We start from the raw sequence: 60,948 nt of genomic DNA, 5'->3' as shown, positions 1-60,948 counted from the left end.
CAAGGGCGCCTTCCGGCGGCGCGGAGACCCGGGAGTCGGCGGGGGACACACCACCCCCGGGGCGGGCCGTGGCTGCCGTTACTCCCCTCAGGCAGAACCGCAGCCTCCGCCTTCCACGGGCACTCCGCATCAGCTCGTGGAAAGCCGCCCACAGCTGCCACTGCCACCGCCCGCAGCCTCCGCGCCTGCGCACTGGGGAAAGGTCGACGCCGTCGCGCGCCGCTTCCCCTTCCGGCCGTACCAGGGCTCCTGTCAACATGGCAGCGGCGGGCGGGTGGTCGCGGTGGCTCCTCTGGGCGGCCGGTAACAGCTGGGCGGCCGCCAGCCGCTCTGGGCTGGGGGCTTGGGCCTGGGGCCTGGCGGGCGGATGGGGGAAAAGCGGTGGGCTTCGGAGGCGGGAGAAGGGTCGAGAGGAGCAGCGGGCAGCGCTGCGGGAGGTGCGGGGTATCGGGGGAGGCTGGGGCTGTGAGGAGGCGTTGGAGGCGTGAGGGGAGAGGGGGAAGGGCGCGCTGGCGGTGAGCCTGGCAGCTGGGATGGGTGAGCACCCCCAGTTTGGCTTGGCGATCGCTCACGGTACGCTTTTCCTTACCTTGCAGTGGTTGCACATGTGGTGGCATTGGGTGCAGGTTTTGTGGAGGATCTAGATGAGTCGTAAGTACTGGGGTGTCTTGCCTTATTACTTAAATATTGTTTGTCTTTTGCGGGGGGGATGACCCCAGACTGACAGCTTTGTGCAGAGTGTGGTTGTCAAGAAAGCTATACTGGAAAAGTGTCTTTTTCTTAGCAGGAATGGCAGAAAGATTGTGGCCTGTATTAAGAAGGTGCAGCTAATGAAGCTGAGGAACACTTTAATTTTGCAGTTTTTTTAAAGCTGTTATTACAGGTGCTGTTGCCAAAAACATTCTCGGGCTTTTTTGCTCTTTCTTTCTTTTTGGTAGAGTAAATGTATTAGTGGGTTGATGCCTGCCCCAAATAAAAGCTGATTGCACTTAACCAAATCCTTCGTTAGAGTTTGCTGCATAGCTGCCGCAACGAGTTGGGAGAACAAGTACAAGTGCATTCATGCATGGCCAGAAACGGAAGAGAGAAGGAGGCCTGCAGGACTAGTTCATGGCTGCTTAAAGTGCCAATTATATTCCAGTGTAAAAATGTGCTTTTACAACAGATGTAGCCCTGAGACTGTGGAGGTGTTGAAATGGGTAATCCTGCCCTTAACTTGGTTGTGTAGTGTCATTGTTCACGTACTGCCTTGCTTTAGCATTTTGATGGCTATGTACTTGCTGTTCTCAGTAAAAACTAACTTTCCAAAAATGTAACTAATTTTTTTTTTTGTCAGGTCAGCAGGTTGATCTAAAATGCTACAAAGCAGCACGATTATTGGAATTGAAATAGAAGGTGTAGAAAATACTAGCTGGTAGGGGAGGAGAAGGTGGCATTAGATGGCTGCTTTATAAAGAATTTAAGCCAGTCAAAGGCGATGTTTTCATGAGGGTTCAATCCATGATAAATTACATCATAGAGCTAAACAGTCAAGAAACCATTCACTTTTTTACCATATTGCTTATTCAGCCAGAGCGGATAATCATAGGATCAAATGAGGTGCAGTGGAATTATGGGGGAGTGAATGGGAATGTATGGAAGGGGTACTGAAGAGAGATACATCAGCATCTCCGACTGGTGTTTAAAGTGGTGTGAAAAAGCAACTGAAGGGTAGGAACTGCTTGGACTTGATTTTCAAAGCTTGTTTTTGAAACATGCCTCTGTCGTGGTTTAACCCCAGCCAGCAACTAAGCACCCCACAGCCGCTCGCTCACTCCCACTGCAATGGGATGGGGGAGAGAATCGGAAGGGTAAAAGTGAGAAAACTCGTGGGTTGAGATAAAGACAGTCTAATAGGTAAAGTAAAAGCTGTGCACGCAAGCAAAGCAAAACAAGGAATTCACTACTTCCCATCGGCAGGCAGGTGTTCAGCCATCTCCAGGAAAGCAGGGCTCCATCCGACTTAATGGTTACTTGGGAAGACAAACGCCATCACTCTGAACATCTCCCCTCTTCCTTCTTCTTCTCCCAACTTTATATGCTGAGCATGACGTCATATGGTATGGACTTGGACTATCCCTTTGGTCAGTTGGGGTCAGCTGTCCCGGCTGTGTCCCCTCCCAGCTTCTTGTGCACCCCCAGCATACTCACTGGTGGGGTGGTGTGAGAAGCAGAAAAGGCCTTGATTCTGTGTAAGCACTGCTCAGCAATAATGGAAACATCTCTATATTATCAACACAGTTTTCAGCACAAATCCAAAACATAGCCCCATACAGGCTACTATGAAGAAAATTAACTCTGTCCCAGCTGAAACTAGCATAGCACAGACATTACCAAAGCTGGAATGAGTTTAGATAGTTGGGTTTTGTCACACTTCAGATTTTAGTTTCTGTGGAAGTTGATTAAATAGGTTCTTGTAGATGAGTGGTACAACTTGAAATTTATTATTGTAAAAAATACAGTATTTTTTATATTGTCTTAGGCCAAAGTTATTAAATTCCATTGGAATGTTCTGCCTACAGACATTTCCTTTCTTTCCCTCTTTCCCTTGCTGTCTACTAGTTTTGTAAGATTCAGTCTACCTTTCTCAGTGCTTTAATGCTCTTTGCAATCTCCTGTAACAGTCATACTGTGACAGGGGGAGGAGAACATTCCATTGTAAATTCTTCTTTTACAAACCAAAGGTGATATTCTAAATTGAAGCATGGCCCAGGATCCTATGATTCAGTAGTTGCTTTCTGCCTCTTGCATCATAACTGATTATTTGACATTGTAATTGGAAGTTAGCTGGAGCTTCATTAGAGTTCTCAAGAGATGCTAGACTCTAACTAGTTATTTCATTGGCTCTGTAGCACTTAGGGTGGTGAAGTAAATTTTTAGTGAGGTGGTTGACTAAGCAATTTTGTGACTTAAAAATGCTGCTTTCCTGAAGCAGTTTTATGTTAGTTGCTGCAGATACCTTTTCTGCTGTACAAACATTGCAACCTTGATGTGCCATCAATAAAACAAAAAAGGCTTGAATTTAGCAGTGAAATGCTGCAATTCTAAGTTTCAAACACTCAGCGCTGTAATTAGATTATGTTCATTATTTCTTTTAAACAGTAGGCCAGCATCAGCATTAGTATTTCTTGAAGACCATTATGGACCATTACAAATCTACTTAACTTTAAACAAAGTATAATAAATGTTCTCTGATTCCGCTTACTGCCTATGAGCCGTTTATAGGTATGCTGCATATTGGGAATTGATGACTTGGGCTATAACTTCTATTAACTAGATCTTAACTTAGAGTGTAGATCACACACTTACTGTATAATTATATATATACATTCATCTCTTTTCACAATAAGAGTGTTACAGTAAGAATGTTGTGTAATGTATTTTTATAGCATGTGACATTACTGCTCCCAGTTCTAGTCACTTTTACAAAGCATATCTTTTACAAAAATAAACCTTACGTTAAAATTCTGGCTTATTTAATTCTCAACATAGAAATGGTTAAGTAATGCGATAATTTCTATGATTGTGTAGTGACATTTCAAGAGGTACCAAGGAACTTTGATTTACCATGTTTTATTTTTGGTTTAGAGGTTTTAGTATTTAGTGACAGATTTACGGTTAATAAAGCTAGTCATTTCATTAAGATTTCATTTGTGTAGTATTAAGAGTATTCAGTAGTACCTGTGTATCTCTGGTTTTTATCAATAACTTGAACATTTTTATTCCAGTAAGTTGGTTTCTTGTGTGTACCTTTGATAAAAACACAAACTCACACACCTATAGTAGAATGTTGAAGGAGGTTGAACTAAAATTGCTTTGCATGTTAACATTAAAGATAATTTAGTTAGCCTATATTCAGTAAAGCTAAGATTAACAGTGTAAACCAATGCTCTAAGAGTCTGTATTAACTGATCTATAAAAATGCAATGTTTTCTAAACAGTCAACAACAGTATTTAATATAACTAGAACAGCTGCAGAATACTTCTTCCCTTAGATTACATATCCTAATCAAATATCTTTTGTGTGTTTTGGTTTGTTTTCTGATTTCTTACTGTTTTCCCATTTTGTTTTTTTTGTTGTTGTCTTGGCAAATAGTTATAGAAACCTAATTGGTACAACTGTGTATGTAGTATCATGTGCAGGGGCAGTGTTAATACTGAAAAATAACTACTTCCTCCTTCTCCCCACCCCCAAAGAAAGAAACAAAACAGAATTCTTGTATCTATAGTTTTATACCAACTGAATTGTAGACTTTGCCTGTTTCACACACACTTTACTTATTTATTTTCAGTTATATCATATATTGATTTAATTTTTTTTCCCCTCATAGGTTTAAAGAAAACCGTAAAGATGATATTTGGCTTGTAGATGTGAGTATATGAGAAGAATGGGAAGACCTGCTAGTGGAAATCAAAACACAAAATGTACAATGCTACGCTCTGTAGCAAGGCTGCTTCATCATTTGGAAAATCGTTTGTACATGGTGCAGAAAAATTACATGACAGTAATTCTTCTGACAGGATGAATAAGCAATCTGTCTGTATTGTTCAGGATGAACCAGGAATTAGACTGAGTACTGGATGCAGACAGGCTTCATCCTATATTTTACAGTCCTTAAAAAAGGAAAGCAGATTACCTAACACTTACAGTCAGGCGGTGATAACCTCTGTTCAGAATTTTTACAGTTCCATTTTCTAGTTATATGAGCTAATTTGTGTTCTAGACATTTAGCACTATAGCATCAAATATATGAGAGGCTTCTTTTCTAACATATTTGGAAAGATTCAGTGCTCCTTATTTCAGAGGCAAGGAATTATTAAAAAGATTGAGCTTGTTTGGGAATGAGATAAAATTCTTTTTAACTCACTCATATATGAACTGTAATTCCCAATTTGTATAATTCAGATTTGTGATTTTTGAGTGGGGAAAACTATATATGCTGATTCAAAATTTATCTGTAATGTACAGGAAAACAAAATCCAATGTTGTCAAGTTGTGACCTGATCTTGTTATACCAAAACATTGATGTCTCCCTTATTAATTTCACTGAGGTGTTGCAGCAAGACATAGTCAGAAAGATGAAATGAAGTCTCTCAGCTCTGCTTGGGTGTGAGAAAATGGGATCAATTTTACAGTGTGCCTGTTTAAAAGTAGTTGCTGAAGAACTGAAATCCAGAGGGTAGCTTGGAGAAATATACATACATACATTGTCCTTCCTGTCAAAGAATAGTGTTCCCCTATTGGCAAATAAATGAATATTCCTGGATAGATTGATTGCATGATCTTTTAACTTTCAAAAAAGGAGGAGAATATTCCAGAAGAGATTAAAAAAAAAAGTTACCACACAGTCTATTTTTAAATAAGAAGTCGTGTATTAGTACAGCAATTGAATGTATTCTTTTCAAAGTTGTGCTTTCATGTTAAAAGTAGCACCAAGTCATAAAAGCTCTGTTTGTCACTCCAGCTTTGTGATTAACTTGCAGTTTTATTAAGACTTAAAGAACAGCATGACTGGAAAGTAAGCCTTGCTAATGTGTTTGAGGGTTAATCATAGAATCAATCTTAATTACGTCTCTTCATTAACTTCTCTCTTTTTTTTTTTTCATAACGAAATGTATTTGCTTCTCAGTTTTATGCACCTTGGTGTGGCCACTGCAAGAAACTGGAGCCTGTGTGGAATGAAGTGGGTATAGAAATGAAAAACATGGGCTCTCCTGTAAAAGTTGGGAAGATGGATGCAACTTCCTTTTCTAGTAAGTATGGTTTGGTTAGGAGTAATTTCATGACAGCCTCTCTCTGGAATTTTTTTTCATTATGTCATACTTCTGTTCTGTATCATAGCAAATGTATGCAGTCATTGGAGAACAATTTCCTGATCTTTTTCTTTCTAAAAGTGACAACATGCTGTAGTATGCATTTTTTTATCACACTTGTTTCTGCTTGTGTAGGGAATTCTTCCTGACAAATGGAAGGTAAAAGCTTTTCAAAGATCCGCTTTTGATATGCTTCTTAAAGATGCTTGTATAACAGTACTCTATGTGGTGCGTCTCTTGACAGCATCCAGTTTTGGGTTCCTTGTATTACTGTTGAACAAGTGCTTGTATTCTTGCTGTTAGTCTTTTCAGGTAATCAGTCCTTAAGATGTTACACCAAAAGCCTGCTGAAATCACTGAAGTCATTACATCAGTGTTGAGCCAATTTCTCCCTGTGTTTCTTTGTAAATGTCTTATTGAAAAACCAATTTCATCTGTTTTATGCTTTCATTTTTGATGATGCCTTTCATATGTACTGACCTTTTGAGAGAAACCCCAAAACTTCAGCTGTTGAGATAAGTGGTTTGGGTAGACATGAGAGGATTGTTGCATGCTTAGCAGTATTTTCTTAGTTTTAGCATGCTTGTTTATTGTCATTTCACTGAAGTCTATGTTGAACCAGGAGAATATTTAAGAGGGAAGGCATAGGGAGCAGCGGGGCCCAAGTTGAGATCTGTATGTAATAAAACTCTGTTAATACATGTAACTTTTTTAGTTAATACCCATTGAACCTGATTATTCAGGATTGTTATATTTGCATAAAATATTATGCAGAATACTTTTTTCAGTGATATTCCAGTTTTTCTGTGCTTACATATAGCAGAGTTTGGTCTTTTGAGATCAAAATGATCTTGTCTCAAACACCAATTTATTGTATGTAGCTTTTTCTGTAAAACCACATAAATTTGACCTCATGTTTCATCTTAAAGATACTTATTTGCCAAAGAAAAATAAGTCTGGAGAATTAAAAGTTTCAAGATCCTGTAACCAGGTAGCTTCATAATTGGGAATAGATTTTGTGGCTCTCTAACATTGCATAGTTTGTGTTCCTAATAGGAATGTGAAGTAGTGTGAAAAATCTGAACTTTGGGTAGCTTGTCGTCAGAGAGTTGAGGTGACAGCTGGACATACAAAGCATCCAATAAGTGTTGCTTCTGGTAGCTGGAATGAGTATAGAGCAGTTATATCAACAGAACAGTCACCCAGTGTGGTATCAGTTGAGTTTTCATGGGATATAGCCTCAGAATTCCACTGAATGTGATCAAAGTAGAAATACGTCTCACCTGGGGCTAGCATCATTGCTGCTGTTTGCCTATACTGCATTCTTCATATCAACAAGTGGAGGTGGTGATGTAAATAAGTGAGTCACTTCCATGATGTTGGGGGGATTTTAGTAATCTCCATGGCTTCGTTGTTTAAAAAAAATATTAAAAAAAAAAGGCTATTTTGTAGTTTTCCTGACTGTGCTCAAGAGCTGTACAAGGACAAATTATCTGCCCATCAACAGCTCTTGTGATTGAATGTTCTAATACACGTTCTAATGCATTCTAGTTCTATGTAGTACAGCTATGAGAGAAAAGGATCAGAATCAAATTGATCTTAGTACACATATTTCTTAGCTCTTAGCTCAGGAGACTTAGTCAGTCTCTCTTGACTAAGACACCGGTACGTAGACTGGTAGTTTTATTTGTAGTTCTGTGCAGTTAGGGTTTTGGTCCAGGCAAACAACCTTAGGGTCACAATTTTTAATCTGTTATTCAGAGTCCTGAACATGAGTCCTCCCACATCTGCTGCTCTGGTATGTGGTAGGTAGCGTCAGAATGTTTATGTTAAAAGTACTGAATCTTGGTGCATTTTGAGTGCAGGGGTGGTTTTTCAGTAGGGAATTGCACAAGCATTGTCAGAATTTTAGATTTATTTTAGACTACCTAGTTTAACTTTTGGAAAACACTGAATTGACTGGGAAGTGTAGTTTAAGGTAGCAGTTGCTATGTTCATAACTGATAGGGTGGTTGTAAATTGTACTCCTCTAATTGATGGGAGCAAGATACAAGTTTTTAAACAAATGTGAGGTTGGGGAAAAAGTTCTGCAATTGTCTTACTTTTTACCACTTTAGTAAGCAGCAGATAAGTAACTGATTGATTAGGAAGTGTCTGTTTCTGGTGAAGTTGATGACTGTAGACATTTACCTCTGCAGAATATGCTTTAAAAACTGACTTTTTTGTGACTACTACAGTTTGATGCTGCACTGTTGTTACCCGTTACTGTAACACATAAGTAGTTAATTGCCTTTATATTTCTTTTAAGCATTAGTTTTTCCAACTCTACATCCATGATGTTCAATTCTTGCCTCTGATATTTTCAGTCAATTGTATGTGAATATTAAATGCATACTACCTTTTGGTGAAAACTGACCAAGCATGTCTATTTAGAGGATTCTCATGCCATTTGACTTGTGGCATATGAATTGAAAACCCTGCAGTACCTCTGAAACAGGTTGAAAAATTAATGATGTAGCTTCATAACAGCAGCTTCTTGAAAGCAAATAAAGTAATTCATACTGAACTAAGTGGTAGGTTTTTAATTTGTTTATGTGGCTTGAATAGTAAGCTATGTTTAAAGGTTAAGGTAGGAGAGCAAGAAAGTCTTGGTTCACTTTGGCATTAACACATTTCTTTCAGGTATTGCATCTGAATTTGGAGTGCGAGGCTATCCAACAATTAAGCTGTAAGTTGATGCTTCCCACTGAATTTCTAACAGTTACCTATCCTACCACTGATTTCATGACAGTAAAAAAACAGTGTCCTCTCTGCATAAAATCCAAAACAAAAAACCTACAAAAAAGCCCTAAAACAAACCCAACCAAACAAAAATATTCCACCATCTCATTTTGACATTATTTTTGATTTCTACTGGACTGTTTTGCTTTGAAATTCAGTAATATCAAGCATCTTATTTAGAAACAGAATTCTTAAAGGCAGGTTAGCAAATTTGGAATTCATTTAACTGCTGTTTTCTATGCAACTTTGTAATAGTGTGTGTATATAATTATATATTTCAAATATATGTATTAAATTATTAAAAGGAATTTCATGCACCAATTCATTTGACACCTTTAGAGTGATTTCAGTCAGTAAGTGCATACCTAAGTCTTCCTGTTAACTTTTTGTGAGTTGCTGATTGCATTTTCTTATTTTTAATTCCCTCTCTCTTCTCTTCAGTGCACCTGAAAATCTTATGTAAATAATGTATATAGTGGTTGCTATATAGGGTGAAGTGACAGCAGTTGTTTGACAAGAGAAGTGTATGTAGATTTTTTCTTCACATAATTAAAAAAATCGATGGACGACAAAATTTATAGGAAAATACCAGTCCATAATGATATTATATGTACTTGCTCATAACACGTATAGTGTATAGTCCAGTACAAGGTCATGTTAAATAAAGGCTTAATAATTTTGAGTACTTTTTACTATGAACATACTGGGTTTGTTAGCAGGTTATTGTTTAAGCAAATAGCATTCATAATATGTAATAAACCTTGTCAAGTTAGTTTTCTCAAAAAGGCGGTAGAGATGTTTAGCTTATTAATCATTAAGGATGAAAAACTTTATTGCCATATAGAGGCATAGAAAACTGCGTTTATGATTACTTTTTTCCTGTGAATTTCCTAAACTTATATGGATTCAAAGAAACCCTGTTACAATTAGCAAAACTTACTTGAATATTCTTATAATGCAAATGTGCTACATCCCCCATCAGCAGAGTACGGTAAACGGACCAATACTTCATGGAAGCTTAATTTGATACATAAATTCAGAAGGTTTTGCAGGTCATCTGGTACTTTTCAATTATAAAAAAGCATTAAAGAAGTTTATATGTTTGTCTTTTGCAAGGACTAATCCCTAAGCGGTATAAATGCTGAATGTTTGGGGTTTGGTTTGGGTGTGTGGGGTTTTTTGTGTGGTCATAAGCAAGTGTTCAGATGATCTGAGTGTTTACAAAGTAAATGACTGCTGTGCACTAGAAAAAAAATAATCGTAAAAGAATGTTAATTATTTTTAAAAGTCAGTAAATCAGATATTGTGTAAATAAATTTCTACTCCATAATTGTGTTGTATTGCATTATTGAGTTTTGTATTTTGCTGACCACTTCGTTTATCTGACTGTTTGAAAAATTAGCTTATTGCTTGCTAAAAGGTGACTGTAATAAACATGTGCAGATTGAGTACTTCTACATGTGCAGATATAGTTAGTTGATTTAAATTCCGGTTTTTTTTGTCTTTCCTGTTTATCTAGCTTAAAAGGTGACTTGGCATACAACTATAGAGGACCTAGAACCAAAGATGATATAATTGAATTTGCTAATAGAGTGGCAGGGTAAGTATACTCTTCTGTGAGACTTGTTCTGGTGACTTAAAACTTCTGTAAGATTTTGAGGTGGGCCAAAAATTAAATCTGTTTAAACAAGAACAAGACATTGACATGAAGTTAAAAATTATATGTACTATACATGTGGTTGCATGTGAGTCTGGTGGTGAGTGGCACTGAGAAAGTAGAGACTGGCTAGTCACAATCCCTTCTTTACAGTGCAAGAACTAAGGGCTTTTCAAGGTAGTGGAAACTATGAACAAATGAAACTCATGAAAACCAGAAACAAGAATGCTGACCTATATGTTGGCTAACAGGTAGCCAACATTACTAAGGCAGAATATGTTTAATACTCAAAAGTTATCGTAGAAATATCAGTTTAATATATGCTTATGCATCTAAAAAGTTGCAATGATTGGCAACATAAGGAAATTGCTTTTACAGAATTGTTCATCACAATTTCTGTTGGCTTTTTCTTCCTTCCCTACAACGGCCTGTGGCCTCAAAATGTTACAGTCTGTAATCTTTGGGGAGCGAAAAGAATCACATTTCTTTCCTTCATTCTTAAATATAATTAAGAAGCATTCATATAGGTACATAATATTAATTATTTTTCAGAATTCTGTAGTTTAGGAATATCAGTGATCTCTAATAATTTATCAGAATTTTGTAAGATTATTATTTTTAAGACCACATTTTCTAACTGCTGTGCTTGTATTCAGAATTTTATCTCTCAAATGATTGGGACTTTATTGCGGCTGTGGGAAGACCTTATTGTGGCCTTTCACTATATAAAGAGGGCTTATAAGAAAGATGGAGAGACTTCTTATCAGGGCCTGTACTGACAGTATAAGGGGCAATGGTTTAAACTGAAAGACGGTAGATTCAGGTTGGATGTAAGGAAGACATTTTTTGCTATAAGGGTAGTGAGGCACTGGTACAGGTTGCTCAGAGAAGCTGTGGATGCCTCATACCTGGCAGTGTTCAAAGTCAGGTTGGATGGGGCTTTGAGCAACCTGGTCTAGTGAAAGATGTCTTTGCCCACAGCAGGGGGGTTGGACCAGATGACCTTTAAGGTCCCTTCCAACCCAACCCAATCTGTGATTCTGTGGCCAGTAAATGGCATACATGTTTACATTGTAGCAGCATTTTGTACTAAGATATTAATTTCAAATTTAAGTGTGCTATTTGAGGAACATAACAAGTTTATTTGGGGGGGATTTTTAGGGTTTTTTTGCTGAAACAATAAGTTGAAAAATTAAATGAATTTGCATTGGGGAATTTAGTTTTAAAAAAAGAATGCAAAAAACTGTATGGCATTTTCTTGGAGATTTTTATTTGTTTGGGTTTTGCAGTTTGCAGAAACTGAGATTTTTCTTTCTTTTTTTCCCCTCCTCCCAGACCTCTTATCAGGCCACTTCCTAGCCAGCATATGTTCGAGCATGTGCAAAAGAGACATCGTGTACTTTTTGTGTATGTTGGTGGTGAATCTCCTTTGAAGGTTTGAAGCTTGATTAAATAAAGTTACTTCTTTTGGATATTCACAGATGTAGTTTAAAATATCTTCTAAAAGCCTGAAGGGCATGCTTGTAATAAATTCTCATCTTGTTTTATGTTTACTGAAGTGTTTTTTCAATCTTGTGTCATAACCAAATTTTCTAATTACTCTTTGAAGATAAGGTATGACACAAAACTTTCGTTTGAGGCATACTAAAAGTTCAGAAATTAAAAAAAATTGTTTGTATTTTTGCAGGAAAAATACATTGAAGTTGCTTCAGAACTAATAGTTTATACATACTTTTTTTCTGCCTTAGAAGATGTGCTGCCTGAGGTAAGCTGTTTCAGTTCCTACTATTGCCACAGAAATGATATAGTTCTGATATATGTAATTTTGCTGTTTTGATGGCACAGAGATGGCTTCTTACAATATATTTGGCTTTAATAAATTTCAAACTAATTACACTGTACCATTTAATTTTTTAGTCTATATGGGGAAAGAATACAAACCACATTTCAGTCATTGCTTTGTATTGGCCAAATTTTTCAGTCGTATTAATTAAATTGAACAGAAGATATGCAGAACTCAACGTGGACCGTACAACCTGCTCAAGAAGGTGGATACTTTGATTTATAGCCAGTGCAAAGCTCTTGTTGCTCTTGACAGCCCTTTCACCAACCACTTTTATAACTAGTTAGGGGGTCTGTGGCATGGAGTACAATTGGTACCCCAACAATTGGAGAAGTGAGTGAAAAGGTAAGTTATTTTCACCTTGTGCAATACAGCTAATCAAAACATTAGTCTACCCAGGGATGAACTGATCCAGTCTACTGGCTGCAGAATTCTCACATGGCTCTTTGGAGGATTCTGTAACAAGGAAATTATTTACAGTTAATCACAAGGGTGGAAAAAATTGCTACTACGGTTGTTAGTCTAACCATTGTTGCTTACGTGTTGAAAGTCAAGAGGCTTTTTCATTTATTGTTATCTCCAAGTGGGACTTAAGGCTATTCCATGCCTGATAACGCATGACTTCAAAATTAGTTTGGGATTAGCAGGGTGAGAACTAGCATAATTTATTATTTTTAGGCACCTCCATTTTCCAACATCATAAGTACAACTGGCCTCATTATAAATATTGTATTGGTAGATTTACAGAAGCCTTGTATCAAAAGCTACCTCAATTTGAATGTTGCTATTTGCACTTCAGCCCCAGCTGAACAAGAAAAGTACTCTTCACTCGTGCAGTGGAAAGAGTGTAAAAGGCTGGAACTCTTTGAGATTCTGTGATTACAGTGATGTAAGCAGTGAGCTGTTTTTCCCACCGAATGTAATTTCCCACAGATATCATTTAAACTGAAGTAGTGATGGTATGCAATATTCTATGGAGAGAAGCAAAAACGTTATGAAATCACTGGTTGCTAGTTGTAATGAGGCTTTGCATGACAGTATTCACTGTTAGGCTCTGTTTTGTCACCTTAGGTAATCTTGTTCCAAGCTTCAAGCATCTTTTGCAAGCCATAAGCTGTACATCGACTGATTTGCCCTTTAAAGCTGCTAAACTATGTTTTGGGCCAATAAGAGAATAAAACGTCACATAGAATTACCACCTTCTTGCTCATTCATACGAGCTGTTACATTATAAACCTACTGCTTTTACATTTATTTCTAAGGAAGATAATGCGGAATGATTACAGAAGGCATGTCCTTTGGAAAAGCAGTCATGATACCATTCTTATGTTTCCCAAACATATCAGTAAATTAGTCAATTCAGCCAACATCATCATCAAAACTAAGCTCATGATATGGTCCTTCCTTAACTGCAAATGCTATTAGAATTTTAACTTAGAATGGTAGCAAGCAGTAAGGAGTAGATGCAGTATTTCTTTTGTGATAGTTTACTGAAAACGTGAGCTGAATAAGATTCTTTTAAGTTCCAACGGAAAGGTTTTTACACCTTGTATTTTTTTTGAGTATGTTGCTGACCATCCTAAATATCATGTTTAGGATTCATTGTTCTTTTTTGTTCATTGTTCTTTTTGCCTAAATTAGGGCTATTTGCAGCTCTGCCTGCTGAAGCTGTGTCTTTATATTCCCATCAGCCTGAACCACAGGAAGTAGCCCAGATTTAGTGGGATGTTATCAATGTTACTATTTTACTCTATGATACTGACTGTCCATTTAATAGAAGTAATGGTATGACAGACATGCTGACAACAACACAAATTGGGAACAGAGAGCATGATTGATAAAACCCTCAAGTTATGATCTCCTATCTAAAGTTCATGTCCAGCCAATAAAATATTCTTCATGCTACTGCGGATACTAGTAAAAATCCTGCTTCATTTACACTTTGTGAGACCTACCTCTCAAAAACAGGTTTATGTTGTGTTACTTTTTAATATGTGGAAGCTGATAAATTTATTTTAGTAAATGCACACAGAAAACATTTAAATGTACTTTGAGATTTTCCCCATGGACTACATTTCCAGGTTTTAAGATTGTTTTGTTTGTTTGTTTAAAAATCTCTTAATCTTCCATGGATTAATTGAAAACTGCCTCTTTCAGTATGTGACATTGCCTGAATTGCCTGCTGTTGTGGTCTTCAAAGATGGAACTTACTTTGTTTATGATGGTAAGTGAAAGTGGACATTACCTTAAGACAAGATATTTGAAGTATATATGGAGAAACGGGAACAGTTGGGATTTTTTTGAAGGTTGTGTGGGAGTGCTGGGGAATTCCCCAATTTTATGGTAAATAATAGCTCCTTCATGAAGGAGAAGAGAAAAAAATAATTAGTTCTTATGGAACAAAATGCATTTGAGAAGGAAATGGTTTTAGCAATAGTGAAGTTGAAGTGATGATGTTTGTTCTGTGTTACCAGTAAGATGTAGCTTCTAATATTATTGCTTTGCTGACACTAATGCACTTAGAAAAGTTATCCCTTCACTCACTGTCCAAATGCATCATATACAAAATAGAAGAATTTTGCAGAAGAGTGACACATAAATGAATTTATAGTTCCAAACAGTTAATAAGATTTTCTCTAAGTGCTCTTCCTGATAGTCAGATCTCTCTCTCTTGAAGTTAACTTGTTTTTTTTTCTCCAGATGTGTACTCTGCTCAGAGATTGCCTAAAAGGGTCCAGTTTGAGCTTTTTGTGCCTTGGCAATACAGGCTGTGTACTTTCTTAGTACAGCAAACCTTCCTTCAAAAACTGTGAAGGAAGAGGAAACTGATTCTGCCTTTATTCCCAATATTAAAATTTGGAGGACCTTAACTGATACCTTTGGGTATATGTAACTTTCACATTTGTGTTACTTGGATATTGGCAACGGGAAAGGATCAGACAGCATAACCTCTCCTTGTATAACTGACAGAGCACGCTGTGCATACATAGAACAGTTGACCATTCAGTCTGTTTTTCCCTACCTGAAAGTGTCCCTCACAAAAAGATGTTACAGAGACGTGGACTGTTGTCACTGGAGTGGTTGATAGGCAATTTTAGGCTGGATAAACTACTTTAATTGGCTTGTTCAGTGTGTAAACTGTAGAATGGCCACCTGGGACTCGTAGTGTTTCATAACACCGCAGACAGCAGTACACCTGCCATTTATATAAAAAGTGTATAACCATATGTATGGATATCTATATATGAAGTGCTAGATTATACTTAGACTGTACTATAAAGCCCATGCATTGTAGTCTGTTAGATGCACCTACACACATGTACTTATATTGCATATCATGGGTTGGCTTATAGGTACACTGCTTATTTACAAAAATGTCTTGATTTAGATTGTTTTAAATGCAAGTTTTTACTTTAAGTTGAAAACATATCACTCAGATGATTATTCTGCTGTTTTCATTTCTGAGGATCAGTAGTACCACAGCAAAATACTCCAGATGGGCCATCAAGGATATTCTTTGTGATTTCATAGAATGGCTGTACTTGTCTTCCTCTTCAGTCTGTTGCCTTACCACTCACACTCCAGATAAAAATTCACTCTACAGCCTCCTTGATTTATATTTGATTTTTTTATTATTTTTTTTTAAATGGGCCTGGAGAAGGAAAGCTTTTCAAAGAGAAACACTTCTGAATTGTTTTTGCTGTGTGGCCCACATACTTTGTCCACACCTTTCGAAACAAACACAAAACCTGTAATAATCCAGCCTTCTAATTTACTTTGTAAAAATTTTACTCTTTTATAATGTACTGGAAACATTATTGTAAATCAAACAAGTTATGAAGATGCAGTATAAGAGACTGGATAAGGTTATATGTGCAACTGTTACGATTGGACAGAAATTTGAAGAGCTCACTATAATAAAAAGGTTTAGCAAAATCCGTTTTAATGCTCTGGCCTTGCCTGGTGTTTTGGTTTGGCTTTTTTCTTTGCCGTAGTAGGGGAATGGCATGCAGACCTATGGCAGGCTTTATGCTTGGAGTTGCTTGCTACAATCTTATGACAATTAATTGTTAACCTGAAGTTATTGATAATTCGCTCCATACAATAGGATTTAGCATGCATTTGTGTGTGTGTATATATGCATCATATATATGTTTATATGTATTTTTCTTTTTTACTTGTGATTAAGATCTAACTATAATGGTGTTGGTGGTATGTGTTAGAATGTGATTCTTTTCAGGTTAAAACATCTAGCACCTGAAACTAGCCTTCAGTATAACTGATTCTGAATCATGTAAATACTTGTTCATTTACATTCACAATGCTGTTAATGCATCTACTTTTTCTTGATTTCTTTCTGTTTCTTTTAAGGACTCTTACAAATACTGCTTTCTGTATCTCTTTACTTTGTTTGAAACTTGACCCCCCCTCCCCCCTTTAAAAACAGGGATTGAAACTTCTTTTCTGCACTGGGTCACAGTTATCTTCTAGAATAGTATTGCTTATCCTTGATTTGGAAAAAACAAATCATCAAATCAGCTTTTCATGCTTTGCTATAATACACTTACTTTTTGTTCAACAATTGAAAATAGCTTTAGAAGTTTTAAAACTGAAAAGAAATGTCCAGAATTGTGTGAGATCTTGTCTAACAACAATAAAAAGAAAAAAGGGAAAAAAATAGCATTTGCCTCTATAGTACTGAAATAAATAAATCTGATTGCCCACCTTACAAAAAAAATACTTAATACATGCTTTTTTCCCCTCTCTCTCTCTCTTTTTTTTTTTTTTTTTTTAAGAATATGAAGATGGTGATTTGTCATCCTGGATAAATAGAGAAAGATTCCAAGGTTATCTTAATGTAGATGGCTTTACGCTGTATGAACTTGGAGATACAGGTGAGATGCTGCTACCACTAAACTCTTTGGCATGTCTTGTACTCAATGCTAAGAAAAATGAAACAGCAGTAAGAGTGTGTTTTTTAAACCTCAAAAATTAATTAATCTCAGAGTTAAGGTAATCTTTTTTTGATGTTGGTGAGACCTGTTCTATTGACTAGAGGCTTCATCCAAAGCCTACACTAGTCCTTCCCTCACAACATAAACATTAGTATGTCTAATCCAATAGTACTCACAAAAAATTAGTAGGACTTTTAATTTAAGAGCAGCTTAGGTTTTGCATAAATTACATATTAACTCTTGGAATTTTATGACTGGATTTAGAAGTATCAAATATGGATGGGTTTAGACATGTCTTACATCTAACAGATTCAGGTATCTTTAAAGTAGATATGGTAAGGAAGGGAGGAGAGCATGTACCAAAATGGACCTGTCCTGGAATATTTTAGCTTTTCTCTAGTAAAATGTTTTGCAAGCCAGATGAAAACTCTGCAGCCAAGTGACTTGTACTGCTCTTAAGGTATACATACTCTGAAGTAGCAGAAGAAATGCTGGAAGTGTTGATTTTTCCAGGCCAGGATACCTTATAATCTATATTCCATTTCAAAAGAAAGAAGTTTATATTCAATGCAACACTGAGTTCTTTCAGGTTTTAAAGTTTATGAAACATCTAGGTTCTTACATGTTTGTGAAACTAATATTGTTACACCTACATTTTAAAAGGTTTTTTATAGAAGTGCTGTTACGAATTGTTTAAATGTAGCATATTTATTCCTGTTACATTTTTGTCTAACAATTCCTCAAATTACAAAAAAAAAATTGTTACTTTATTAATACAATGGAAAAGCCATCATTTATTTTTAAGAGCTTTATGTATAAATATACAATACCTGGAATTTACCTACATCTTCTTTTCCAGTCTAAAAAGTAGTTGTCTCCTAGTGTATTCACTAGGTAGTATCTTAGGGTGTGGAAAGAAATGGAGAAAAGTGAGAATTGAGGTATGGAAGAAGCAGGACAGGGGGAAGCTATTGCTATTTCACAAGAAAGCCTGGGAATGAATCATTGTTCTTGCCCTCAAAACTCTTCAGTATTACTTGAACAAGAGTGAATTTATTTTTTTGAGGGGAATGCTTCCTGTGGCATGGTGATAGGTAGGCATTGAGTGATAGATTGACTTGGTGGGGAGGGTTTTGAGTGAATCATGGCATCTAGAGAGACTTAACAAACTGTTCTTCTGCAGTCTAAAGGCTTTAGTTAATCCAGCTGATGACGACACTGTTAACAGATCTGCTTTCCTAACAGGAAGTGCTTGATCTGGAGAACCTTTGGCGAGCTTTCTAAACATATTTTGATCTGGTTCACCTTAGGAGGCTTTGTTTGTATTTTTTTCTTTTAGTCAGAAAAAACTTAAGAAAATGAATCCTGGAAAGATTAGTATATTCTGGTGTTTGGTCTTTAAGCTCCTCTGACAGAGGCCTGTGAACTAAGTGGTTTTTCTGATGTAATGAATTCTGGGCTCTGCCAGTAAATTTTCCATGTTTCTTCTTCCGTGAGGATAATACTCCAAATTTTCAATAGTGTGAAAAATAGTCGTTAACTGAATCCATACAATAGTGATTCAATCACTTAGAATCATCTTGTAATTGCAATTATATAATGAAGGTTTCCACAGCCTCCTATTTAGATATATGCAGATATGCAGCTTGAGTAGGGAATTCATCTGTGTTTTTCCCCTTTTAACTTTTTTCTATAGATAGGCTTTTCATAGAACGCTGGTGGTGTGGCATTAAGCCACATCTTAATTTATTTTCAGTAGCTTTAAGAAAACCACAGTTTGGTCAGCTAGAAGACGCTATTTGGTATCGAGGTTGGTTTATACTTAAAACTAATTCCTGTCCCTGGATCTGATCTTCTAGATTGGCATATTTTCCATCTGAGAATGCGTGTTTCTTTTGAAATAGTTTCAAATATTTTATTCCTTATTTTAGGAAAACTTGTGGCTATTGCAGTCATTGATGATAAAAACTCTTCAGTGGAACATACCAGGTACAAAATTGAGTATTGGTGACACTGTGGGAGAATGTGCTGGTATGATGTAGAGAACTTTGGAAGTTTCTTAAATATCAAGAAATGCTAGGTTAAATGATTGGTTTTAACTTGTGGATGTTCTCTAATTTATGACTTCAGCCTACTGAATTTACTTAATTTATGGCTCTGTTGAAACACATGTGAGTTCAATGAGATGATGGGAGTTCCTGTATCACTCTTCTGCCATGTGTTAATGAGATCACAGGAGCAAACAGTGATTGCATAGCTTTTTAAAGCTATTATGTCACCTTTTAAACATAAACAAGAGTGCTTCAGTTCAGATGACTTCGAGATGAACTTAGTAGGTATAAACAAATGACTGTTCTTCAGCTCAGTTGTATTAAAAATTAATTTAGTGATGCTTATATATTAGTTGTCTGTGGAACTTGTATTAAGAAGGGGTGTTTTCAGTTGGGCTGGAGTTTGCTGAAGAGACAGAGGAGCAAGACTTTCTTCCCCTGTCATTTTCTGATTGCATACATAATTAAACTAAGAAAATATTGTTCAAGTACTGCGTGTGCTATTTTCCTAGACCTCTGGATTTTCTTCAGAGTCACAGTGCTGCATCTTCAGAAGGCAGTAGATGAAGTGAAGCAGCCTAACTGTCTGTCTGTGTTTTTCTCTTGTTGAGACTATGTGGTAGATAGCCTTTCAACTCTTGGAAACCAAGCAAGATGAATGAGGTGGTTTTTGTTAATGGAACAGGGAATCCTTGTTGCTGATGAGGTACTATTTGCTGCTTACTGGGGAATTCTCAATGTTTATTGTTTGTATTTTGACAGAGTATATCCTGGATTATCAATGTCCCTTTTTTTTCCCCCTCCAGACTAAAATCTGTTGTTCAGGAAGTTGCTAGAGATTATCGGGATCACTTTCACAGGTAGGCACACATGGTACTATGGTGTCTTAAGTGAACTTCTGCATTAACCTTTCTAAGACAGCAGTCATTTTTTTTCTATATGAAAAATGTTATAGTGCCTGCTTTTATATTGATATACTGATATTAATAAGACTATTCCATTAATTTTTGTAGATCGTAAATTTTTGAATTATATTGCTGAGTCTGTGCTCTCATCTTCAATTATAGGAAAATATTTAAGGAAGAACTTTTGCTGAACCCCACTATTCTGTTTTCTTTTTCATCGTTCTGTTTTTCACTGCTTCTCCTACAGGGATTTCCAATTTGGCCATATGGATGGAAATGATTACATTAATAGTTTACTAATGGAGTAAGTAAATTCTTATTTGAATATTCTTTCTTCTCTTGTATTTGTTGCTAAGTATATTTAATTGAAAACAATCTTATGAAGAATTCCTGCCTTTCATGGGTAAAAAAAAAAAAGTTTCTCTCTTCAGAATTCAGCATGTAACATAGTATCAATTTGTTAAATTTAACTGCATAATTTAATGTTAAAAGTTTGGCTTACTGATAATGCTGATTGACAAAGCTTATCTTTTAGGTCTACTTTGTTAAATTAATTATTCTATTAGAACTGTGGGGTTTTTTTCCTATGTTAAATTTACAGGGCACTAGACAAATTAAAAGTTATGTCAGTTGCCTGACCCAACCCACAGGGAAGTCTGCTGCCTCCCTGGGGCCCGGGTGAGAGAGGTCACGAGGAAACTCCCCAGTCTGGTACAGCCCACCGATTACTACCCACTGGTAGTTTTGCAGGTTGGCAGCGAGGAGATAGAGCAAAGAAGCGTGAAAGGGATGAAGAAGGACTTTAAGGCGCTGGGGAGACTGATTGAGGGATCGGGTGCGCAGGTGGTGTTTTCTGCAATCCCTTCAGTGGCGGGGAGGAACACTGAAAGGAATAAGAAAGCAAACATGGTCAACGCGTGGCTCAGAGACTGGTGCCACCAGAGGAATTTTGGGTTCTTTGACCATGGGGTGGTCTCCATGGCACCGGGCCTGCTGAGTGCAGACGGTGTTCAGCTGTCCCCAAGGGGGAAAAGGATCCTTGCCCGTAAGTTGGCAAACCTCATCAGGAGGGCTTTAAACTAGACTCGAAGGGGGAAGGGGATGAAGCCAGGCTACCCAGAGGTGAGCCTAGGGGTGACATGCCATTGTCGGGGGCAAGACCGATAGCCCAGCTCAAGTGCATCTATTCCAATGCACGCAGCATGGGCGGCAAACAGGAGGAGCTGGAAGCCATCGTGCGGCGGGGCAGCTATGACGTGGTCGCCATCACAGAAACATGGTGGGACGACTCGCATGGCTGGAGTGCTGCGATGGAGGGCTATAAGCTCTTCAGGAGGGATAGGCAAGGAAGGAGAGGCGGTGGGGTGGCTCTGTACGTCAAGGAGTGCTTTGATTGTATAGAGCTGGATGATTGTCACGACGGGGTTGAATGCTTATGGGCAAGGATGAGGGGGAAGGCCAACAAGGCAGGTATCCTGCTGGGGGTCTGTTATAGACCACCCGACCAGGGCGTAGAGGCCGATGAAGCGTTCTACAAGCAACTGGCAGAAGTCTCACAGTCGCAAGCCCTTGCTCTTGTGGGGGACTTCAACTTACCGGTTGTCTGCTGGAAGTACAACACAGCTAAGAGGAAACAGTCCCAGAGGTTCCCGGAGTGCGTGGAAGATAACTTCCTGACGCAGCTGGTAAGCGAGCCTACAAGGGAAGGTGCCCTGCTTGACCTGCTGTTTACGAACAGAGAGGGTCTGGTGGGAGAAGTGAAGGTCGGAGGCCGTCTTGGGCTTAGCGACCATGAAATGATAGAGTTTTCAATTTTTAGCCAAGTAAGGAGGGGGGTCAGCAATACCGCTACCATGGACTTCCGGAGGGCAGACTTTGCCCTGTTCAGGACACTGGTCGGGAGGGTCCCTTGGGAGACGGTCCTGAAGGGCAAAGGGGCCCAGGAAGGCTGGACCTTCTTCAAGAAGGAAATCTTGAAGGCGCAGGAGCAGGCAGTGCCCATGTGCCGTAAGAAGAGCCAGCGGGGAAGACGGCCGGCCTGGCTGAACAAGGAGCTTATGCTGAGGCTCGGGGAAAAAAAGACAACTTACCACCTCTGGAAAAAGGGGCAGGCAAGTGAAGAAGAATACAAGGACCTCGTTAGGTCATGCAGGGAGGGAATTAGGAAGGCGAAAGCCCAGCTAGAGCTCAACCTGGCCACGGTCGTGAGGGACAACAAAAAAAGCTTCTATAAATACATTAACAACAAAAAGAGAGCCAAGGAGGATCTCCATCCTCTACTGGATGCGGCGGGGAACATTGTCACGAAGGATGAGGAAAAGGCTGAGGTACTTAATGCCTTCTTTGCCTCAGTCTTGAATAGCCAGACCAGGTATCCTCAGGGTATCCATCTCCCTGAGCTGGATGACAGGGATGGAGAGCAAAATAGGCTCCCCATGATCCAGGAGGAAGCAGTTAATGACCTGCTATGCCAGCTGGACACTCATAAGTCTATGGGGCCTGATGGCATCCACCCAAGGGTGCTAAGGGAGCTGGCGGAGGAGCTTGCCAAGCCGCTCTCCATCATTTATCAACAGTCCTGGTCAACGGGGGAGGTCCCGGATGACTGGAGGCTTGCCAACGTGACGCCCATCTACAAGAAGGGTCGGAAGAAGGATCCAGGGAACTACAGGCCTGTCAGCCTGACCTCGGTGCCGGGGAAGGTTATGGAGAGGCTCATCTTGAGGGTGCTCACGGGACACGTGCAGGATAACCAAGGGATCAGGCCAAGCCAGCACGGGTTCATGAAAGGCAGGTCCTGCTTGACCAACCTGATCTCCTTCTATGACCAGGTGACCCGCCTAGTGGATGAGGGGAAGGCTGTTGATGTTGTCTACCTGGACTTCAGCAAAGCCTTTGACACTGTTCCCCACAGTATTCTCCTAGAGAAGCTGGCGGCCGGTGGTTTAGACAGGTACACTCTTCGCTGGGTAAAAAACTGGCTGGATGGCTGAGCCCAGAGAGTTGTAGTGAATGGGGTGAAATCCAGCTGGCGGCCGGTCACAAGCGGAGTCCCCCAGGGCTCAGTTTTGGGACCGGTCTTGTTTAATGTCTTTATTGATGATCTGGATGAGGGGATAGAGTGCACCCTCAGGAAGTTTGCAGGCGACACCAAGTTGGGAGGGAGTGTTGATCTGCTTGAGGGTAGGAGGGCTCTGCAGAGGGATCTGGACAGGCTGGATCGATGGGCTGAGGCCAACCGGATGAAGTTCAATAAGGCCAAGTGCCGGGTTCTACACTTTGGCCACAACAACCCCATGCAGTGCTACAGGCTTGGGGATGAGTGGCTGGAAAGCTCCCCCGCAGAAAAGGACCTGGGGGTGTTGATTGATACCCGGCTGAATATGAGCCAGCAGTGTGCCCAGGTGGCCAAGAAGGCCAACGGCATCCTGGCTTGTATCAGAAATGGTGTGGCCAGCAGGAGTAGGGAGGTGATCATGCCTCTGTACTCGGCTCTGGTGAGGCCGCACCTCGAATACTGTGTTCAGTTTTGGGCCCCTCACTACAAGAAAGACATTGAGGTGCTGGAGAGTGTCCAGAGAAGGGCGACGAAGCTGGTGAGGGGTCTGGAACACAAGTCTTATGAGGAGCGGCTGAGAGAACTGGGGTTGTTTAGCCTGGAGAAGAGGAGGCTGAGGGGGGACCTTATCGCTCTCTACAATTACCTGAAAGGGGGTTGCAGAGAGGTGGGTGTTGGTCTCTTCTCCCAAGTGACAAGTGATAAGACAAGAGGAAATGGCCTCAAGTTGCGCCAGGGGAGGTTCAGGCTGGATATTAGGAAAAAGTTCTTTACTGAGAGAGTAGTGAAACATTGGAATAGGCTGCCCAGGGAGGTGGTAGAGTCACCCTCCCTGGAGGTATTCAAGGAGCGTGTGGATGTGGCATTGTGGGATGTAGCTTGATGGGCATGGTGCTGTGTGGTGTTGGGTGGGTTGGTTTTTGGTGTGTTGTGGTTGTGTGGTGTGGTGGGGTTTTTTTGTTTTTTTTTTTTTATTTGTTTGTTTGTTTGTTGGGGTTTTTTTTTTGGTTGGACTTGATGATCTTATAGGTCTTTTCCAACCTTAGTGATTCTGTGATTCTGTGATTCTGTTTGTAACAGGAAATGTAAACGGTGGTTGTGCATCATCTATGGGTTTTATTTCTGGAGAGGCACGTTTTGTTCTTGATGCATTTTTAAGACATGGATAGAAATATGCTTCTGCAGAGAAGCAGCATAAAATGCATGGAAGATGCTGTCTGCACTTGATAGTTACGTGGTACATTTTGAAATATATAAGTAGTTTAACAAGATGCTTGACATTTGCCATTATGATGATCCTTGTCTAAAAATGCCTAATTAGAGAATTAAGTTGCTTGGCATTTACAGTTGACTACTTGTTCTCCGCTGGCTTTTTGAGTGAAAGAAGGGAAGAACAGGGGTCAATATGCCAGCTCTGTAAGTTTTCCAAACCCCTTTTTTGGGGTCAAAGCATGTGTTTGTGCCCCAAAAGGTTCTAGGAGCTTCACAGGAACTCAGGAGGCACAAGGTCTGTATTTCTGTGGAATGTCTGTAGGTTAACACCTGAATACAATTAATTTAAGAACAGCTGTATCTTAATTGAAGTTAAGTGATGTGGTTGATCTATTGCTTTATAGCTGCCAAAAATGAGACCTTCCTCACTTCATTATTGCTTCTCCTGTGCAGGCTCTTATGTCTGACTGTCCGCTGAGCTGTTTCAGCCTGTTTATCTGGCAGAAATGTGTCCGCTTTTTTGGCTAGGCGAGTAGGGGAGTTATTTTGCTGATCCAGCAAAACCCTTAAATGTCTTCCCATGTATTCTGCTGAGTACCAGAACTGATGTGCAAAGAAGCAGGAAGGGGAGATGAGGTCCCTGAGAGGAAGAAAAGGAAGGGGCAGAAGACAGAACTGCCACTTACAGCTTTAGTGATCTGGTAGTAGTGGCAAGATCTGTTCAGCTGGACTGTTTAACTTAATCTGCAAAATGCCTGATTTTATAATTTGTAATATATGGGAAGTTGATGTTAAAGTACTCATAGGCTTTTAATTATTTTCTAAACAGAGTGTATATGTTTCCAGCATAAGTGGAAGGCAGCAAAATATGTTCAGTGATACAAGTAGCTGCTCTTCATGTGGCTACTTGAATAATGCGAATAAAATCATGTGGCAAGTGCTTCAGTTTTCCACTAGATGGCAGCAAGTGGAAGTAGAAAAAAGCTTCTTGAATAGTGAGAAATCTATTAGAGAATACCTTTTTACTGCGCTAGATGCACGTAGGAGCAAATTCTGTTTTTTCACAAAGGACAAAGTATTGTATAATTCATGGCGATAGTAGTAGTCCCACACAAAAGTACACTTATGAACTTGGCTGTAACTCCATTAGTAGACATTATAATTTATGTATCTCTTCAGCAGTGAATGAACATGCTTTTGTTGGATTAAAAATGGTGTAGCTAAAACTATGCACAAAAGAAGAAAACGGAATATTATGTATCTTACTGAAAGCAAAGATATGTCTTTGTGTAAGCTAAGATATATAGCATCACTGGAACGTCAACTATAGGTATGTGTAGAGTATTAATTACTCAGCTCTTGGAAGAAACATATTAAACGTGTTTTTATTAATCTCTTTATAACATATAAAATTTGTATATGGAGTTTGTCTTTCAGCTGCTCTATAACCAATTCAAAGAACCTCAGTTACCAGACTGATAAACGTAATAGAAGCACCTTTTTTCTGGGGGGGGAGGGGGGGAATCTTTTCTGCATCCAAGTAATAAAACTTGTTCTGTTTTGGCTGGGATGAGGTATTTTGGCAGAGGTTTATAACTTGTTACCAGGCACTTGCAAAAACAAGTGGCTTGGTTTGATTGCTTCCTACTTATATTTTTTGTTTGTTCCTAATAAATAGAGAATAAAAATGTCAAGGGAAAAATTGTATTTAGAGAATTTTACGTTGCAGGTTGTCACTGATGACAAAGTTTTGTTGTTTTGGGTTTTTTTAAAGTTCCTTTGAAAAGATGAAATTATTTTGTTATCTCTGTAGTTGGTCTTACATTTTCTGAGGTGCCACCATGCTTTCAACTTGAGTACTGGGAATGTGGTCTGCACCTTCAGTCTTAAAGTATTCAGCTTTCTAGGAGTTTAGAAATTGTCATATGTAAGTATTAAACTTGTTCACTTCTAGGTATGCAATTTAATTTAAATTGAAAAACAAACAAACAGAGCAAAACACCTGAAATCTGTGAGAAAATTTAGAATAATTGCTATGACTGCAAAGAAAAATGGGAATCTTGAGTAAATGCCAAACAATATTTTCATGAAACAATTGATTATGGATTGATAGCCAAGGCTAAGGCTGAAATAATCATCAATATTACATGAGTTACAAATATACATGGGTGGGGTACTATTTGACAAGAGTGAAAATGTAGAAAAACGAAGGTTTTCATTGCTTCTGCTGTGAAGGAAAGCCACCTAGTATTTAAATTCATTATTGACAGAACTGTAGAAAATTGGCAGAGAGTACGGGAGATTTTTCACCTTACTTATTTAATGTATTTTAAATCTTGCTTGTTAAACAATGTGCTTGTGTAGTATTAGATTTTCCTAAACCTGATCTAATTCTGAATTTAAGGCTACTTTGAACAGTAGATTATACTGGTTTATCTCCAGAGATAATTTCTAACCTTTTTTTCTTTTTTCTTTCTTTCTGATTCTGTGATACTAAACAATGCTTGTGTGTGTGAAGGTCAACTGCTGAGTAATAATTGTTTAAAAACTCTGTAGCTCATCTGCCATATCTAAAAGAGATGTAGTAAAACTGTGGTTGGTATGCCTTGTTCTTTTTACTTGACAGGTAGAGGTTGTTTGATAGAGCTGATCAGTTGAACCATGGCTGTATGGGATTGAATTTTTGGATTATACTTTTGCCTTTGTGCACTAAAACACTTAATGTGTTGTGCTAATAGTACATTTCAAATACAAGGTTACTATCTGTAATCCCTTCCTAGTTGGCAAGTCATAAGGTACTTGATTTGCAGTCACTATGGGTATGTAAAATGCAGTAAACTTCAATACTGTCACTGACACAGACTGAAGGAAAAAGTATTAATGAGAAACATGCTCGTACCATTCAGGTGATTCTCTTCCCCCTTCCCTCTTGCCTTTAACGAAGTGCTATAAGGAACACACATGAAGCAAAGATTAATGGATACCCTTTTAAATGATGTAGGAATTATTTGAATTGCAGTGTTTTACACAGTAGTTCTTTAAATGTCTAAGCTATGTGTTTTATGTTTCCAGTGACTTGACAATCCCTACTATTGTTGTACTCAACACCTCCAATCAGCAGTATTTTCTACCAGATAGGCACATTGAGAACACAGAAGACATGGTTCAGTTTATTAACAATATCTTGGATGGTACAGCTGAAGTAAGTCTTCATTGTGACTTGGAATATGTTGGTTGGTGTTTTATTTCCTTAGATGCTAAAATACGAAAAAAATTTGGTTACTGGGATTGTTATGCCATGTGTTTTATCTTTCTGTGCTGTCTCTCTTCCTGTCTTGGGTGCTATCAGTGAATATGTGATTCTGAATTCTTGAGGTGTGCTGTTGCTCGCTGTTCTGACTGCAGAATCTTTTGTAGAAAGCAAGCTTTTTTTTTGTTTATAGCATAATGTTAGCTGACTTCTCTTGATATTCCATTTACTGGTGTCACTGGTAAATGGAGAGCTTTTTATTCATCTCCTGGTTTGCTTTAAATGCATTTTTTTTAAATTTCTCTTCTTTATAGTGCGTAATTCAACTCTACTCTTTCTTTTGGGTGGTTAATCAATAAATCCAATAGCTTGATGAATGATAGGTTCAGATTCAAAAACCAGTGGTATATTTGCTTTTTACATTACAAACAGGCACAAGCTTACCCCTCTCTCTCTGCTCTAAAACTAAAAATGAGCTGTCTTATGTTAAAAAATAAAATTAATAAATCCATATGGAATTGATGGCTTGGACAGTTTTTTAATGTTGGGAAAACAAACTTAAGTTTGCTTATTCCCTCAGCATACTCCAAGTTGGACAGAAGGCTATATTCTGTGGATGAGGAAAGAGATCTTGGATCAGAGTTTTCATTTGTGCTTATGGGGCAAGAAGGCTTTGTGGTGAAGGGGGGCAGTGCTAACAAACCATTTGGCTGCCACCTGGGAGAAGCCTATGTTGGTTTAAGCCCCAGTTCACTGTATATTGAATACTAACTGTGTTAGCTGAATCCTGCTTCACGTTACGCCAGCAGTTTTAGGTCATCAGGTGGTGATGACAAGTAATGCTGTAGATCATTTTGTATGGGGTACTTTGGTTTACTTAATATGACAAATTGATGTAGCAACATAATATAGGTGGGTTTGCTTGCTGTTCATTATTTTACTGGCCATGCTTCCAGTTGCAAGGTGAGGGCTATTCCTGTGACTTATTTGGTGGTTCTTTGTTCTTCAATTCTCACTTTTTTAATGCTTTGTTAATTGCATTGAATTATGTTATCAACATCTATTTGACTCTATTTAAATATATCCTTCTGGTTGAAACAACAAATGAAATTGGTTTCTGTTTGTTTTTTAATTTTGAGGAAATTTGTTTGTGATACCTTGTGGTTTTTTGCCATAGTGTCTCTTAGGTCTTTCTACGTTTTGTTTGCAGTATTTCAGCTAGAATGATTAAAGGTCTATCTAAGGTTAAGGTTTGTCTAAATTCACATCTCTATATGTATGTGAGAGTGCTAATACAAGACAGACAATACAGGATGTGACTTCATTTAAGCTAAATGGTGTCTAGTTTGGCAACGTTCAGGCCCAAGAAATTGAGCAGCTGTTGAAGCATGACAGTCTTTAAAGTATACTGGTAAACAAGTAATAGGATGCAGACTTTCTGAACCACAGTGAGATTTCTCAGAAGTAAAACATTCCTCTCCTTCCTTCCTTGGGAGATGTTGGATTATTCACCTTGATTTTCTTGTTATTTTCTGTAAGGCCCTATAGGTAGCCTTCTGTGAGTCTGTTTCATCTTTGTGGACTTTCTTGTAATTCTGAGGGGTTTTGGTCAGGGTCAAGTGCTGATCAGTTGACTTCCAAAACGTAGGTTTTCTTCCCATTTTTTTCTTTGCCAGCTCAAGACAGGTGAATACTGGTCCTATTCAACAGACAAATTGCCTTTTGAGTCATATAGTTATTTTGAAGGCTCCTAAGTTAGGTGGTAATGTACGTATAGTCTGTCATTGCATAACACAATTTTTCTTTATTACGCCTTTGTGTCTTCTTGTTACTTAGTTCTTAGATTTTTCTAACTGCTTCTGTCATAATCCATAAATAGTAACCATCAGCTGCAGGAAAGTTCAGAAGATCTCTGCAATTTTATAATTGTTATATCAGGACAGTTGGTAGTTTCTGTTAGTGTTCCTCTGTGGTAAGTGAGTGGTGCCAGTCCACTGTTAAAAGTTTGCACTGATTGTTTAAAACAATTGCGAGAGAATTTTTCATGAGACTATTGAAATGTTTATCCATGCATGAGAAGTTGGAGTGTCTGGGCATCATGAGATGCAAGAATAATTACTTTTCATTTCCTTCTGAAGGGACTTAAGATTGCAAGGTCTGAAGAGTGAACTTTTGGAATCATAACTGAAAAGTGTCAGCAGTTTTGACATGGTTCCATTTGAAATTTCAGGCACAGGGTGGTGATGGACTTCTGCAACGAATCAAGAGAATAATCTATGATGCCAAGTCTACTGTAATGGTAAGTTTTATTCTTCATTAAATTAGATGGTGCCCTTGTCAATCAAGATGCAAATATTTTCAGAGGGTTTAGAAACATTTTTGTGTGTTTATATTATATATATTGTGTATATATTATAGGTATATATACCTTGGGTTTAAGCCAAAATAAGTTCTTGATTAAAGTTTTTAATAGTGTCCTAAAAAAAAAAAAGTGTTCCAGTGTCCTAGTCAACATACGTTAGTTTCTTCATTTTTCAGTCCTTTTCTATATTAGTCTGACATGTATTTTAAGGGATAGAACAGGGAGAATTCAAAATCTTTTCCTTCACCCTTTTGACATCCTTCTACTGAAATTGATAGCACTTTCACATTCTGAGATGTGTTATGGTTTCAGTCTAATTAGAGCATGAGGGGACTAAATACTGCAGTTGGTGTAGTTTTAAAGCAAATACTTTTATCATCTTTCTTATAGGTTAATTATGCTTAACAGAATTTGGTTGGGAAGATGTACACAAATCCATTTCTTCACTTGTCCTACACAAGCAAAAAACCCTGTGCTGTGTATTTAAATTGAAACTCACATGTTTCTGTGTGTGAGTGGCTTCCAAACTTCTGTGAATATGTAATATTTAGCCATCAGTTTCTGAAACCAAAAGTCCCTTGTCCTGTGCAATTAAACTATTATTCAGTAGGAAGCTGTCTAGTAACAGAATGTTTCTGCAGATCCCTTGTTACTCAAACTAATTTTTGAGACTAAGACACATATAAGAGATGAAACTGGTTGCTTCAAAGTGTTATTTTAACACTGTTAGAACAATTATTTCTCAAGCTTCAAACAATGAATAGGATATACAGTTGGCATGTTAACATTAACTATCCCAATGCAACATTGTAATATTTGAAGTTCCAAGACCTTTTTTTTATGAACTTAGAGTAGGAATTGTTAAAATGAGGACTCCTCCTCCTTTCTGGTAAGGAAAAAAAAAAAAAAAAAAAAAAAGAAAAAGAAGAAAACAAACCAAAAACAGAGTCTCTCATTTTGGATGTTTCTGGATAAGTACACAGAGCAATAAGAGGAGTAATGTGGTAATTTTTGTATAGTCACTGAACGTGGTTTTTTACTTCAAATTTGTGTTTCAACAGTCTGTGTTCAAGAGTTCACCACTTCTGGGATGCTTTCTCTTTGGGTTGCCCCTGGGGGTCATCAGCATTATGTGTTACGGAATCTGCACAGCTGATACAGATGGTGGGGTAGATGAACATGAGGCAGCTAAAAAGGAAAACTGTGATCAGGAGCTCACGGACGAAGGCAGTGAGGAAGAACAAGAGGAGGAAAGGAACAGAAGATGTACAGAACTTTCAGATGGAGAGCTTAAACAGAAAGACATAATGGAAAAGAAAAAAGACTAACTTGTTTAGCAAAAGAGTTCTCTAGAATTTCCAAATAGACTTATTTATTAAGGTAGTCATTTATTGATGATCTTCATGAAAGAGGACCTTTTTGTCTGCGTTATGGTAGTTTTGACTTGCATGTACTCAAATTTTCTCAGAAATTGACAGAAAAAAAAAAATGGATGTTCTCTTAATTGTCTTTAATAAATTAAAAAAGATAATTTAAACTGAAGGAATTTGCAGGTACATTTCTACACCATATTTTTTTAATAGTTTTGAATTGTTTATCTCCAGAACAGTGAGTTAAAGGTAATGTTACTTGACCTTAGTGTATGTGATGAAAATATACTAATATAGCCCAGCTGAAAACTCATTCATTTAAAATTAAGGCTGAAAACTAAGAAAGATTGAGAGATCTGTAAAGTCTTTCAGAGCCTGATAGCTAAAGACAACTTAAGAGTTTTCCAAGAAGTCAGTTGTTCTACCTGTTGCACATTATTTTGGAAAAAAAAACCCAAACTTCTCTATTTTCTCAAGTTAAATGTAAATTGTTAGGAAGTAGAGGACTGTTTTACCATGTAATAATATAATTATTGGCAGTCAAGAATGTTTACTTGATATAGGATGTGGGAGTTATATGCTAAATTAAGTCTTTATTAGCGCTTTAGCAGCTAAAAATACTGGAAAACTACATTGTAAACCCTTTAGAACATGATTGCCTGTTAAACTGTATTGTAGGAGTGCTTACAGAAACTTACGGTGCATATGATCTTTAAGTTTTCTGAATCCACAGTACAACTTGATAAAGGAAGATGTAAATATAAGCACCCTCTGACTACTTTGCATAACTCTCTAATGACAAGTTCTTTGAATGGTGTAAATTTGGTTTACAGTGTTTAATTCAGATTGTTATAGATCTTTGAGGTAGTTGGTGTTCATACTTTTGTTTGAGACTGTTACCTACTCTGAAGGAGGGAGTTAATGGAGCATAATATTAACATTCATAGAGATTGATCAGTATAATGCATTTTTGTTACTTGTTTAATCATAAAAGTAACCTTTAATACAACCCTTTTAGTATGAAAAGGACTAATTTGTGTCCAGGGTTAAAATCTCCAAGGATAAGCTATAAAGCAGCCTTTGGCATCAATGTCACGGAGAGTACCACAGAAATAAAACTTACATTGCTCTTCCTCTTAGTATTCATGCTGGGGTTTTTCTTTTTTTTTTTAAGGTTATATTACTGTATAATACAGATTATAATGTCCTCCTTATAAGGCAGCTTGATCACATAAGAAGTTACTATGCTATAGCACTAAATTAAGGAATTTTAAATAAAAAACATGGGTAAGCTTAAATAGATAAATTCTGTGTTTGGGTAAACCTGATGATGATATAAATCATAACCAGGGAAAATGTATTGCATCCTTTTTCCTTGTAGGAAAGAAACTTGTTTCTTCTGTTTAAGTAGCTTGGTAACAGCTGGCTTCATGTTGCAGTGCAGAGTACAGTAAGTAGATGCTTGACTTCGAAGATTTTTGTTATCAAACAGTATAAACGATATCTAAGGAGATCAGGATTTTTTTTCAGAAAAATTCCATGTCTGATTTTGAGTCCAGCCTTTTTCCTTTTGGGAGGAAAGGGAAAAAAAAAAGAGTTCATAGAATACTGAGTAGCAGGTGTCTGATATGGGTTTTTTTTTCCCCTTTTTGTTTTCTCCTTTTTCCTTCTATGAATTGCCTTTCTTTCATTTTTTGTCATTATAGCTAATTGTGCATAGTGACTTGAGTTTTCTTGCTTTTTGATTTTATTTGTTTGGCAGAATCTTTGAGGTGTAGTTTTAGCATGTATTTGGAGAGTGAGATGCTTAAAATGTGTTTAGAATTTTTTTAACATGGCGTAGAGCTCTTAAGTTGCTTAAAAAAAAAAAAATCACTTAATGACAAGCCTGTAAATTTCTTTGGATTTTAGCACAACTCAGTGCTGATATTTGAAATGTAGGACTATTAAGGCAGTAATATGTTTTCTTGATTCGCCTCTTTTCTTAAGATTTCAAATACAGATCAATTGCATATTTAATTTTGGCTCAGGCTAGAAACCTCTAGCTTTTGACTTAAAAAAAACCCTGAAGTGGTCACTGGAACACTGCTGTTCCTTCTCTGGTGTGTAAATAAAAAAAAAAAATTCTGAATTCTGCTGCACTGCTAAGAACTGTTTCAACTATGAGCCTTCATTTTTGTGTTTATTTTTGTTTGTGTTTATAATGAGTAGTAGCCAAATAACTTGCTGAGAAATCTTCTGAGATATGGACCTGTATATGATAAATACTGTGTAAGAAACAGATCCTAGTGTGATCTGTTAAAACTGTGACATTTAACTGCCAGAGTTAGGAGGGGAAAGCGTGTGTGTCAGTCACTTCTGAACTGTAATATCGATCAGATGTGTACTGAACTGTTGAAAATTAAACTTGAAATGTACTGCCATTTTCACCAAATCCTTCTCCCAGCTATATTCAACAAGACACAGGGAGAAGAAAAGCATACAAGTCATATACTGGATTTCAGAAGTGATGTGAAATTAAGGGTTTTGCGGTGGTCATGCAAGTAATCTAGAATGCTGTCTGAGAGGGGATCTGGCATTTTATTTTTTGCTTCAGTCTCTAAAGGTTTCTCAAAGCAACTTCACTGTAATAACTTTGAATTCATGAAATGATGCTGCTTTTTTAAGTCAAGTGTAAGCCTTTTGTTTTTCTGTAATAAAAACATTTTAAAAAGCTTGTTTTCCTTGCTTAATTTGCACTGTGTTAAGCTTGGGTATTACACATTGTGTAGGAAGCTGTGTTTCCTGGGACACTCATGGTAAGCAGCATACTTTAGGCCCCGAGTAACACAGTACAGAAATGCAGCTGGTAGCTTTTAAAAAGAAAAATAAGTTCATCCTGTCTGATAACTTCTCTTCAATATTTTGAAAATACTCTCTAGATGTAGGAGTTAATATTTACTTGTCATTTATTTAGTGAGCATCCTAGCAGTATAAAACGAATGCATTTCTGAAAAAGAAATTTTAAAATACTGTTTTGTTCCTTTAGCATACTCTCAAATTCTTAGAAGAGTTTCAGTAGCAGAGAACCTGAGGCAAACTGTGCTCGTATGCATCTCCTTCTGGAAGAACTTAATTTTCAGTAGCCTTGACACTTGGATGTGTGCAATCTCTTACTGCTTCATTATTTACCTAGGCTGTTTTAGCAGATGCTGTCCACACTGTGGTGCTCACTACTTAAAGGATGGAATGATTACACTCTGGTAGATCTGATGTGTTAAAGACAGCACAGAAGTGTTTTTGATTTTTATGCAGTGCTTAAGTAAAAGGTTTAGCTTGCTCTGTTCTGGCCAAGAACTAATTTACCTGTTCCTTTTTTGTCAGCATGTTTGAAGAAGTGGTTGTACTTGGAGGGGTGGGAAGGTGGAACATTGTTCTGATGACAGCCAAAAGCTCAAGTTGGTGAAAAGGGTGCAAAACCAGAATGTACTTCCCTTAAGCTGTTAAAATCTCATGAGACTACAGATGTCTCGGGTTGTATTATACTGTGACAGAGTAGTTCTGGCTCTCAAATCTTCTCAGGGAGCAAAGCAGCTTTCTGCTGTTTTGTTCTCATCACTGAGTATATTGCTAACAGATTGAATCATAGAAAGCTGTTGCATGTTATATTGCTGTAACCAACGAATACAATTTTGACAATATTGTGTTGAACGCTTTGTTGAACTCTTTAACTCGCAAGGTTTTCATAGTCTGCCTAGGCAGTGTAGGCATTCCCTAAACAATTCTCTGATTTCTGAAATTGTAACCATTTTAAAGGATTACTGCTGCTATCCTGTATATCAATTTACTGACACGAAGTACCATTTAGCAGCTGATGTGAACTCTCCTGTTGCTAGCAAACTTCCTTCTGCTTATACACCGAGGAGTATAGAAATGTTTGCAGTTGTTCAGCAAGGTGTGTGGGTTGACCTGGGCTGGACGTCAGGTGCCACCAAGCCACTCTATCACTCCCCTCCTCAGCAGGACATGGGGGAGAAAGTAAGATGAAAAAAAACCCTCGTGGGTCAAGATAAAGGCAGTTTAATACAGCAAAAGCAAAGGCCGCATGCAGAAGCAAAAGAAAACAAAAGATTTATTCTCTATTTCCCATTAGCAGGTGATGTCCAGCCACTTGCCGGGAAGCAGGGCTTCAGTACATGTAGTGGTTGCTCTGGAAGACAAACGTAAATAATGAATGTCCCCCTCCATCTTCCTTCTTTCTCTTAGCTTTTGCTGAGCAGACGTCATACCGTATGGAATATCCCTTAGGTCAGTTTGGGTCAGCTGTCCTGGCTATGTCCCCTCCCAAGACCTTGCCCACCCCCAGCCTACTGGTGACGGGGGAATGTTGGAGAGACAGCCTGGATGCTGTGTGAGCACTACTCAGCAGTCGCCAAAACACTGGAGTGTTACCAACACCTTTCTAGCTACCAATACAAAGCACAGCACTATGAGGGCTGCTGTGGGGAAAATAAACTCCATCTCAGCCAGACCCAATGCATAAGGATAAATAGGCTACAAGTATTTTACATAGAGCATTTTTTAATGGACTGTTGTGGCTTTTCACAATAAAACCTGAAAGATCTAGAAGGTCCTTTGAAGAGGAGCAAGGAAAACTTTAAGGTGATTACTAATGAGAATTGTAGCTGAGTTTTGCCGTAAGTTTAGATTGGTTGGAGAAGAGAGAAAACATCACTGAATGAGTGTATGACTTGGCAACATATTTGTACTGGAAACGGTGTTGCTTTTCTCATGTGTGCTGCTGTCACTTCACTTGCATTGCATCAGCAGCCCCTGTTGCTAGGTTGGTGTAGTCTTTGGCTGGGTTAATGACTGTCCTGACCAAACTGGTGGGTGGTTTTAGGCTGTCTTGAGTTAAGGGATTGAAACTTTGGTAAGCACTAAGGCTGACACATGAAGGAGATGAAAATGCATAGACAGGAGAAATGAGAATGGGAGAAAGGATGGACCAGAGCCATGTATTCTTGTATCTTTGTCTTATATTTTGATATGTTTGAGCGACATTTAACATACATGCATAGCTAGTGGGAGTTTAAGTCCTTCCAAAAGAAATCTTGTATCTCTATTTACTTTACAGAGAGCCTTTGGCTAGATAAGTTTGCCTGACATATAGCAAGTAGCATTACTACCCAATCAAGATTACTTATGGATGTTTTTTGCTGTTTCTTGGCCGAAACACACACTCCAGGTTACTCACAATAACATAGTGTTCATCACTTGTTTGAAATAAAAACCAAAAAAACCCTTTCATCTTAAGTTGCTACACTACTACATTAAAGGAATGATAACTTAGAGTATATTTAAATATTTGCAAAGGTGGCAACTTGTAGTCTTAATGCTTTCAGGAATTAGAGATCTAATCAATAATGTAGGATTTGTATTTTCATCTTAAAGAAGTGTTTGGTTTTTTTTTTTTTTTTTTTAAAAACAATAAAAAAATTGTAACAGTCGCTGCAATTTCATTCTTGTTACCTGAATAGTAAATGTTGACTTTTAATCCAAAGCAGACAATGTACTTCTCCCTGGTATGCCGTGATAGGACGCATGGGAATGGTTCGAAGCTGCACCAGGGGAGGTTTAGATGGGACATTAGGAAGCATTTCTTTACTGGGAGGGTGGTCAAACACTGGAACAGGCTCCCTAGAGAGGTGGTCAATGCAGCAAGCCTGTCAGTGTTTAAGAGGCATTTGGACAATACCCTTAATAACGTGCTTTAATTTTTGGTCAGCCCTGAAGTGGTCAGGTAGTTGGACTAGATGATCACTGTAGGTCCCTTCCAGCTGAAAATATTCTATTTGATTTGATCCTACTGTTCATAGACTGTAAAAACTTTACGTGACTCAATATTAAAAGAAAACAAAGACTTTGGGACTTCAGTACCTACATGTTTGAATATCCTGACAGTATACTGTACATTAAAAATTGAAATGCAGACTGATGTTTTGGGTGGCCACTGGCTAATCTTGTTTATTTCCTCTTTGCTTTTGTAAAATATGTCTTTTTGATACTACCTTTGCACATCGAGCCAATTGAGCTGCTTCTACTTAGCACTTCTGGCAGGATCACTGAACTCACTCAATATAGTGTTGTCCTCAGGCCTATGTTAAAATGCATTTTCTAAAAGCAGACTCTGAAAAAAAAAAAAGGATACCACTTAGAAGCTATAAAAATATCAGAGTGTTTTTGTAAGACATTTTTGGAGATTCTTTTTGTCAGCAAACATTTATATCTTCTGGTATCAGAATAACTTAACCTGTCCCTAAACAGATCATTTGGTAGAACAGGAGGAATTACAAAAAAAAGGCAGTCCAATGGTAGACTGCATCTGAAGTAGGGGTAGGAAAGCATGTAGATAGTCTGTATAGAAACTTAAAGTTTCTCGGAACAGAATTCCGCCTTGAAGTAAGAGATCTCCTTTTACATGAATTGGAAGAAAGCTAAGGCTTCATTCTTTTCAGTCGCTATGAAAATTAAATTTGAGGGTATTTCCTGGTATACAGAAAATGGAGTTGCTCTGCAGCTGGAGAAAGAGAATAATTGCCTTCAGCAGATTTATCAGTTAATAGCTGTGTCCGAGTCTCAGTGGAGAAAATAATTATAAATTATGCTGTGCCTTCATGCAAAATTATGCTTTATGCAAATAAAAAACACTTGAGAATTGAGTTAAACCTTGAGATTGCAGTACTAGGGTGCATATCTTCCTCCTTTTCTTCCCCATCTTTTAAATAAATATATATTTTTAAAAACAAATGCAGAAGGAATGCATAGTTTTAGTCTTCATGGATCATTTATGGAATCCCAAAATGCTTCAATCACATCCCAAATGCCACAGGTTGCAAGAGATGATGCAATATATTATGGTGTTAACTTTATAAAATTTATCTGATCCTACCCTCAAGTAGGAAGTATCAAAAGGCTTTCAAAGTGGGTTGAAGGAGAAGAGGAAGTATTTTCTAAAAGTAAACAGAAGTATTGTTCTGTGTTGAGTACCTCTGACAAACAGATGTACCACAATATGAAAAATACCCTTTGGAAGGGATTTTTAAGTAGCTGGTTGCTTCTTGTATCACATTATCATGACTTAAAATAGAAGGATTTCTAGCAGAGTGAGAGTAAGTAATACTTGATTTTTAGAACAGGATTTAAATGCAGATATGAATCTTGATCTGAACATAGTATATTTATATTTTTACACTTTGCATCATGTGTTATAATTCAAGTGGTCTGTCTTCAAGAGGAAAGCTGTCAGTGCATTCATGTGAATCTGTGTTGGGTTTTAGTTTCTGGAGAGCACCTGGAATTCAAGCATAATGCAGAAGCACAGTGGGCCATAGCTCTGCATCAGCTTCATTTGGCAGAAATCTAAATGCTAAGACATGCTAGAAATAAGACATCGAGTTTCTCACTTAGCTTTGCAAAGGCTCAAGCCATGTGTGGAAATTTAATCAAAATGCAGGAGTTGTGTGTTAGCTAATGGAGAACGATTATCTATGGCTTAAACAATCCCAAGAAAGAAGTTGAAAGCCTTCTTTAGTTTTGTAAATAATGATTATGAGGTGGGAGGAATTTTTCATACTGACGTCCTTAGCTGTTGCATCCAAAAGGTGTGATCTTGGCTAGAAACGTGCAGCAAGGCTCACAGGGGAATGAAATTCGCAATGAGGACTAAAGGCATAATGGTCTTAAAGTAAGACTGTTCCTCATATTAAGGTGCAATGGAGGCTGGGAAAGAGTTATGGTGGAAGTGCATAATAAAATAATGAAGCTTGTACTATTCACATTCAAATAATATACTACTACTCTATCATGCCAGTCGTCTTAAAAGAGTGTTTATAAGCTTGAGGTTTTATCAGGGTATGATGCATCATGTTGGTAAGAAAAGATGAAAAGTTTCCATAGCACTGGCAGTTCTTTTCACTTCTTCCCTTTAGAGGGAAAAATGCCTTGGTGCAGACCCTTGGCGTGAACTAGCACGGCTGAGCTCCAACACCAGTTTCTTTTCCCACATCGTTTCCCAGAAGCAGGAGCTTGAATGCACAGAGCAGTGTCTCTCGTGAGCAGTGGCTCTGGTAGCCTCTGTCGCACATGCGTGGTTTAGCCCCAGTGGTTTTCAGGAAGAGTCGGAAGTTGGCCACAATGAATATGAGCCTGAAAAGTGGCAGTGGCAGACACTTCAGGAGCTTTAACATGCAGGACGTGTGCTGCTGTGGATAGTTTTAATGACCATCTGAAGACCCAGGGAAAGGACTCTCTTTAAACACTGCAGAAAGTCATCATTGCATTGCTGTGACGATGTATCATAAGGTGAGGAAGAATACATGAGGTATGAAGGTGAGCAGACACAAAAGCCTGTGGGGTATTGCCTCTGCTCAGGCCCGTACAAGCTGGTTTGAAGCTAGGACAAGGCCACTCCGTTTTGGGGACAGTGAGTTCATGATCACAGATGTAGGTTGGCCTGTGCCTGTTGGTCCTTGGGCAGTGAACTTGCCCTGTCATGTTTAAATTAGAGTGTAGACATGCCATGGAGCATTAAGTTCAGTTTCTGGTCATCTTCCTTTGACGGGGAGTGCAGTTTTAGGCACGTTACTTAGGCCATGGTTTCATTATACTGCAACTTTAATGACAGTGGCTGGCTTAAGGAGTTTCTATCCTCATGCCTTTGTACACTGCCCTTCAAATTATGGCCACACAAGCTGTTGGAAAAGCAATGCTGTAAGTGGATAAATGAACTGATCCAGATGAATGCAATTCTTTGGACAGAACAGCATGCCAGGGTACGAGACAGCAAAGAGGGTTTGGAGGCAGCAGCAGCAGAGTGGGAAACTTTTTAAGGATATTTTATGATAAGCTGGCTAGGCTGACTTAGGTATTTGTTTCGTCCTTTGCTTGCTTCATCCAGAAAACAAAGGTGATTTGGCTGAGTCCTTACAGTAAAGAAACTATAGGTTGCTATCCTGTGGTCCCTCTTTCAGTAATGCAGTAATATTATTTGTAATGTATCTTAACCTCTCCTTGCTAGGAAACAGTTAACATGGAAGAGGAAAAATCTTGAGTCTTGTCATGTTAGGCAAAATGCATTTTGTGCAGGATATAACTAGGTAAGAGTGGGAAGGATGCACTTCTCAGAGTGTAACTGTGGGCAATCACTGTCATAGTGATAGGGTGACTCACTAAGTTATACATTTGTAGATAAATCCTGCTTTATAGTTCTGCATGTACATTTAAAACCACAGAATGCTTGAACTCTGAGTCCAGACTCGGCAATTCTTTTCATTTGTACATGACTACCTATGCAAATAACTAAGGGAAACAGGAGCTACATTATAGAAAGGGACAGGATTTTCAGACTTGCATTTTGGGAGAGAAATTTATTTCATGTCTAGGGAAAGGTAATTACATGAATTTTAGACTAATCTGTCAGGCATGTAGCAATTGCAGGGTTTTTTTGGTAGAATTTTCTGTATCAGAATCTAAGAGCTTTGTGAGGTGGGTAGATTTAAGAACTGTTGCAAGAGAAGGTCAAATGAAAAACTCAAATTTCTGCAATGCTTTACTTTGGAAGCACTTTTCCCAAGTTAGGTGAGAACATTGTGGTTGTAATCTTGGAGAAACAGAGGATACAGTACCAAATGCTATGTATATTATGTTCCTAATAACTTGACAGAAAAGCAAAAGGCACCTTTAACCAGCAGTGGCCAGAGATGTATGCTGATGACTTAGCAACAGCCTTGAGCACTCCTCTTGGCTGAAAAAACTGCTTTCTTCAACCAGTTAGTCACTTGCCTATTATATCTGTTAATTTATTCTGTTTTGTTTCCCCTCTTTCCCCCTTTCCTCTAATTTTCCTTGTCTCTCTTCCTTTTCTATTGTATCATCTAAATCTTTTACCATGTCAGTTTCTCCTGCCCTTTTCCAAGCATTTTGATTCTCCTTTCTTTCTCTCCCTATATATTAGAGTCAGAAATGCACATAAAATATCAGATAATGATGAAACAATCTGTAGTTAAAAATCTTTGCTCAGGCTACTGCGTGACCGCTCAGGCTGTTTCAGAATAATGTTGTTTCCTTAGCAGCCCAACATGCTCAATATTCTGGTATCTTACATAGGTTTGTTCATTAATTTTGACTGTCTGAGTTGAAATTAAGAGGATATTTTATTATTAAAATAAGGGGAAAGCTTGTTACAGGTAGCTTAGAGATTTGAGATTTAACAGATTTATATGCAGTACCTAAAACATCTTGTCTTTGAGCCTTCCTCTTGGGAGTTGTCACATTTCACTCCTGTATTTAGAAAACAGGAAATTTTTAGATTTTCCTCTTTTGAATTTTTACTACAGTTAATGAAGAATTTAAGGCTTCCTTTCAATGAAGACCATGCAGATAAGCATTTACTGATTAATTTTGTCTTGACCTCAGATGAAAAACATGGTCTTGCAAATTACTTCTTTCCCTCTAGCCATTTCTGCAATTAAAATACAGTAGATACAAAGTTATCTGCTACTGCTGTTGTTCATATAGTTAATCTTTGGATCAGCAATTGATGTCTAGTTAATTAGAATATGGATGCAGAGCATATATTTTTCAGGTTGAAAAAGCAATGATTTTTTTCAGAGAGCTTTTCTTTCCTTCCTGTCTCCTGTTTTTATAGTTTCGAGTGAAATCTAGAGAAAGCAGATAATAATGTGATTTAGAAGTGAGTCATTTTAATGCAATGGCACAAAGTCTATGGAAAACACAATGGTTACTGTCAAAGAGCAGTTGATATGTTTGTTCTCTTGGCAAAACTATTTTAACTGAGCATAACTAATGCTCTTTGTTCTTCCAGAATGCCGTAACGGAGCTCTGATTCTCATCTAGCCAAGCTGTATTCATGGAGACGTCTTTCTCCTTCCCCTTCTTTGTTAACGTAAATATCAACACAGAAACAATCTACTGGGACCTGTGCAACTGATAAGCTGTGTGAGTAGTTCCCATAATGAAAATATCTCATTTTGCTTATTTTAGACATGAGCAATGCTTCTGCAATATTCGCAAGAATAATTCCAAATTAGTCCAAATACTTTATGCTTGAGCAGAACTAAAAGATCTCTATGGATTCTTCAAACCTTTCTACCACCGTGGTTTATTAACTTCTTGCAAGGTATTTTTTTTGTGAATCGCTTGTTTGTCAATGGCATTATGTTAGCAAACTTCTAGTTGTGCAAGTTCTAAATTTTTGTGCAGCCTACGGAAATGGAACAGGAAAAATGATGATCTGGTGAACTCTCTCGTATGATGCAACCCCCATACATTACAAATTAAAAGTTAATTTACCTGTGATTATTAAAGCTTAGGCATTAAGACTGCTTGCTAGTGTAATTTCTTGTATCTGTGTCTGCTGCAATGAGCTGAAATGTTTGATTTTTATATGGTGCTGTTTAGGCTATGCCATAGCTCAGTCTCCGAGAAAAAAATGAATTAGTCTGGTCCTGCAGCACCATAGTTGAGATCTGGTAAAGTGGTTCACTGAAATATTTGAACCATGGTCTCTGAAGATGAAAGACTAAGGTAATACTTAACTTCAACAGAAGTCAATCTACAGATTGTTCAAAGCAAATTAACCTCTCCCTGTCAAGTCTCCAAAACACAGCTGTAAGAAACAGAATTTTAAGGTAATTTACTTCTGTCTGAATGCTTTTGTATTCCATTGACTAACAGGTTATTCAGCACCTTCATGCTGTTCTAGAGTAACTTTCTGCATAATGGTAAACAATCTAAATGTATAATTTTATAGATTCCATGTATCTACACAGTTGCTATGAAGTGTCTTTAAATGTGGATGGTGTAAGTAGAGAATTCAAAAGAATTTTCAAAAAATAATGTTTTCAAGTCCCTTCCTTTAATGTTTTCTCTTTGCAAATGTTCTAACATGTTCCCCTCATGATCCCCACCACTCACGAAGTGCTTTGTGACTCATCAGTTACAGCTGACTAATAAAACCAAGAAGTGGATTTTAATGCTTTATATTTGAAAATAATTGGTCAACACAGTTTAAAATTCTAACATATACATTTGAGAGGAATATGATTGTCAATAAAAAACCCCTACTAATCAAGAGAGACTACATTGCTACAATGAATGATGGGTTTGGTTCAGCTCTAAAATAGCTTGGTACGTTCTGTGTTTAATTGTTAGAGGTTTAAGTTAAAATTGTAATATAAGGTGTAGAGCTGAGTTATCTGCTACAAACCATTTGATTTTTATGAACAAGTTTTCTAAATTGCTCTGATTACTATCTTGAGCTCTTTTTTGAGTATTCCAATACCTTACTGTAGATAGCTAGTGAATGCATGCACCTAAAATGATGAATTTGCTTGAAAATTACTCTGCTGTGCTGTTCCGAGTGGGCTTACAGAATGTTGAGGATGATGCCATTTCCAAACCAAAAAAAAAGAAACCCCAAACCAACCCTAATTTTTTTTCTGGAGCATTTGGCTGCTGTAACTTTTGGTTTTACTCTTGTGGCCCATCCATGAATATGCTATTTTTCTCCATGCTGGGATACTCTTCAATTGTCTAGCTTTAGGATAGAGGCAGCAAAACAGAGTGGATTATATTTAGATGTCTATTAGTTTCAGTATCTTTCCCCTCATACTATTCTATTCAACTGTAGTTTGTGAATGTGTGCATTTCTAGTGTGAAGATACTGTATCCTGTTGTAGAAACATTTCTAATGTGATCCATTATGAAATTGTCACATAACTGAATTTCTGGGACTCTTACATCATATTTTCTACTAAAATGAAACTTTTAGTGCTGTCTTCTAACTTTTTTAATATACTTCAAGACAATGGAGTGTGAGCTACTTTTTACCCATTTTTCCAACAGTACTTTTAAATTACTTTTCTGAGAACTCAATAGAGTACTATGTAAGGTCTTTAAGCCAACTTACTTCACCAAAAAAAGGGAAGGACAATGTAAAGGAAGCTAACAGTCTCAGCTGCTTAGGTGCTTGAATGCTGTTCATACAACATGTTTTAAATCTGTATCATGCCTATAACACATAGATGTTAGATATTTTGGCAGTCTGACCATGAGCTATATATGATCTTCCTGTAGGAACTACTGGGGAGATAATAAAAACATTTACAGTAGATCTGTCCCCTTCACAATATTTTCTATTTTTAATGCTTATTTCCTGTGCCAGTTCAACTAATAGGGAAAAGGAAAGAAAAGGAAAGAAAAGGAAAGAAAAGGAAAGAAAAGGAAAGGAAAAGAAAAAAAACCACAGGGGTTTGATAATGCACTTGCTGGGTTACAATTACTCTTCACCTATTTATTTTGAAAGTAATAGTAAATTAACTAATTCACAGTGGACAAAGAAGTCACCAAACGATTCAACAATGTTGCATGTAAACCTTACTTGGCTATATTTTTGCACATCTGTATCATGGCTTTTTTAAAAAAAGGCATTTTTCTCCAGTTGTGTTTAGACCTTTTAAACCCAGTGTTTCATAGTGATTCTTAATAGAAAATGAGAAGTTAGACTTAGATTTTAACTTAGAGTACAGTTAGCATTAGATTTTTTTATAGTCGAACTTTTTATAGTTTATTTTTTTAAAGTCGTGTTTTTTTTCTATTTAATGGAAGAGCTTTTATTTTTAAAAAATTGGCTGCTTAATCTGTTTAAGTTTCTCTTTTCTTAAACATGGGAAGGAAAAGTCACTGTTAGTTTAATAATACATCTGGTAAAGAATAATGCTATTTTTCTGTTATGTTCTGTCATTTTTACTTACTCTTATTATTCCAAGGATTTCTGAATACATTTTTTAAAATTAACTTGAAAGAGTGTCAGCTTGTTTCAGAAAGTCAAGTGTTTAACATGCCAGATATAGCCAAACTTCTGTAAGTTTTATATTGTACTGATGGATTGTCACAACAGATACTTTTCAAAGGTCAGTACATTAGCAGAATACAGATTTAAATACAGATTTTTCATGGTATAAACAAGGGTTTATATATAATCCAGATGATTGATTTGTATCATTAAACACTTAACTACAGAAAGTATTATCTAATTTTCAGCAGCTTATAAATGACTTCAAAACAAATGAGTCTGGTTCATAACTTCATCATGATCTCCCCCAAATCATAAATATGAATTGAAAGTGTATGGGGAAAATCATGGAAAGAATATATTTTAGTCAGGGATATAGGCAGACTTTAAAGAATGTATTGTATTTACTTAATTAAAAGTTCTAATAAATCTCTATTTTTCAATATGGAAAATCTATTGCAACATTTTTACACAAAAGGGAAAAAAGGGGAGGTGGGGGAGTTAGGCATACATTCAGTATTCAGAAAGACTGGTAAATTACATATCTATCCTGGTATAGCATGTAGTATTTAATATATGATACAGATTTGTCCATAAGAAGAAAAATGGTTAAAGAAAAATGCTGTCATAGTGACAAACCAGTTCTCAGATCCAGATCTGCCCTGATGTTTTCCTAGATTGGAAGCTCTTTGATGTCATAATGAAGGCAGTGAAATTTCAGTACAAATGTGTAACCTGTTCTGCAAGAGTGATTTGCTGACCACGGTAAATGACAAATGTTAGATAGACATGCTCTTTGAGGTGCTGCTAGGCCTGTTCTTTCTCTGTGTGAGGCTTTTATAAAGTGTTCGCTATTACTTACGCAGAGCTAAATGGGAATAGCACTATAATTACAGTTTTGTATGTCAAACATCAAACATTTTAAAAAATACATATCTCTGGTTATTGTGTTGGGATTAAACCATGAGCTGTGTGTTATTAGCTTGTTTGTGGTGCTTTATGCAGGTTGTAACTAAGGTCTTTGTAAATCTTGCATAATGCCCTAACACATTATTGTTCTAATCTTGTGTCCTATCTTTTATAATATTTTACTGGGCTTTTGTTTAAATGATATCGCTGTGGAGTGTTATCAGTTTTAAAACTTTTTATATCAAGCATGAGTAGCAGCCATCACACCTTTGGAATTTCTTAAAAGTGAGCAATAACGTGCTTCAGGAATATGTACGAACCTGCTTCATCATAGTGAGGTTGATGAAATATAATGTGTTGCTTTGTGTCTTAACATGCCTGTGGTTTGTATGCAGTATATTGCTTAACAAATGCAAAACCTGAAGTGTATTATTGCCTGGAGGAAGAAAAACAAATACTTGGAAGGGGAATAATTTTGAATAGACTTGATGACATTTACTTGTACTGAAAAAAAAAAAAAAAAGATTTGTCAAAGTATTTGGAAAAGAGGGGAGCATTTTTTAACTAAACAATAGTCTCTCAGTCCTGTTTTGCTGTCTCCTTCTTCACAATTTTTATCAAGCTTTCTTTCAGTGCTGACATATCCTATGCCCTAAAAAATGTTTTTCTGAACAAGTTCAAAAATAGCAGTAGAATAAAAATAATGTTTTTCATTGGAATGTGCTCACTCATTGAGGGGGAAATTCACAGAATTTTGCTGCACTTGAGAAAAAATAAAGGAGGGGAAAAAAAAAAGAGAAAAAAAGAGGTGCTTATTTAATTAACACTATGATTTTTCACCTAAACAGTGGAGAGGAGAAAACTTTGCCGTAAGGGCTTTAGGATTAGGTCACATACGAATTGGGAGATAAGAGTTAAAGTCACATCTATGCTGTTTGGTTTGAAGTAGTTTCTCCTATATCTCTGGAAGCTGGTTCTCCTAAGTCCCAAGCAAATGCTACTGTTACTGGTGCATTGGTCGTATAACAGATTGACGTGTATCACTCAAAAAACTGCAAAGAAGGTACCAGTCACCCTTGTAGTGTTAAATGAAAAATAATAAAAATAATACTAAGAGTTGGTAGTAATTACTCTGTTCAAATGTTTATTTGACATGGAGACGTTAAACAAAAAAGAGCTTCAGATTCTTGTTCATTAGGTACTTGTTACCCGTGTATGCAATAGGAATGATTCCTGTTTCCAGTGCAATGGAGCAGTGATACAGCCCAGGAGGTCTTTTTCATTCCTCTTGGCAATCAGTTCACACTAGTATGTGAGTATTAAAAATTGGTCTGATTAGAAGAAAGCTGGTGATGATTCTAAGGCTTCACACAGAGAGGTACTTACATGCCTGTGCTCTTAGGTTGTGATTTCAGTTATTATAATAATCATAGGTACACGGCTGTTTTTTATATGAGATGGACTTTGACTCTCTTTGCTCCAGACAGTAAGGATAGTCTAATATAAAGATGTTTTGCCAGATCAGTAAAGGGAGAGAAACATGGGAGATTTGTTTTTAAATATTACCGATAATAAGTAACAAGATGAATTACCTGTACTTACTTTCTTCTCCAAAGAAGCACAAAGAATTTTAACTTTTGCATCATCATGCTTTCTCTTCCAAAGGAAGATGACAGAGTTTGGAGCTGGTGCACAAGGCTGATGACAGCCACTATCCACACCCTTTGCCATTTTCCTTTTAATGATTTACTATTTGGATGATCATTAGCTGGAAAGAAAAAATGTTTCCATAAGCATACAAGGCTCATATCCCTAATTACTATTCTTTGGAAAGATGACAGCACATTTCACTGTAATTATTGCTCAGCTGGATGTGTGCTTATGAAAAAAGAACTCATTTTGGATTATTGTATAGGATGTTAGGATGGCACTCTCTAATGTGTGGTGTTTGAAACCAGCAAAGAATAGACTTGATATTCTTATTGATTTCTAAGTGTAGCAACTTTATTTGCAATAGATCTTGTGAATATTCAGTTTCTTTGCACAGAAACTGAGAAACTTGATGTTTAAAAAAAAGTTTTAAAACATAATTGAAAGCAGGATTAGTCAAAGGCGTTACTGAAGACAGCTGGATTAGTTTAAAAGGCAACAAACCAAGGTTATGGCTACTGTAACTTCAGCATGCAGAGAATCCATGCTTGTAGGTAGTAAACTAGCCCAAAGCATTTTAATATGTCCTTAAAATATAGTCCTATTTAAAAGCTGACTAGAAAAACTGGAAGGTGCTGCTTGAATGTGTGATACCTGGGTGTGTAGATGTCTCCCTGCTTATTTTCATGATGCAATTAAGTTGTCATTCCACTTTTTTTTCTGGGTTAATGAAGTATTTTTCACTGTTCTGCTAGTGAAGTGCCAAGAAGAAAAGTGTGAGCTGGATTTTCTTTCTGTGTATCAGCTGAAATTTGGAAGATTTGTGCACTTAGGAGTGTATTAAAACAACTGTAAAAGTAACTGAAAGCAGAATCTTACTCTGGATTTTCTACTGAAAATAATTCAATACGTGAAAAATTCAGCATCACGAATTTTTGCTCATATGTATTAGGTGAAGAAGTTGCCTATGTATAATGGGGAACAGTACTTAACCAATCATATCTGAATTACTGGTCATCTTGGTATAAAAGGATGTATATTCAGTCCTATGCTATTTTTTTCTATAATGTGTGAAGGAATTTCATTAAAAGTTGCAAAAACAACTTGTCTATGAGAATTTTCAGGACAAAACAAAGCATGGCTAGATGAAACTAGCACCTTACACTTGTCTTAATTTAGATCATTAACTTACTTATAGCTCAGTCCAGTGAGCATAACGACATTATATACAGCATCCTGCTAAAAAAACCCCAACCAACCAACCAAACTAGCTATCTTCTTTTGAACTCTCTAAAATCTTTTGATAGTATAAATTGATGCTGAATCAAGAATAACTACACAATGTTTTGCCAAAGCATTTGCACTGTGTGTACTACAGCTTTTCTATGTCTAATGCTTACTGAATAAAAGCTGTATATTGAATCTAAGTTAAGCTAAGGTAGTTCCTTTTGTTATGATATCTTTTCATTTTGAAGATGGTAGCACCTATAGCTTTTATAGAATATGTTAATGGGTATTTTGACTAGTAAAGCTTAATAAATATAAACTGAAGTGTGTATCAGAAACTATTGTAGAAAAGATAAAATACTATGAAATGGTCTTGTTAAAGATCTGATCATGGCCACTATGTATTAAGGTGCTAAATGACACATCAAGGATCATCTTGCCAAAAGGCAGAGATCTCAAAGCAAGCCAAGAACTTTTATTGAAGTAAAGAAAGCCTACTGACTCAGGAACTTCTAGTAAAGGGAGACAAGGGCCTTCAAAGGAAAGTGTTGGCATTTATACCTGCGTTTGTACAGCTGTGTTTGTAAAAGAGTCGGAAGTATTTGCTGCATCATTCTAAGATTATGTTTGTATGCCATGCTTGTACAGGAGCTGGAAGTATTTACTGCTTCATATTGAGAGACATCAGCTGTCTTCATGCTAGTCCTGGCTTATGTTCTGACCTTCTTTGATACATTGCCATTAGTGTTTGAGTTGAGCTGCCTGTCCCTTATGTCACAGTAATGAACTAGAGGTGAAAATCTGTTGGAAGAGCAGAGTTTGAGTTGGATGAGCAATCAGAAGTAGAATGGAGCCTATACACATCTAAAACCAGCCCATGAAGATACTTCCAACATGGGAGAACAGTAGCTATCGCTTTGACTTGCACTACTGCCTGCCTCCATCTAAACCAGCGCTTCCAGCTCCCCGTCCCTCTCTGACACTTTTCATTCTATGTCTTGTGCTGTATTTATACTGCTGAAAACAGAGCTCCATGTTTCACTAAAATCGATTGCTAATCCCCTACTCTTGGGAAGGCTCTGAAAGATGAGGCAAATACTATTAGAGCAATGTCATTGCCTGGCGTCCCAGCAAATGTGTTAGTTTGTCTGGCCAAACCTGCTGTCTAATCATTCCTGAATGAGCAGAGAAATCACCAGCTGTCAGGCCTGATAATTTAAAAAAAAATAATTGAGAAGTTTGCAAATGAGTTGAAATGTATTTGTTTCTTTCCCCCCCAAAAAAACCATGACACTGGAGCCTACAAGTGAGTTACTATGCTATTTCTCATTGAAGAAAGCATGTGTCTGTATATATATTTAAAAAAGAATAAAAATTGGGGTTTGCATTTTTGATACATGGGGTCTTCCTTACTCTTCATACACAATACTTTCTTCTTTATATACCATGTTGTGTATATGTGTAAGATATCCATTATAGAGATCTGAAACAGCCAAGAATTTTAAGAGTCTGTCCCTGTTAATTTTAACTTATAAGTCTTCTACTCCCAACTGCTTAAAATAAAAACAGAACATAACTACATATTTTTTAACTTCAAAATAAGCAATGCATAGGAAATTTTAGAAATCTTGAAAAAATTATGTCAGGCAGGTATTGAACTCAGTTTGTCAGAACCAAAATATTTCCTCATCTCTGTTTTTAGCATTAGATAGTTCTCAGGTAAAAGCAAGAACTCTTTATATTATAAATATCAGTACTTGAGACTTACTTTTTTTGCTGGGATGGAAATTTACATTACAGACCTGTGTCTCAAGACGTTGAGCTCTACTTTTATATAAAGAAATTTTAAGCTAACATATACAAAAATGCAATAGAGGAGAAAATGGATTTTTTTTTAAACAACAAGCAGGCTTCATTAGAAGTTGAAGCTTTAAATTAAGGAATAGAATAGGAGCCAACTTGCATTCTTCCAGAGAGCTTCAGACCTCCTGTGATCCAACCCAGTAAATGTCCCTCCTTGTTTTATCCTTTCAACTCACACTGCTCAGACTCTTTTCCAATTAGCGTTGCCTGTCCAGCTAAAAGATCCATGGTATCTACTCCATTGCTTGGGCAGTTAGACTGGTGGGTTATAATCACAGGCCTGGAGATTTATAGGTTTCTCTGTGTGGGAAAGTTACTGCTCAGTGAGCTGAGCTTTGAATTTACAGTACTGCTAGCTTATTCCACTTCCTTTTTTAAATAGAGTTGTGAACAAGTTCATTTGAAAGTGAACTAAAGTACTCAAAGTAGGTTACCTGGCAAATTACTCAGCTATAAATTCTAGCTTCAGTTTGTGAAAAGGGTTTGGGATTTTGGGGTTTTTTTTGGTAGACAAATAATTTTTTTCTTTTTATTGAAACTTATTAATTGCAATTTATGTAATGTTTATAGTTTTATTCTATTAAGTTAACCCGGTCACTGTTGCTACTGTTATTAAGGTACATGAAAAAAGAGCCAGTTAAAAAAAAAATTACTGTGGAAGTGCTATAGAGCAAAGGTGAAGTACAGAAATAAGGTCTACAGTATGACTCAGGTTAGCATTTTACCTGTGTTCCGTTCTAAATATGATGACAATATGCCTTAAGTACAAATGATGTTGTTGCTTGCTCTTATGAGGTACACATCCTATAATTGTTTGACCTTTCTGCATTTTGCATATACTGCAACATTATAGGTGTGTGTCTTTCTCATCGTCACTGTGGATAATGACAAAAACCATGGAGCAAATTAAAAATGGAGCAAAAAAGTGGCTTACACAGTTAAGGGAAACCCAGTAAAAGGCTAAGAGACAAGAGAGCAAGTAGCTCCATCAGAACACAAAGTGGGTCTGATGGACCAGCTTGGATGGGAGCTGCCTTGAAGGAGTTTTGGGTTTCTTTGTATGAAGACTGGTGGTTTTGCTGTGTCAGAAACCACCTATAATTATTTAATGTTACTAATTTCCTCCAGCTTCTAGAAAGACAAAGCTGCCATGTACTTCTTAAAACACACAGGCTTCTCGTTTAAGATTTCATTTGAAGAATTTCTTAGTCCTAATTCATCTGTAAATAGGGTGTTGTAATACTTGCTTACACTCAACAGAGTAGCTGTCAGTGCTTTCAGGTTCTTTAATGAAAGGTACCCTTGTTGCAAATTGATTTATGAATTTTAAGAAACTTCTGGGTGTGTTCTGTGACAGAGTTCATGTTAGTTTGCCAGCCTATTGCCCTTGTAATATGAAGTTTCTAAATGTCGGATGTGGATTCCTAACCAACATGTGCTTATTTTAGAGTAAACCTATGACATCCAGTTTTTTTCTTGTCTATCCCCTTTCCTTGTTAGACATGAATATTCCTGAACTCTTGTGAGCAGATAGCAATGCTGGTTAATGAATTCATATATCCCAACTTGACACGTAACTTTTTACTTCATCACTCATTGCTATTTCTACAGAATTGTAAGTTCTCCAGGTCCAGTGATCAGGTCAAAGGAATACAATTATACGACCAAATGCAAAAAGTGAACTTTAGGGCTGCCTATTGACACATGCTGAAGTTGAGTAGCTAAAATGTTTTTAAGCACTGTACTTACCCCAGCTTTCCACCAGATGACACTTTCACCAAAACACTTTTATCTCAATTCACATATTTTCTCATTCTTTCCTTTATCCCCTGTTGAGCTGTCATTTTGTGTTCCTTTTTCTTGAAAGGATTCCATGTATGCTTGATTACTGTGACTTCTCTATTGTTCACAAATATACTAGTGATGCTGTGGAACTGCATCAGTGCCGTTCACAGGTGTTGCTATGATTGCGATGCCCTGTTCTTCAATCCTTGCCCTTTCCCAGTGGCATGATGGGCAACTGAAAGCTATGAAGATTTCAGAGCCTTAGCAGGCACACCACGACTTTGTCAATGCTCATCATACGTCAGTCTATTGTAATGCAAATAATATTTAAAAAAAAAAAACTGTTATAAAAGGTAAATGTAGTCTGTACTATTGTAAGTACCAATTTACTCCACAAATTAAAATATCATCTCAAAACTATTATCGCATAGATGCTTGTGCAGTAAGGGCCAAAGTCAAGGTCTTTAAAGAAACTTAATAACCTAAATGGCTTAAATTCTGGAAGTGCCTAAATCCTCATAAATGTGCCATCCTGCAGAATTTTCAGGCCTCTATCATCAGGCATATCAGCTTCTTTGTACATTTCAGGGAATGTTGGATGTGTAAGTAAGATACTGTAGTAATGTGGAGACAACAGCTTGAGTGAACGATGGGTGAAGTGTTAGGGAAAAAGATGGAGGCAGAGGGGAAAAGCACCACAGCTGAGACCAGGGGACTATCAACCTTAGCTTGGCATACCTCGCTGTCAGGCAGGGAGGGGAAATGTTTCCACCCAGGAGGAGACTCCTTGGATAGAGGGCAGCAACCTGCCTTGGAGGACAGCAATTAGGATGCAACAGTTGTTTAGACAGGCCATAAGTTGAGAGGAAAAACCTTTCTTTGAACTATATCTCTGTTTCCTGTTTGTGCTCAGTCTCCCACGCCTCTTTCTTTAGGGTGGTGGCCCTGTTGCATGGACTACCTGAGTCCAACTCATATGATGCAGGGCTTGGAAGGCAAGAGGGGTAAGAATATACTTGAGTGCACACAGAGAGCTAGTATGCTATGATTTTCTACCTTGTTAAAGATTCTTACTTTAGGCACTTGGGACTTGAGCTTGAGTGAGAGGACCAACCAGTCTGATAGCTGTGAGCTGGCAACAGCAATTGGATGGCTTTGCAAACACTGATAGGCCGGAACTTGGATATCTGGGAGGCCTTGCTTTGGGGCTGGGTACCTATATAGTGATCCTGCAGAGACAGATAGGCACCAAAGCAGCTTCAAGCATCTAAGCAAGCATACTTACTAAAGTCGGTGACTCATATCCATACAGAAAGTGTTCTGCCCCTGATTCAGGCCTTTATTATTTTAAACTCTTAATTAAATCTCTTTGAACCCACAGGTGCAGTCACTTGCTGATGCTTATTTGTTTTCTTTTATTTGTCACAGGCTTTCATTTACCAAAATTTTTTAGGCAGATGATTGAATGAGAGGTATTTGAGGAGTTTTTAATCTATTCTTGGGAACTGTGACCAACTTTGGTACTTTTCTGTTCTGTTTTCTGGACACTAGTATGGGCATACATTTGTAGGCAGGTCTCTGATGAGTGACTAGACCACTATCAGTCCTATTTTACAGGTTGATTTAAAGTTGATTATGTGTTTATGGCTGTTAAATTATTTCTTATGGAATTATACTGGTTTTAATTTTTAATTTTTCAATGAGTTGAAGTTTAATAGTCAAATGACAAATATTAAGAAAAAGAATTTTTTCAGATATATGAGAAATGAATGAAATATTTAGGATTCACATATTTTTTCATGTTTGCCTACTGACTAGCCAAATATTTACAAATTTTAAATATGAACACATTGAATATTATGTTCACTTTCATATGCATCGGTCATACAACTATTTTAACAACTCTCTTCCAAACCCACTGTTGATGTGCTGATTTTTTTCTTTGCTTTAATTTCTGTGAAGTTATTTCACAATACCTGAGATGTTAAGTTATGCTTACTAAATTATTTCACTGTTAGTTAAGCTGTTTCGTTCTGTGATTTCTTAAAGCACTATCTAGAATCCAGGCAGTTATGCAAATCACTGAACTTCAGTCATGGTGTTCTTTCTATATCAATGAATGATTTTTTGGTTTTGTTTTTGGTTTTGGTGGTTTTTTTGTTTTTCTTTTTCTTTTTTTTTTTTTTTTAGGGTTTGTTTTTTTTAATCCACAGTAGTAAATTGGAGGGATTGAAAGGATATCTTATGGAGTAAAGCTTGTCATAGAGGCATAAGAATGATAGGAGGCAACTGTAGCAAATGTTCATTCTGTTTTGGCAGAGGAAATTTCAATCCACCTCTCCTTTTTGCAGGCTGATATCCTCATCACTGAGTGTGCAGAGAGATCACAGTTGTAGTTTTTTTGGTTTATTTTAGTAACTATGGCTGGAACCTAAATAAAATAATAGATTTCTGTGTCAAAATACTTAAATGTTTTCTGTTCACATAAATTACTGGAAAAATCTGAAATGTTTTTTATAATTTTGGGGGAAGGGAGGTGGTGTAAGCTAAGAAGCTGCAAAACTGATTGTGTGCTAGAACATAAATACACACAAGGTATAAATAAATTCTGTAATTAAATTTTACTGTCAACTTCAAAAATATTTAATGCACGTCCTCTGTTTATTTTGCAATTTAGCTGGGAAAGTTTGTAAGTGTTTATTTTGGTCTGATCTCCACTTGGAGGGAGTGCTATGCAGTCTTTCTGAAAGCTGGGATTTCTGCTTATATTATAGTAGAAATGTCCACTGGTGATCATATTCAGAGAGTCTAAATTCAGCTTGAGTCTAGTGTTCTTTATTGTTTTCCTGTAGATGATTGAAGATGTCTAGCGAGAAGGGAACAGTAGGTGCTGGGATTTATGGGAACTTTAAATGGCTAAAAATAATGGCTTACAATGAAATGTGTTTAGATTCATCCTGGTCTTAAAATATTTTTGAGGCATGGCAAGTTGTGGGACGTTGAGAGTACTATGCTACAGGTGAGGTACCAGGATCTCTCCCTCCCTTCAGCCGCAGGACTCTCCCTAATAATGCTGGAAGTTAAAATGAATCATTTATGAGCATCAGTAGACACATGGGTGGGGCCTTTTTGTAAACTGGTATTTTGTTGATGCAATATGTGTGACAGCCTTTTAGTTCTGAATATAAATGTTACTGAGAGGAAAACAGGTTGGTTCGCAGAGGAGATCAGCCAGACCTTGTAGTGCTTCTTGCTGAGGAGCAGATACCTCCACCAGTACTGTGCTTCAGATACTAGTACATGTAGAAGAAAAATGGAAGGTGAGTGTCTTGAAACTTTACTATCACTTGACTTAGTACTGAAAGTGGAAATAATTAAACGGTCAAGTGTAAGGACGAAAAAAAATTGTACATATTGCTGTGTGGAATCAAGTCTAGGGATTATGGTTTAGATTTTATTTGTGGACTTAAAAAAACAACTTTTGAAAAAAAACTTTCCTTTTGTAAAGGAAAAAGAGAGCTATGGAGAAGAATTGGTGAAACAACAGCCAATTCTGAGAATAAGAAAGAGCATGGAAAAGAATACATTTTATTTCTAGCATAAACTACAAAGTACTAGTTTTCAGTATTCTCGTGCTAGAAGCAATTATTTCACAAAGGATACCTGAAGTATTCTCTCTGGAATGAAGGCAAATTGTGAATTGATAGAGAAAACCCAGTGACTGGTATTGAAGGTTGGGTTTCTACCAGAGAGAGAAAACCAGTAAGGGATGTGAAATTGATTAGCCTTTAGTATTTTCTCTGAGCTGCCTTTGCTTAAGAGGGCAATTGTTAGCTCCTTTGTGATCCAGTTGTGTTAATTAACTCAGATAAGCAAACTGTGGGCTGACTTTAGAGAACTTCCCTGGGAAACATGTAATATCTCAACTCCCTGATGTTCTGGTTCAGCTGGATTGATGAGTGGATGAAGTGTAGTTGTCTCGGTTTATAAACGCCTCCAGAGGATGGGCAAGGATCTGTCAGGTTCTTTCAGTGTTCTTGACCACAGGAATTCGTCATGTGTGCTATAAGCACTTCTAATCCTTTCTTTTCAACCAGAACACTTTGCATTATGGTTGACAACTCTCATTAAGATATGAGATTTTCAGTTCAACTCTGTTGCTCTTTCTTGTTAGCAGGTATGATGCATTCATGAACAATAATGATGTAATGCATCGCCATATTTTTTGGTTGTTGTTGATAGTGTGCATGTTTTTAACATGGGTAACGCCCAGGTCTGCATTTATCTGCTGATCTTTGCTGAAGAGCTGAATGACCAATTCATTACCAAGTTTAAATCGTTAGATGAAAAATGAAATTATTTTGGTTCAAGGAAACAAATCAGAAAAAGCTTTTTTTTTTCCACACCCCACCCCCCCCTTCCCTACCCACCCTCCCCTCCCAATTAATTTCAATTATGATTTACTTCAGAATGTGATCCTGGGAAACTCTACTGGTTTGTGTTAAAAGTGTCCCGGTCCCACGGGCTTAGCTATGAGTCTCCTTTTATGTGAATACACCCTTGGTTCTGGATGGGAAAAATTAGTTTCCCTTAAATAACCAACTCTGCATTCAACTTAGTTCCAGTATAGTTAGAGAAGTTGCATTGTTTGGTTGTTCTGCAGGCTTAGCAGGACCAAACTTAACACTTTAGAATTAAAATAATATACAAGACTTTGTAGTTCAGTAAGCCCAATTTCCAAAACTGCTGAGAATCTGTGCCTCCCATTGTCTTCAATTAGAGTGAAGCACTTTTGAAAATAAAAAGTTGTATGCAAATAAGTAAAAATGAGTGTTTCCACCCATCCTTCTGGCACCAGGATCATAATTATCCCTATGAAATTACTGATATCCAGGCAGGATGCCTAAGGGGGGTCAGCTAAGATTTTTCTCAAGCTAATCATAATACTTGGGATAGATTGTAAGCATTTTTTTAAATATCACAATTTGTGAATATTTCCTTCTCCATTAAGTTCCTCAAAGATGTCTGCAAACCTTTTATGACTTTGGAAAATGCAGATTGAGACTTTTGCATGCATATTTAACTGTATTTACAATTTTGGAGAGATATTTATTCATATCTATTTTTTTCATAACCCATTTGGAGTGCCATTTAAGCTTTCAAACACCTACATTTGTTATCAAATCTTTTATTTATTCAATCTACTTTATTATTTTATTACTTGTATAAGAAACAACTCTCAACTGATAGCATGTGCAAAATGTTTGCTGTCTAGCTGTGGTTGAAAAGTAACTATCTGTAGACAGATGTTGTAATGTGGAGAGAATATTACAATGCAAAATCAATTTTTCAAGTAGAGATACTAATATCACCCCATAGCATCAGGTATTTATAAAGCAAGAAGGCACTATATAAAAGATGTGAAACTTGTAGCACAGCTTTATAAATCAAAGCATTGTACAAGTTTCCACCTGCAAACTAGGGAAGTGGTGAACTTGTAAGGATACTTTTATGGATGTATGTCTCAATCTCAGTGTTGCTGAATTTTGAACGAACTCTTGAATTAATTTTTTGAAACAGTTATCTCTGTCTTTCATCATTATCTCCTCTTTCATGTAATCTTGACGTCAGCCAGTGATGGGAAGTCAATTATCTGTTTTTCCCTTTGTGTTCCTTTCTCCACCCTGCAGTCATTGAGCTGGGAGAAGTTGACCTGAACTGCCCTTCCAACTGCCAAATTCATAATACCCATTTCTTCGGAACTGACAGACAGATAATAAGGAGAGGGCAAGCCTTCAGCTTTTATGCTCGCTTCCAAAATCGGGAATGGGATGACTCCGTGGACCAGGCCATTTTCACCGTGGAGACAGGTAGTCATTCCCAAACTCTTTGTAGTTGTCGTGGTTTAAGCCCAGCTGGCAACTAAGCACCACACAGCCGCTCACTCACTCCCCCCTGCCCCAGCGGGATGGGGGAGAGAATAGGAAAAGTAAAAGCGAGAAAGCTCATGGGTTGAGATAAGAACAGTTTAATAAGTGAAATGAAATAAAATAAAATAATATTAATAATGATAATAATAATAAAAATTGTAATGAAAAGGAAAATAACAACAACAACAAACATAAAGGCAAGTGATGCAAATGAAAATTGCTCACCGCCCTCTGACCGATGCCCAGCCCAAGCAGCGGTCCCCCGGCCAGCTTTCCCCCTAGTTTATATACTGAGCATGACATCATATGGTATGGAATATCCCTTTGGTCAGTTGTGGTCAGTTGTCCCGGCTGTGTCCCCTCCCAACTTCTTGTGCACCCACAGCATACTCACTGGTGGGGTGACCTTGACTCTGTGTAAGCACTGCTCAGCAGTAACTAAAACATCCCTGTATATCAACACTGTTTTCAGCACAAATCCAAAACACAGCCCCATACTAGCTGCTATAAAGAAAATTAACTTTATCCCAGCCAAACCAGCACAGTAGTCTTTCCCAGTCCTTTTCTGGTAAGTAGTATTTCCCATAGTGACAAATAGTATCTACTCATTCATCTTCTGTATGAAGAGACTACCTTCCCCTCACTTAGGTGGTTCTGCTAGCACGTAAAGTTTTCTCACTCTGCTACAGAAGTGACAAGGGAAGAAGAAATCCACCCTTGGGAGCTTTGCATTGCAAATGATGGCTAAGCAAATTACTTGCTTTGTACATGTGCTTTGTTTAGTCTGATTGAAGTTGTATTTATTTTCCTGAAAAGGCCTCAGACCCTGCGAATCAAATGAGACAAAATGTACCTTCCCAATGGGCAGATGTCTAGATCAAACCTGCTGGAGTGCTTCCTACAAAGTTCATCAGCCAAACTGCATCAATATCAGTGTGTTTCCTCCCTCCAACGCCTGCATTGGCCGTTATATTCTCAATATGCAAATCACATCTTGCGGTCACACATATCAGCGATGTCTTGGAGATTTTTATGTCCTTTTTAACCCTTGGTGTGCAGGTAAGAACTCTAGTGATGATCAGATAGTTTTAAGAAAAATGCTAGTGATGAGTAAAAATGTTGTATATATTTATTACTTAGCTGGTAAGCAAGGGATGGAGTCACAGAAATAATGAGAAACAGGGAGGGATTTTGTTTTGTTATTTTTTATTTTTTGCTCCAAGTTCAAGACTGTCTCAAGCCAGTGTTTTGTTTTGGTGTCTTAATGATAGTAGGGATGTAGTGTAATTTTTCCCCCCCCAACTTTTAAAATGTCTTGACAGGACAAGAAACAATGGGTGCAAACTGAAATATAGGAGGTTTCCTCTGAACAACAGGAAACACTTTTTTATTGTGAGGGTGACTGAGCACTGGCACAGGTTGCCCAGAGAGGTTGTGCAGTCTCCATCCTTGGAGATATTCAAGAGCTGTCTGGACATGGTCTTGGGCAATTGGCTCCAGGTGTCCCTACTTGAACAGGAAATTGGATCAGATGACCTCCAGAAGTCCCCTCCAACCTCAATCATTCTGTGTTTCTGTGAATTCTGTGGTATCACCATGAAATAATATAGTACAAATACAAATGAAATTCTGTAGCTCTGGTTCTGGTAGCAAGCAATTCTGGAGTCTGTAGGACCTTTCCAAAATCATTACATGGCAAATATTCACATTGTCTGTGCTTTTGATTTGATCAAAATCAGATACCCAACTCTAAGTGCACAGTGTTTGACTCCTAGAACAGCTTAGTGTGAAGATAAATTGCAAGCTCTGTAATTCACGTGTATTACAGCAAGGAGAGACTTAATAAAGATAACATCTAGCTGTAAGTAGAAATGAATTGTCTGTGAATGTTTAAAGAGTCAGCACCCTTGAACATGTTTAAAAATATAAATCAAAAATAGGTAGGAAAAGAAAGAGGAATTCAGTGAAGTAGGAGATATAGAAGTGCTAGAAATGTACATATTGTCTGACTGATAGCTCTGCGTTCTGTTCCAGATGACCCTGTATATATGGACAATCAGGCCCATAGAGAAGAATATGTTCTGAATGAACATGGGATACTATATGAAGGGGTTCACAAGCATATTACCTCTCGACCATGGCACTTTGGACAGGTACCTTTTGAAGACTTGTTCAGAAGTAGATGTCATCCATATGCAGATAAATGAAGTGTTATCCATATTTTTTCAGAAATGCATACTATATTATGGAGTGTGAAAGGTTTTTAGGACCAGTCCAGACTATGCATGCACAAACCAAAATGTTTGAGGATCTCACTGTAGCCCAAACAAATGGAAGGAAGTTTTCTGTAGTAAAATTAAGGAAACTGCAGAATGTTCTTGGAAAAGATGAAACACAATATTGTGCTTCTGAAGGAAAATTATGCCATTGGT

The 60,948-nt window shown here is 37.5% G+C and overlaps 1 protein-coding gene across 1 annotated transcript; it reads left to right on the top strand.

Annotated features, from left to right (window-relative positions):
* Positions 1 to 257: 257 nt before the first annotated feature.
* TMX3 (thioredoxin related transmembrane protein 3) lies at positions 258 to 34,003 on the top strand. Its single transcript, XM_059836082.1, has 15 exons — positions 258 to 303; positions 597 to 651; positions 4,371 to 4,410; positions 5,670 to 5,793; positions 8,536 to 8,581; positions 10,154 to 10,234; positions 11,627 to 11,726; positions 11,979 to 12,056; positions 14,292 to 14,358; positions 16,931 to 17,029; positions 19,021 to 19,078; positions 19,947 to 20,000; positions 27,388 to 27,517; positions 29,796 to 29,864; positions 30,989 to 34,003. Exons 1-15 carry the CDS (start codon positions 258 to 260, stop codon positions 31,253 to 31,255), a joined length of 1,314 nt encoding a protein of 437 aa, XP_059692065.1. The 3' UTR covers positions 31,256 to 34,003.
* Positions 34,004 to 60,948: the final 26,945 nt, after the last annotated feature.

This window comes from Gavia stellata, chromosome 3 (assembly GCF_030936135.1).
Source record: "Gavia stellata isolate bGavSte3 chromosome 3, bGavSte3.hap2, whole genome shotgun sequence".
Classification (NCBI taxonomy): Eukaryota; Metazoa; Chordata; class Aves; order Gaviiformes; family Gaviidae; genus Gavia; species Gavia stellata.
This window is presented reverse-complemented; position numbering and strand designations above follow the sequence as displayed.

What these genes read in the sequence shown, in the direction of transcription:
- TMX3 (XM_059836082.1), top strand. Translation starts at nt 258, where the DNA reads ATGGCAGCGGCGGGCGGGTGGTCGCGGTGGCTCCTCTGGGCGGCCG. An exon ending in ATGATATTTGGCTTGTAGAT is followed by an intron (nt 4,411 to 5,669) that starts GTGAGTATATGA and finishes TTTGCTTCTCAG; the next exon opens with TTTTATGCACCTTGGTGTGG. An exon ending in TAGAAGATGTGCTGCCTGAG is followed by an intron (nt 12,057 to 14,291) that starts GTAAGCTGTTTC and finishes TGCCTCTTTCAG; the next exon opens with TATGTGACATTGCCTGAATT.